This window comes from Notechis scutatus, chromosome 8 (assembly GCF_049901735.1).
Source record: "Notechis scutatus isolate UNSWTSFEM ecotype Mainland chromosome 8, rNotScu1.2, whole genome shotgun sequence".
Taxonomy (NCBI): domain Eukaryota; kingdom Metazoa; phylum Chordata; class Lepidosauria; order Squamata; family Elapidae; genus Notechis; species Notechis scutatus.
Window position 1 is genome coordinate 10,893,736 of NC_142016.1, and position 71,792 is coordinate 10,965,527.

General features: G+C 42.7%; 2 protein-coding genes across 2 annotated transcripts; both read right to left on the bottom strand.

Moving 5' to 3' along the window:
* Positions 1–2,473: 2,473 nt before the first annotated feature.
* On the bottom strand, positions 2,474–33,968 carry SLC30A2 (solute carrier family 30 member 2). Its single transcript, XM_087970637.1, is given in 9 exon segments — positions 2,474–3,740; positions 5,885–6,019; positions 9,029–9,124; positions 9,127–9,136; positions 11,405–11,564; positions 20,252–20,405; positions 22,958–23,104; positions 24,113–24,327; positions 33,432–33,968. Coding segments are annotated over 9 exon segments (1,122 nt in total). The 5' UTR covers positions 33,491–33,968; the 3' UTR covers positions 2,474–3,594.
* Positions 33,969–43,924: 9,956 nt separating this feature from the next.
* TRIM63 (tripartite motif containing 63) lies at positions 43,925–65,629 on the bottom strand. The gene is made up of 9 exons (XM_026676033.2): positions 65,291–65,629; positions 61,754–61,923; positions 58,277–58,445; positions 54,765–54,860; positions 50,801–51,034; positions 50,054–50,076; positions 48,169–48,293; positions 46,761–46,829; positions 43,925–44,498 (listed from the first exon to the last, which is right to left on the bottom strand). Exons 1-9 carry the CDS (start codon positions 65,447–65,449, stop codon positions 44,488–44,490), a joined length of 1,056 nt encoding a protein of 351 aa, XP_026531818.1. The 5' UTR covers positions 65,450–65,629; the 3' UTR covers positions 43,925–44,487.
* Between the last annotated feature and the right edge of the window lie 6,163 nt (positions 65,630–71,792).

Genomic DNA, 71,792 nt, shown 5'->3' on the forward strand with positions numbered 1-71,792 from the left:
TGAATTTAGGGTTTCATCACTAAGAGGGAGAGCATTGTTTCAAAAGACAAATAGAATGGAATGGAATGGAATGGAATGGAATGGAATGGAATGGAATGGAATAGAATAGAATAGAATAGAATAGAATAGAATAGAATAGAATAGAATAGAATAGAATAGAATAGAATTCTTTATTGGCCAAGTGTGATTGGACACACAAGGAATTTGTCTTGGTGCAAATGCTCTCAGTGTACATAAAAGAAACGATACATTCGTCAAGAATCATAAGATACAACACTTAATGGTAGTCATAGGGTACAATAAGCAATCAAATCATACTAGGAAACAGTCAATATAAATCATAAGGATACAAGCGACAAAGTTACAGTCATACAGTCACAAGTGGGAGGGGATGGGCGATAAGAAGTGATGAGAAGATCAAAAAATGTGATTCTTGTAGTCCATAGGCTTGCACAAGCCATGCACAATCTGATTTCAGTCATCAACTCCAAAATGAATCCAACTCAACTATTCCCAATTGAATAGAAAAAAATCATTTGGAGAGATTGTTCAAATTAGTTGCCCAAACCCACTTATTGGATCTGGATTCCTGAATCAGTTGGAAAAAAAAGAACATTAGCGTGCATATACAAAAATGACTGAAATTGTCTGTATCAATTCAGAGCTAATTCAATTGCCTGAATCAACTTTCCAGTTTCATTCAAAAGCAAAGTAGAGATTTAATCAAATGGTTTTCAAATCAGGGACCCAAACTGTATATTCACACAGACATAGTAACTGGCTTACCCATTGTTGTGAGAAGCCATGCTATGATGTGTTAACAGCTGTCATTTCAGTTTTCCAAGTAATATTAGAGCAGTGAGACAGGATGTGAAGCCATCCAACCTCCATTAGGCTGAGCTAATAATTATGAGGACAGGTTTTATATTTTGCCAACAATGGTTGGGTGATAATGAATTCCCCCTAGTGGTTATAGCATCTTCATAGCTTCACTCGTCTGTGGTTGAAATGATAGAAAACTTGCTTGTTTCTGCTATTTTAGCAAAATGGTGGTTGGATAATCTAAGAAGCGTGTACAATCTGGGGAAAGATCAATGCAGGGTGGTATGAAGAGCCCTGGGATCAAAGTCTACCTACAAAAGCCATTTTCTTACTGTAATCCTATTGAGAAGGATGCACAAGATGCACAAGGTTTAGGAAGCAGGTCGTAAAATGGGGCAAAACTCAATATCTCACTTAGCAACAGAACTTTTCGGCTCAATTATGATTGTACGTTGAGGCCTACCTGTACACAATCCAAACATTACCCCTTTTTCAGAATGATATTTAACTGCAATAGCTCCTTTCTGTTTTATCCATGTAATAAAAGAAGAACTTCTGGCTTCAATTAAACTTTTAATTTTTAAAATTTTAAATCCTCTGTATCAAAGAATGTGTCTGAGACCAAACTTTTTTTTAGCTTTTTCATATGTCTACCAAGCATGACAAAATGTCCCTTCAAATTTCCAACATACATTTGAAATGCCTTCTAGATAATTTATTTGGCATCGTACACCAAGGTACATCATTTTATAAAAATTCTCTTTAAGATCATAAGACAATGTAAATTTCAACCTTTCTTTTTTTTCCCCAAAAAGTTTTTTAGTTTTTAATTTTACACATCTCTTTACGTGGGCAACGTGGTTCCAGATTATAATACTTGTACATAATCATACTTTCATTTCTACCAATATTATATAATATCTCATATCATTGTCCATTTCACTCATCTTTAAATAAGTTTCCATTTCATATTTAAATTCATTAATTCAATATCAATATCATTTCATCCACATATAGATGAATGTATATGTATGTATGTATGTATATATATGTATATGTGTATGTATGTATGTATCCCCTATTATTTCCATTTTTAGCTTACCACCTATTTTATTCAACATTACACATCATTATTTTCCTAAAGTTTTCCTAGGCCAATTATATAATCAACAATCTAGAAAGAATAAAAATAAAAACCAATATATTTAGGATCCACATGGTATATCCCCTCAATCTATCTGATTTAATAATTCATTCCCCAACTTTAAACATATTAACATTAAATAATCAACTGTATATTTTAAAACATATATATTTTAAGGTATCCCCCCCCTGAAGTTGCTAAAATAGCTTCTTAATATATCTCATTTTTAATCCTCCAATATAAGGGTGCATAACAGCATAATTCACATACAATTTTTTATATAATCCCCCTTATACAATCCCTAACCCTTATCTCTAAAGCTCATAACTTTATCATTCCTTTTAATTTTGGCTAGGTTTCCCTTTTCTAAGTTTCCCCAATCTTCCATCTTTTTCCCTTCTAATTCTGTTTTTGTTTCCCTCTGCCTGTCAGCCATGTTCCCCCCCCCTTTTCAGTTCTCTTTTTTGGGGTTTCTTCTTACATATTTCCTTCTTCTTCTTCTTAATCTTGAGTGTCTTATCTCTTTTGTTTATTGTCTCTAATGTCGATGTCTCTGTTTTAAGTCCTTTTATATCCTTTGACAATGGTCCTTGTTCTTCATGTTCATCAAGGCTGTTATTTTCATCGTCTCTGAGCTTCCTTTGTTCTTCCGCGAGCTGTGATGCCATTACTTTATTCAGCATTAACTCCACCAGTTTCATTCTTTCTTTAATCATCTCTCTCACATTTTGGAGCTCCGACTTAAATTCTTTACTTATTTCTTCCATTTCTTTGGTCTATTAAGTTATTCTTTATTTTATTAAAGTCAAGTTTTTCTGCTATAATCCTTGTCAAAAGTCTCCTTTTATCTCACTTTCTCTTTCTTCTGTTTTCTTGTCACAATCAACCTCTGACAGTCTCAAAGTATTGCATTCTTTTATGTTTAACTGTAATCTCCCCCTTCTTTTTTTTTAATAAAGCTTCTGGGGATCTTGTTATATTAATAATCTTTTATTCCATTTCTTCTCTATATGACCAGTAATTTTCCATAGAAACATAAAAGAAGGAAGTCTTTAACCCTTAGATGGTGCTCTGTATCGCTTTCTTCTTAATTTTTTGTTATTTTTAATTCACTTTTCTATAGTATTAATATTAAATGTTATCAGTTCCAAATAAGTCCATTTATCCTAGGATCACAAAGAGATGGCTAAGGTATTATAGACAGTGCTATATTTGTTTTAAAATGGTCCTAGCCTGGCATGTTTTAGTTCTAGAATGGCAATGAGACCTCTAAAACTAGTGAATATAAGATTGTGCTTAATGACTGAAATTAAAACTTGAGAGATGCTTGTCTAGTAAGCAGATATGGAATGATGCAAAAGCAGATACCATGGCAACATAAATAGACAAGAATTTCCTGCCATTCTGTTATAAATCAGGGAGGAAGGGAGGGAGAGAGGGAGGGAGGGAGGAAAAGACAGTTTTTGGCTTCATTTCAAACAAGTTAAGAATTGCACTTTCAATTGGATGATTCCAGAAGAAGGATTTAGCCACAAAGAGTCAGTAAGTAGGGTGACACTTAGGATACTTTGAGGTAGCAGCTTTAACATGGCTGGACATCCATCTCCAGCTTACTTGGCAACAGTGGATCAGTCTGTGGGGCTCTGGCATTTTTGGCAATCCTTCATGTCCTCCGAATAGTTTTCTATCTGGATTGTTGTTGTGTGGAAATCAAAAGCTTTTTGCAGTTGGCAGCTGGCTTCCTTCAAGACAGTCTGGGCATCAGCATCTTTATCTGGGACAAAAATGACAAAGCTAAAGGACAAGTATTGGAGATGGTGGGGAAATTGAAGCCTCCCCCCCCCCTTTTAAAAGCCAGCACTCAAGAATGGATAAGGATGGTCCTAATTTAGTCTGGGAATGCTTCAAAAATTATTTGGAAAAACTGCTTTAGGTCTTATGGAAACGCAAGCACAGCACTTCCCTAATAGTCTTAGAGAAGAGCCACGGTGGCACAGTGGTTAAAGTGCAGTACTGCAGGCTACTTCTGCTGACTGCCGGCTGCCGGCTGCCTGCAATTTGGCAGTTCAAATCTCATCAGGCTCAAGGTGACTCAGCCTTCCATCTTTCCCAGGTGGGTAAAATGAGGACTTAGATTATATAGGCTGACTCTGTAAACTGCTTAGAGAGGGTTGTAAGGCACTGTGAAATGGTATGTAAGTCTAAGTGCTATTGCTGTTCTTAACAGCTACACAACTTTATTCAGGCATAATCTGACACACCTCATGAGAATTGCCTTTCCAGCCTTGGGCAGAAGCTTAAAAAGTGGCCCTTCTTTAATAAGTCTTAGGTGAGGTTCAAAACAATTCTGAATAATGTCCACAGAGTGCACAGCCCTAACCGATTCAGGCTGGAGGAACTTCCAATAGTCCATCAAGACAGTTTTCTTTAAGTAAAGCTGTCATGCCCCTGGTGGAGTCTGACTCTGAGGAAGAGGAGGAACAGCCAACAGGGAGTGGGAGTGTGGCTCCAGAGGTGGTGGAGGAGGCTGGGGAAGGGCAGAGGCCGGCTGAGCAGTCAGAGGAGGATCCAGGCCCATCCCCTATCCATCCTAGGTCACGCAGGGAGAAGAGGATCAGGTAAAAGCGAGGTCTACTCAAGAGGAGATTACCATGATCCTCCTCGTGGCTTGCAGGTGGGAGCTATGTATATAAGTTTGCAACTGCGCAGTTAGAATTGCTGGAGTCAATGAGTGTTCACCTTGAAAGAGGTTTATCTTTGCTGGCGTTCTTCCCATGGACTTTTCTCGGTTATTTTTCTGGAGTTTATTATTAGTTATCTCGGCTTGCTTCAGAACTCTCATCAATGCGGTTTGTTTTGGTTTTCTGTTTGCCTCATTATTTACTTTTGTGACTTTAAACTGTGCCTAATAAAACAGTGAAGTTAAGTTGAAGGCTTTACCAGACTTTAATATATGTTTTGGGTTTGGGGTTATTTTGAGAGACTATGGGTCATCACAAAAGCTTAATTTTGCTAACTTTAGAGAAACATTTATGGAATATTCTTGGTAAACTCTCACCATCATAATCTTACAACCATTCACTTAGTGTCTGTTCAAAGTTATAATGGCACCGAAAAGGTGACTTACAGACAGGTCTAATGCTTACAACCATTATGGCATCCCCGTGGTAACATGATCAAAAATTGGAAACTTGTATTTATGACAGTTGCAGCATCCTGGGGTCCTATGACTGCCATTTGAAATCTTTCCAGGAGGCTTCCAAAAGCAAAGTCAACAGGGGAAGCCAAATTCGCTTAATGACCATGTGATTCACTTAACAACTGCAGTAAAGGTAAAGGTTCCCTTCACACATACGTGCTAGTCATTCCTGCCTCTAGGGGGTGGTGCTCATCTCCGTTACAAAGCTGAAGAGCCAGTGCTGTCCAAAGACGTCTCCATGGTCATGTGGCCGGCATAACTAAATGCCGAAGGCGCACGGAACACTGTTACCTTCCCACCAAAGTGGTCCCACCTTGCATTTTTACATGCTTGCGAACTGCTAGGTTGGCAGAAGCTGGGACAAGTAACGGGAGCTCACTCCATTACGCAGTGCTAGGGATTCAAACCACCAAACTGCCGACCTTTCTGATCAACAAGCTTAGTGTCTTAGCCACTAAGCCACCTAACAACTGCCATAATTTGATTTAAAAACCGTGGCAAGACAGGTCATTAAAGTGGGCATGACTCAATAATTCAACAACTTGAAGAGATGTGGATTTGCATGCTGGCTGGGGGAATTTTGGGCATTGAAGTCCACGCATTTTCAAGTTCCTACAGTTGAGAAACACTGAACTATAGTTATTCTGGGTGTCTGGGTATATTATCCTTGTTCCAGAATGATGTAAATTCTAAACTTGCCTCACAATCATGTGACTTACTGATTGCGATATGGACTGACAGCACCGGCTGAGACACCGTTAGAGCCCAGATGTGGAGGCTATGGATTGCTTTCACGCCACTTATGGAGAGCAGGATGGTCTTCACGTCATTGAAATCTATGCTTTTTGGAGTACCTGTAAGACAATAAGAAGGAAATGGAAGAAATGAGTCCAAACAGGAGGATGCGAAGGATCTTGCAGTTCTACATCTTTCACACACCTTGGGCTTCCTATCATGGATGACTCAGTGGCTTAAATGATGGAAGCTTTCAGTATCTTTGTCGCTTGTATCCTTACAATCCATATTGACTGTTTCCTAGTATGATTTGATTGCTTATTGTACCCTATGACTATTATTAAGTGTTGTACCTTATGATTCTTGACGAATGTATCTTTTCTTTTATGTACACTGAGAGCATTTGCACCAAGACAAATTTTTGTGCGTCCAACCACACTTGGCCAATAAAAGAATTCTATCTATCTATTCTATCTGTTTCAGCTGTAAATTTATCTTATCTTCTTTTTTGGGAGACTCCCAAAGTTGCATCTTGCCATCTGAGCAGAAGCTGGGCAAGACCTTCTTCAGCTGAGTTTGTAATTTATATGAGGTGTTCTTTTTCTTCAAACTGACTTTTCAGTACCCAGCAATGGGGAGGCTAAGGTAAAGTATAACTTTTCGTGCCCTTTCCTATGTTGATTACAACGGGTAATCCTCCACTAACAGTTCATTTAATGACTGTTCAAAGTTACCACAGTGCTGAAAACAGTGACTTGTGACTGTTTTTCACACTTACCACCATTGCAGCATCCCCAAGTTCATGTGAATTCAGGCGCTTGGCAACCGATTCATATTTATGACCGTTGCAGTGTCCTGGGAGTCATGTGCTCCCTTTTTGTCTCTTAACAACCGTGTTCCTAACTTAACAACTGCACCGATTCACTTAACCGGGGCAAAAAAAGTCATAAAATGGGGCAAAATTCACATAACAAACGGTTCACTTAGCAACATATATTGACTGTTTCCTGGTATGATTTGGTTGCTTATTGTACCCTATGACTTTTATTAAGTGTTGTAATTCAGGGGTCCCCAACCACCGGTCCGCGGACCGGTACCGGTCCGCGGAACAAGTCTTACCGGGCCGCTGGTTGCTGGGCGCCGCCATCTTTTTTTGGTAAAAAGTGCTTCCGGTGAGCTTTTCCCGGTAGAAAGCTCACCGGAAGCACTTTTTCATCAAAAGATGGCGGCATGCGCTTCGTGAGCTTTTCCGGGTAGAAAGCCATTTCTACCCGAAAAAGCTCACCGAGCGCTGGCGCTCCATCTTTTGACGAAAAAGTGCTTCCGGTGAGGTCACCGGAAGCACTTTTTCGCCAAAAACATGGCGGCGCCCAGTTGATGCCGGTACCGGGCCGCGGCGCCCAGCTGATGCCGGTACCGGGCCGCGGCGTCAAAAAGGTTGGGGATCACTGTTGTACTTTATGATTCTTGACGAATGTATCTTTTCTTTTAGGTATACTGAGAGTATTTGTACCAAGACAAATTCCTTGCGTGTCCAATCACATTTGGCCAATAAAGCGTTCTGTTCTGTTCTATTCTAACAACAATTTTAGGTGCAATTGCAGTTGTAAGTTGACGACTACCTGTACTATAAACTGCCAAGAGCCCTCCCCACACACAAATGGGGTGTGCTAAAAGTCTTGTCACATTAAATTAACATCACTGCAATTTACATGGATGGCATAGCTTTTCAAGTTAAAATAGTTTCCCTTTCTAGAGAAATCAACTCTTCTGATTAGCAAGCCATTCCAAATGGACGGAGGGTAGAAGATCCAGTCTGGAAGGTCCTTGATGCTCTCTGAGCTTGGTTTTTTCCTTCAGGTGTTTCATTACCCAAACTAGGTATCATCCGTGCTGATGCTGTAACCTAGTTTGGATAATAAAATGTCTGCAAGAAAACCACCAAGCTCAGAGAGCACCAAGGACCCCTCATGTCAACCCTGAACTACAAATATTGTCCCTTAAGATCCAGTCTAATTTCCTCCTGGAACGGTCTTTCTAAGAGTGGTTTCTAAATGGCTTTCTGAACCTCAGTAGGGGATGGCAGGAGGCACTGAGAAGGCTTCTACCCCTCCAGTTGGAAGACAAAAGTTGGGAGCAATGCATAATGCTGATGTGTGTGTAGCATCCTATGGGCTCACGACAATCTATGATGATGCATTATTGACACTTGGCAACTAGTGTTGTGAAAGCACTAAAGGAGCTTGTAATAGCAAACCCAGGGTTTCTCCTCTGGAGGTCCCAAAGGTGCTTTTACAGATAACAGATAGAGTTGGAAGGGACTTTGTAGGTCATCTAGTCCAACCCCCTGCCCAAGCGGGAGACCCTACACCATTTCTGACAAATGGCAGTCCAATCTCTTCTTGAAAGTCTCAAGTGATGGCGCTCCCACAACTTCCGAGGGCAAGCTGTTCCATTGGTTGATTGTTCTCACTGTCAGAAAGTTTCTCCTTATTTCCAGGTTGAATCTCTCCTTGTTCAGTTTCCATCCATTATTCCTTGTCTGGCCTTCAGGTGCTTTAGAAAATAGCTTGACCCCTTCCTCCTCTCTTGGCAGCCCCTCAAATATTGGAAGACTGCTATCCTGTCTCCCCTGGTCCTTCTCTTCCCTAGACTAGCCAGGCCCAGTTCCTGCAACTGTTCTTCATATGTTTTAGCCTCCAGTCCCCTAATCATCCTGGTTGCTCTTCTCTGCACTCTTTCTAGAGTCTCAACATCTTTTCCAAAAGGCAACTGTATTTTTTCCTTAAAAACGTTTTGCTTCTCCTCCAAGAAGCTTCTTCAGTTCCAACTGAATGGTGGGGAATGGAAGGATCTCTATTCTTTGCAGTTAGAACTGAAGAAACGTCTTGCCAAGGAAATAAAACAAGAAAAGTCCAGTTGGCTTTTGGAGAAGCACTCTGGGGACCACCATGACCCTGGATGGTGGGGAATCTCCAGACATTTCTCCCTAGGTGGGGTTTACGCCATACTTTTATTATACCATTTTATTATATTATTACTCTATCATACGAAGGTCAACATGGGCCTGCTGTCTTCAAAAGCCAACTTAACGCTCTCAGTCCCATCTCCCAGCCCTAGGAAATGACCTTCCATCAGCACACGGATAACATCTCGGAGAATGTTCAGTGTTGTTCCAAGGACCAGGATGGAAAACACAAAGCTCGTACAGATAGGATCCACGATTTATATTCTGGCTAGAAAAAAGAAGAAAATAACCCATGAGTCTTCTCTTTGTTCAAGAGCCGAGTCCTTTTCTAAGATCTGGCTTGGCAATTATGTCATCAGTGAGTCACAGCCGATGTCTACTGGCAGCATTCTTTCTTACCCTAGGGCAGTGATCCCCAACCTTTTTTATGCCGCGGACCGGTACCGGCATCAGCTGGGCGCCGCCATCTTGTTTTGATGAAAAAGTGCTTCCGGTGAGCTTTCTACCCGGAAAAGCTCACCGGAAGCACTTTTTCATCAAAACAAGATGGCGGCGCCCAGCAAACCAGCGGCCCAGTAGGACTTGTTCCACGGACCGGTACCGGTCCATGGACTGGTGGTTGGGGACCCCTGCCCTAGGGTAGAAGTACCCATGGCCTTCCTAACGTTGGGCTTGGCCTCCAGTCAGCATGGCTAGAAAGAGCTGAAATCATAACCTCCTTAACTTCCTCTGGACAGCCAGCGGCTTCCGGTTCTGCTTTAGTATTAAATAATTCAACTCTACCACAGAGGGGATGTCTGCGTAGGAACAAGAGGGTCCAGAGGTGGTATTCAGCAGGTTCTCACCATTTCTGGAGAACCAGTAGCAGAAATTTTGAGTAGTTTGGAGAACTGGTAAATCCCACCTCTGACTGGCTCTGCCCCATCTATTCTCTGCCTCTGCTGATCGACTGGGTCTCCTTTGGTTGCCCTGCACAGGAGAACGGAGCTGGAAAGCAGGTTAGTGGGGTGGAGAGGGAATGGGGATTTTACATATCTTTCCTCTGCCACGCCCACCAAGCCACCCCACCAAGCCACACCCACAGAACCGGTAGTAAAATTTGAATCCCACCACTGGGAGGGTCAATGTCAGGCTTGTCACAGCTGGATTCCTAAGTAAGAATGACTCTTGACTCCATTTGGTTGAAATGATACAATTCTTTGACTGAGAATTAGTGGTTGCAAACAAAGGAGGCTGGAACTGAAGTTCCCGCGCAAAAGATTACAAACTTTTCCCTTTTGTCCAGGCCATCCTCCACCCTTGGCTGGCTCCTCCTTGACCAATTGCATGCCACATAGGTGTTCTGGGAATGGCTTGTATGTTTGGTGCAATTTGCATTCCTTTCTCAGTCTCCGCCTCCTTGAGGACTGGAATAAGCTGGTTCTCAACCTCTGGTTTCCGTCAAGTCCAGAGGTCTCCAAACTTAGCAACTTTAAGACTTGTGGACTTCAACTCCCAGAATTCCTTAGCCAGCTATGGGGAGAAAAGTCACCATACGTCATGTAATGATGCAAGTTTGACACCCCTGGCCTGTTTCCTCTCCTCTCCCCGCCTCCTGCTTCCCAAGAGGGGTGGCAGAATGCCCGCGAGGCACCAAGCTGAAGATTTGACAGTCATTGCCTTCTTTTAAATCAGGGAGTAGCCAACGTGCAGCCTCCAATTTGTGACATTTCAGCAGTCATATCCACACTGCCCAAATATGATAACAAAATAGCTACAGGTAGTCCTTGACTTAGCTATGCTGGCTGGAAAATTCTGGGAGTTGAAGTCCACAAGTCTTACAGTTGCCCAGTTTGGAGACCTTTGCCCTACTTCCTCAAATTCGGTCTGATTTAAGCATGGTATATAAAATCATACATTGCAATGTCCTACCTGTCAATGAATACTTCAGCTTCAACCATAATAACACAAGAGCACACAATAGATACAAACTCAAAGTTAACCGCACCAAACTTGATTGCAGGAAATACGACTTCAGCAATAGAGTGGTCAATGTCTAGAATACTCTACCCGACTCTGTAGTCTCTTCCCCAAACCCCAAAAACTTTAACCTTAGACTGTCTACTATTGACCTCACCCCTTTCCTAAGAGGTCTGTAAGGGGCGTGCATAAGCGCACCAACGTGCCTACCGTCCCTGTCCTATTGTTTCTCTTATTCTTGTTTTATTTTTCTTATATGTACCCATTTCATGTATTCACAACTATGTATACACTTATACTTATTATCTTGTAAACAATTGGCAAATCAAATAAATAAATAAAAAAATTAAGGTGTGGGAATGAAGTCCCTGGCAGCCTCAAAACTCTTCAATAATCCAACAGGATGAATGAGTTTGACTTAGCTAGTTTTATACATATTTCCACTTCTTGCTTTAAACGTGTGATCCACTAATCAAGATCACAATGAACGATCGAACCTGGTAGTCCCTTAAAATTGCTGGGGCACTATTCTATGATTGAGGGGAAAGAATAATAATCTCTCTGTTGGAACTCTTACCTTGAAGTAGATTATGATAGCAGCCACCAAAACTCCAATGCTTTGCACAAGATCTCCAACTACGTGGACAAATGCAGCTCGCACACTAGTATTTTGTGTCCCCTCCTTGTGACTGTGATGGCTATGACCGTGTCCTGATTGGTGTAAGATAATGCCCATCCTATAGAAAGATATTAATAAAGTGCTAGTTGTAAACAGAACATTAATTAAGAGGCTGGAACTGAACCAAGAAAATGTCATTTTTTAAAGATTGACCAGACTAGGAGATTTGGTCAGTGCTACTTTTACTACATGTAGTCCTCGAGTTATGACCACAATTGAGCCCAACATTTCTGTTGCTAAGCAAGACATTTGTTATATGGATTTGGCTCTATTTTACGACCTTTCTTGCCACAGTTGTTAAGTGAATAACACGATTTTTTCCTCCGTGACAATCCCGTTCTTCAATTAGATGCTCTGCATACCTCTTCAAGAGGACTACGAACAAACACATCCAACTTTCTGAGTTTAACACAGTTGTTAAGTGAATCTGGCTTCCCCACCGACTCTGCTTGTCAGAAGGTCGCAAAAGGGGGTTGATCACATGAACCTGGCACACTGCAACCGTCATAAATATGAGTCAATTGCCAAGCGGCTGAATTTTGATCACATGACCATGGAGATATTGCAATGGTTGTAAGTGTGAGAAACGGTCGTAAGTCACTTTTTTCAGTGCTATTGTAACTTCAGTCACTAAACAAACAGTTGTAAGTCAAGGACTACCTTCATAAAGTTACAATTGCAGAATTTTTCAAGTCTGATTGCAGTTTCCCCCTCCTTCCCTTTATCTTCAAGTATTAGGCAAGTCTGAGATGTTTACTCACATTACATTCTTGGCTTTGATCTGACTGTTGCCTTGGTAGCAGCTCTTCCTCCTATCTCCAAAGCCATTCCCTCTGCCCTCAGTCAATCTCGGAACGTACTGCACCTCCCTCTCTCTGTCCAACATACCTCACTGAGATAAAATGAAGGGACGTTCCCCAGATATTTTATCTTGACCTTTCAGAGCAAGCAATGCCAACGAATAAATGAATATTTTTAAGCTAAGACAAGAAAAATGTTACACATTCCTAACTCCTCTTGCCATTAAGGCATTCCTCATCGCTTACTATCCAAGACTTAAAGAGGATATTTCACCCTGAACCTGTTTCTGCCCACACTACATTCACTCTCCACAGAAGCAGCCATTATAGTAAGAACAAAACATTAGAGTAAGACAAAAAAGCTCTACGGAGAATAATTAAAACTGCCCAGAATATCATCAGGCTCCAGCTATCAGCCCTGGACAACATCTTCGCATCTCGCTGTTTGAGGAAGTCACACAACATTCTCAGACTCTTCCCATCCTGCTCACAATCTTTGTGAACTGTTGCTTTCTGGCTGAAGATACAGAACAATTAAAACAGTTTTTATCCCAGAGCTATAATTGCACTTAACAATAAACTTAAGGACCACCATCAGTGAGCTGTTGGACACTATTACTTGGTCTGTTGTGTGGATGCTTGTGTGTTTTAGGGGGTGGGGAATTTTGGTGGGTGAGGTGCGTGTTTGAGGATTGTCATGTGTGCGTGCGTGTTGGGTCTGGTCTCTGGGTGTTATGTGAATTTCGTTGTATGTGTATACTGTGTATATATATACAATGACAATAAAATATTACTATCATTATTATCATTATTAATCGCACAGTCAGCCAGATGTTATGACCGGGTTTGGCATTTTTGTCTACCTATCAAGTCCTTACCAAGGACCTGGGATAGGCAAATCTGGATTTTTGATGGTGTTACAGATATTGCCGCAGGATGGAAGCTGTTCCAAGTAAAGCTGCCTTCTGCAATTGACTGATGGCAAATTTGTCAAGGCCTATGGTGTTCAAGTGGTGTTCCAGTTGTTTTGGGACTGCACTCAAGGCATCTATTACTATTGGTACTACCCTTGCTTGCCTTTGCCATAGTTGTTCTATTTCTATTTGTATGTCTTTGTGTATCTTGTGACCTTCTCCAGTTCTTTCTCTTCTATTCTGCTGTCTCCAGGCACTGACATATCCTATTATTATTAATTATTAATTAATTATTATTATTGTTATTGTTATTATTATTATTATTAGTCTGGAGAAGATGACACTGGCTGCTCACACACATCCCATCCCATTTTGCAACAAAGGCACAGGCCAAATGAAAGGCAGAGAAAAAAACCCCCCGAGGATAAATTGCTCCAGATAAGGGCTTATCAACCTCAGCAACTTAAAATGTCTGGACTTCAACTGTCAGCTTTGGAATCATTATAAAAAGCTGCCACATAGCGGTGGAGGAATGGAGGGGGCTGATATTATTTGAGTAGCTCTCAGTAGACAAAATAAATTCTTTAGTAATTCAAGGTCATTGTGAATGGCACACGAAGAATTGGGACTGAAGGGGGATTGGTTCATGTAATGTATGATGTGGGAAAAAGGGGATAGTTTGTAGGTTGCGTCCTTTTGGAAAGTCCAGAGGGAAACTTTAGTTTTGGAATTCCACAGAGGTGCCAAGTTTCTATTCTAATAAAAGTACTTTGAGATTATGGTTGTCTTGGAGTTACTGGCTGGAATGGATAATTTTTGGAACACTGACATCAACTGGGGAATTCTGGGAGTTGAAGTCCACACATCCTAAAGTGCCAAAGTGACCCCATGAGTTTGAAAGCTATCCATGATTGGGTTGGGATACAAGTAGTCCTAGACTTACGACCACAATTGAGCCCAAAATGTCTGCTGCTAAGTGAGACAGGTGTTGAGTTTTGTCCCATTTTACAGACTTTCATGCCACAGCTCTTCAGGGAATTGCTGCAGTTAACTTAGTAATATGGTTGTTAAGTGAATCTGACTTCCCCATTCGCCAAAGCTGATCACATGACCCCGAGACACACACACACACACACAACCGGCATTAACATGAACCACTTGCCAAGCATCCGAATTCTGATCGCATGACCATGGAGATGCTGCAACGGTCATAAGGATGAAAAACGATCATAAGTCACTTTTCTCAGTGCCGTTGTAACTTTGAACGGTCATTAAACAAATGGTTTTAAGTCAAGGAGACTACCTCTATTTTTTATTCTTTGCATAAACAGAAGGGAAGTGCAATCTCACTAGGAATCAAATAGACACCTATGCACCAGACAAAGCTGCTCTCCAGGGTTTAACTGAGGACTGTCTGAGATGAAGAAACAAAACCAGAAAGAGAATATAAGAGCATAGGCTTTGATCAAACTTGCCCCCTTATTTAGAAGGGGAACTGCCAGGTTGTTTGGCTTTTGGGCTTAAAAAGAGTGGGAGGATTTGTTATTTTTATTGTTGGCATTCTTTTTTGCACCAGGCAGCAAACAAGCAAGACTGGATTTGTTTGAAATGGTATAGGGCAGGGGCATCAAATTTGATTTCATTGAGGGCCAACATCATTGGGGGTGTTCTGACCCAACCAGGTTCCCAGAGACCAACTCAGTAACTCAAACCTTTACAGCTTTAATCTACAAATAACTTCTTTGTAGATAAAAGATGGCTTGCAGCCAATTAGTCCAACCAGAAAAACCTCGACAGAATTCTTCAGATAAGCCGGAGTCTCCACAATGTTGAGTCCTTAGAGCGTTTTTTGCCTTCTACAGAGCAAAAACCCTTTGAAACCAGGCTGATATTCCCTGGAGGGAGGGCACATTAATTAGCATGCTTACTCCCGAGTCGCCTGTGTTGCTCTTCTATGAATCATCCTGCTCTCACTTGCACTTAGCACAGGCTCCTCGGGAAACTCCTCCCCATTGCTGCCGGCTAACCATAACAGGTTGGCCGTGGCCAACTCGATGTCACTCGTGTGGGGAGCATCTGTGGTGGCCCCAGTGCTTTCCAGAGAAAATGGAGCTCGGGAGGGCTGCGTGCCCTCCCGAGCTCTGTTTTCGCTGGCAGAGGGTTTCAGGAGGCCATCGCAGCCGAAAACGGAGCTCGCACTGCCCTCACAAGCTCCATTTTCACTGGCAGAGGCATCGCGAGCTGGTCCTTCGCTGTTTCCAAGATGGCCCCGTGGGCCAGATCTAAGCACCCCGTGGGCTGGATCTGGCTCGCAGGTCTTGAGTTTGACACTCCTGGTATAGGGTTTCCTGCCTGAGCAAGGGATTAGACTAGAACAGGGGTCCCCAACTCCCAGTCCCTGGACTGGCAACAAGGCCACGGCACGCCAGCAGGCGGTCTGTGCAAACACACAAAGCCCCATCTTCAGTAGTCAGGCAGCACACAAAACCACGCCCCCTCCGGTCCACGGAAAAACCTTTCTCCACAGAACTATACCCTGGTGCCCAAAATGTTGTGGGCCGCTGGACTAGAAAATGCCCAGGGTCCCTTTCAACTCTGTGATTCTGTTAAATCAATCAATCAATCAATAACAAGGGTCCTTTGTGAAGGTTAGGGATAAATTATAGGTAGTCCTTACAGGTAGAACATTTGCTTAGCAACCAATCAAAGTGGCGACAGTGATTTTAAAAAGTGACTTGCGACCAGTCCTCGCCCTTACAGCTGTCTCAGGGTTCCCATGGTCACACCATCGTGATCCAGGCACTTAGCAACTGGCTAGTAAGTGTGATGGTTGAAGCTTCCCAGGGTCATTTAATTGCCATCTGTCACCTTCCCAGCCAGCAAATCATGAGGAAATCAGATTTGCTTCTTATTGGGTGAGTCGCTTAAGGACGTCGACAATACTAAAAGTGGTCATGACTCACTTTAATGACTACTTTCACTCAGCAACAGACATTATTGTTCCGATTGTGTCGTAAGAGGAGAATGACAACCAACTCTTGGCGATTCTATGGGTCACACCTTCCATCTTGCACTACTTCTTTTGAGTTTTTCTATGCTCTGGTTGGTGTCAGCTTTGATGGTGTTCAGCCATTGTGTTCTTTGGTGGCCTGGTTTCCTTTTACCATTAACTCCACCAAACATAATTGCTTTCTCCGGTGAATTCCCCGCATCATCATCTTCATTTAACGACCCCATAATCCCTTGTGGGGTTGAGTCTAGGCAACTGAATGGCGCTAGCAGAGTGTTTTAATGGCCAGCTGCCCTTCCTGTTGCCAATGCAGAGTTTTGTTCAGCAGATATACTTGCAGTGTGCTCAGAGAGATAAGTATCTGCCTCTACCTAGGATCGAACTCACAGCCTCCTGATTGTGAGGCGAGAGCTCCACCTCTAGGCCACCACACCACTCTAAGTGAATTCCACTGCATGTCATGGCCAAAATAAGTGAGACACAGTTTCGTGATTTTGCCTTCTAATGACATGTCTGGTGTTAAGCGCTCCAGTCCTTGCTTGTTAGTCACCTTCCAAGGAAGTCAATTAATAACTATACAAATTATCTGTGGAGCTGGCAGCAGAGTTGGACAGTGGGGAGGAACATGGGCCAGTCCTGGAGTCTGGGGAGGGTTCAGATGAGGGATTTGCGTCCAACACAGTTGGGGCCAGGACCACCTGAGAGTCAGAATCTGACATCAGCGAGGCAGAGGAACAGGGGGAGCCTGCTCCCAGTGCGCGCTTGTGCAGAGCTGCCAGAAGGCAAGAACAGTTAAGACAAAAGGGGCGACTCAGGAGTAAGGTTTGGAGGTGATCGGCCCCTCCCATAAGACATAAAAAAAAAGCAAAGGGACATGAGCCTTTGCAGGAAGCAACTTTATTCATTCTGGTTGGTTTAAAATCTGAAGCTCCGTGTTAACTTTGTGCTCCATTTGGCCTTGTACAGCTAATTGGCAATTTAGTCATTGGCAGCATTTCAAGGGAGATAAAGGCAAGTGCTTATCAACCTTATCCCAAAAGACTATGGCAGACTTCTGTTGGACTATTCCTAAACTGTTTGGGACTCATTACGAGCTGTGAATGCATATAATTCACAGCCGTTGAAATTAAAAAAATGGTTTTTGGGAAGAGCAAGTGATTGTTACTGTCTCAGGAAGTGTCAGATCCGTGTATCTGCCATTCTTCAATGGAAGAAGAAGGGGGGGGAGTTGGTACAAGTGATCCTTTTTGATGTAGCCTGAATATATTAAATCTTATATTGATTCTGTATAACTTGCCCATGATATGCAACTGGAGGATTGGAGCCGGATGTCTAGAAACTTGTCACCTCTTGAAGAGATAACAAGATGAGAAGGGATCATAAAAATTCCAGCTCTAGAAGATACCCCTGGGAACTCTCCTAAGATACGTTCCCAGAGAAGGGGAGAGGGGAATTAACATGTTGGTTCTTTGTTTGACTAAATCCACATTTAAATAAAGGGAGGGATTCTAACTCCCCTTATCTATTACTGTATGCCTGGAAACATCTTAGACTCTGCTTTGAGTAGTGCTGGGAATCACCCACTTTCAATAAAGGATTCCTTCTGAAATATCTAGCTTTCAGAAGTTCATTCTTTTCGGTTGAAGGGAAAAAGTCCAGTGCTTACAGGAAGCCTTGGGTCAGAACATATCTCAGCTCTGCAGTTCTGTCCAGGCGCAAAGGGTTTCCTGTTCACAAATGTCTATCACCAGATTAGGACCCTACTGTAGAATTGGGGGGGAGAGGACTTTAATTCTTTGCCAGTTACTGTAATTCATGTTCTGTACCACAAAATATATATATTGTGGCTCACTTCAGTGGAGATTTTGGCTGGGGACGGGCACAATACAATGGCAGAAACTCAGATCCAGGTTGGCACCACAAAGAGGTGAAACCGATCCAAGTTCCTTAATGTGCTTTTTTCCTCGCTTCCCGCTCCTTTGTGGGTGTGTGGGTGTGTGTGCAGATAGGCAGTTTGTCTTTGGTTCGAGAAAATGCAGATTTCTAAACAAAGCACTGAGCCACCTATTCTTTTATTTTATTTTATTTTTTTGCAGGCACCAAAAGCAGCTGATAGCAGCGTTAGGAGGCGAAGCTTTGCTTTTCAGGTCTACTAACCTTCTAGCTTTTTTTTTTTTTTCCAAATAAAAGAGTTTTAAAACCATTAGGAGAAACAGGGAGTTTGGCAGACTCTGAGGTTGGTCTCCAGAAATGCACTAAAGATGCCTGTGACAAGAGTTTCTGGCAAATACTTTTACTCCCACCCAATTATTTTAGCAGCATGGAATCAAGAGCCTTTCAAATGCCAAGCAGATCAAAGAGAACCCCCTATTTGGCCCATCCACAAAGAAGTTTCCATGTACAGGTAGTCCTCAACTTACAACAATTCATTTATTGACCTTTCAACGTCACAACGGCACTGCAAAAAAAATGAGTTATGACCGTTTTTCACACATACGACCGTTGCACCATCCCCATAGTCACGTGATCAAAATTCAGATGCTTGGCAACCAACTCATTTTTATGACCGTTGCAGTTTCCTGAGGTCATGTGATCAGCCTTGGTGACCTTCTGACAAGCAAAGTCCATTGGGAAGCCAGATTCACTTAACAACTATGTTACTAACTTAACTGAATCTCTAGGGAGATTCTCAGCCATCCAGGTCATGGTTGTTCCAAAGGTGCTTTTTTGAAAGAGGCAACTGCACTTTCTTCTTTTTCTTTGAAGAAAACTGGACTTTCTTGTTTTTCATTCAAGAAGCTTCTTCAGCTCTGACTAGATCAGGGACCACCAAACTCATCATTTAAAATCATTTTTTGGACCTCAGGGACCACCAAACTCATCATTTTAAATCCCGTGGACCAGAGACCTTGGGAAAATCCCCAAAAAAGTCTGCAGGAAAATTCCCCACCCCATTTTCCTACCGATCGATCATTCTTTATTTGGGATTGCAGGATACTGTCTCCAGCTCCGTTCACAGGGGGAGAGAGAGAGAGAGAGAAAGAGACTTTTGGCTTCGTGCAAGGAAAGCAGCAGAAGCAGCAGAAGTCTTCCTTTCTCTCCCCCCAATTCCACCAGAAATGAGTCTTTGTGAGACTTGTCGCGCCAGCGCAGCCTCTTGGAGCAAGGATGCCTTGCAGGGTCCCAAAGACTCATTTCTGGCGGAGTTTGGGGGAGAGAAAGAAAGACTTTTGCTGCTTTCCTTGCATGCAGCCAAAAGCAGAAGAAGGAAGAAGTGGGAAGAAGCAGCCCTGTGGCCAGGCCAGGCGCGTGAGATGAGTAGGGCAAGTTCTCCCCCCTTCTTCCCTTTCCCCCCTCCCTTCACTACCTTGTGTTGTTTGCAATGCAAGCGACGCAAGCCTTGTGTTCCCGTGGGCAGCGCAGCTTTGTGTTCCCACGCAGCCTGGATTAATTGCTTTGGGGGTGACATTTCTCTGCGGACCACCAAAATTTTCTCATGGACCACCAGTGGTCCCTGGCCCACTGGTTGGCAACCACTGGACTAGATGACCCTGATGACACAGATAAACCTCCAGGTGACCTTAAGGACTTGCTGACAGAATGCAAATGACCAGCTGTCTGCAAAGAGTATAAATCCTTCCATTCCCCACCACCCCAGTCAGAGTTGAAGAAGCTTCTTGGATGAGAAGTGAAACATCTTCAAAGAAAACCCAGAAAGTCCAGTTGCCTCTCGAAAAAAGCACCTTTGGGACAACTTAATTGAAGTGATTCATTTAACAACTGTGTCAAGAAAGGTTGTAAATTAGGGCAAAACTCATTTAACAAATCTCTCGCTTAGCAATCGAAATGTTGGGTCGTAAGTCAAGGACTATCTGTAGTCCTCGACTTACGACAAAATGTAGTCGTAAGTCGAGGACTATCTGTATCACCAGGATGAGAGTCCATCAGCTGGTAAACTCCAAGTTTTTCTTAAGGGTTTTAGGACATTGTTCAAAAATTATCCTGATATAATCTTACTTACATGATATTTACAGCCACAGCACAGCCAGAAGTGATAAGCATGGCATTTGCTTCTATCTCATAGTCACCAGAAACCAGTCTCTCCACTGCCAGATAAACTAGCACACCAGTTACCACCCAGATTGAGAGAACGGACACCAGGGCTCCCAAAATCTCTGCAGCAAAAGTCAAAAATCTTTGGTTAGGCATGAAAGGTTGGAAAACTCCCAAGTTTGCACATGCTGACTCACTCACCCAAGGCATAATTAATAAAGGGCACCTCTGCCAAATACTCATGAGCTAAATGTTCTTTCAACAAATCGGCTCATTCTGTCAATTAAATGAAAGAGCAATGGATTCATTTCAGCCCAGCTATATTGGAGTAGATTGGCTTCCATTGTGATCTTGGTTGGGTTTAGCTTTTATGCAGTTAACTGTGGTATTATGCAGTTAACCACAATTGATTCAGTCTTCACATGAAGCCAAAGCTTAACAAATGATATTAATAAAATTTATAGGATAGCTTTGAGTTTTCAGCTACTGTGTCTTGACCAAGGAAGGAAGGAAGACAATATTTTTAAATTTTTCTAGTTTTCCCCCTAAGCTCTATAATAGGGAACGTAGGAGCTATGCTGGGTTTAACTACACATCAACTGAGAGTTGTGTTAAAAGAGACAAATTAAAGTATTGGTTGACAAGTTTCGCACACATCCTTGCATACAAATTCTGAGATTTGAAGGCATCTTTATTTCAGCCAATAACTACTGTGTCAGCACTGGTCTCTTAGGAAGGTTAAGAGTCCAAGGGACAGCTGGAACTAAAGGACCAGTGACCGATTGTGCTGCAGTTCAGTCACTAAAGCTGACTGGGAAATTCTGGGAGTCGAAGTACCCACATCTTACAGTCGCCAAGGTTGGGAACTCCTGCACTAAAGTTCCTGCATCGTATGTTTGTGTATTTGTGATTAAAGTATCCAGATCAAATTCAGGGAGCTGGCTGGATCCCTGGGGACAGATCTGATAAAGGAAGTTCCTGAGCAAGAGGGAGACAAGGAATTAAACTAAAATCATGGCTACTATCACTAAGGATTAATGGTCCATTTTTTGTTGCAGTTCAGGCACTAAGTACCTGCAAAGTGTGTGTGTGTGTGTGTGTGTGATTAAAATCTAGGCAAAAACCTCTGGCTGGATCACTGGCGATAGATCAGCTTGAGAAAACTCCACGCAAGAGAAAGACAAAAGAACTGGAGACAAGGAACTGAAGACAACAGTACGAGGAAGCCAAGGAACTCAAACAAAGTCACTGTCTGTACTGAGAAGTCAACAGCAACGGTGTAATTGAAGGTTGGCAATATGCCACCCCAGCAAGCTGAGCAGGTGCCAAGAGAAAAAAATACAGGTTTTGTTCATACAACACATTAACCCTGGCTATTTCTGCACAGAACTCTCCACCTGTCAAGCCTCCTAAATTCATCAACCCCACTAAATCTGAAGAGGGATGAAATATATCTTTCATATAAAAATATCAAAAACATTATTCTGTTACTATGAGCAAGCCATATTAAGAAATACCTGTAGCTTCCTGTAGCAAGTCATAAGAAATATTTGTAACTTCCTATATTCCAACTGTACTGAGGAACTAAAGCTCACCACATAGCTGTAAACAAGGGTGAAACATGGAAAATAACCAAATGGTATAAGATAACTGGAAACTCTGAAATGTACTCTGAAATGTACTTTTAAATGAACTTTTTATTTCCTCTATTATAATCCATATGTAGAAACATGTAATAGAAATATGTATAACCGTCCTTATTTGGTGAATAGTGTTAAGAATAACGCCCAGATTCTAGCTGATGTCATTTTAGGTATAAAGGCAATGTTTCAGGAAGAGACGGGGGTTCAGAATTTGTCATGTGAATGCTCTGAACGCTTTGCACAAAATAAACCTGTACTCTCCAACCTTTTGTGGTCTTGTGTCCCGATTTGGAAACGGGATTTGCTGCATCAAATCTACAAGGTAACTGAGCTTAAAGGTTAGCCTGCAGGACAAAGGCAGATGCCGGAACATGTAGCTAATCCAATTAAAATGTGCTTCATGAGTGAACAGAGAGGAACAACGCAGGCTGGAAGCCCCAATCGGGAAACAGGGAAAACGTCTTCACAAACCTGCACTGCTTTCCATTCAGAAAGAAACCAAGTTTTTCCAGTTGGGCTCCGCAGGTAGACATGGGTAGGAAATTTCCTCGAAATGGGGAAAGGAGGGCTTGGATTATAAATGCAGGTAATACTTGACTTACAACCATTCATTTAGTGACTGTTCAAAGTTACGACACTGGAAAAAAGAGATTTATGGCCTTTTTTCACACTAACAAATGTTGCAATATCTCCATGGTCACTGATCATAATTGGCATGTATTTATGACAGTTGCACTGTCCCAGAGTCACGCAATCATATTTGTAACCTTCCCAACCGGCTTCAAAGGGGAAAATCAGATTCATTTAATGACCACGTGATTCACTTAATAATTACAGAGGTTCACTTAACAGTTGCGGCAAGAAAGGCCATATAATGAGGCAAAACTCACTTGTGTCTTAACCAGGGAAATTTGGGGGTCATTGTTCATATGGCAGCCATTCTACAAAATTATATTTCGCCCTTAAGGAGATGTGCTGGTTCACAGAGTGCCCCATTAATGCCTTTTTTTTTTTTAAATGGTCCCGATTACCTGCTCTGTGCCATCCAAAATTCATCGTTTTAGTAGGCTGTCGAGACGACATCCACAGGGAGAAAAGGCTGATCATCATGCTAGCAAAATCAGTCAACAGGTGGGCTGCATCGGTCATAATGGCCAGGCTGTGTGCAAAATATCCTCCTGGAGAGAATAAAGAGAGTTATGGGCTGTGTCCAGATTCTTCTTCCTAGCTTTTCTCCCTGCCACGCTAGATTTCTGCATGTCTGGAGCATTTCAAGACAGCAGCATGCTTGCTCAATGCATTCATAGCAGACATGATCTCAGGAATGTCTGTTACACCCACTAAGTCAGCGGTAGGGAACAATGGACCCTTTATGACTTGTGGACTTCAATTCCCAGAATTCCTGAGCCAGCCATTTTGGGAGATTAAGTCCACAAGTCGTAAAAGGCCCATCACCCCCCACCTCTGCAGTAGGTGAACCAGGCCAGAAATTCAATCCCACAGGAAGGCTAAACTTACTTTTATTGAGATTGGGTATAATAGCAATAGCATTTAGGCTTATATACTGCCCCATAGTGGTTTACAGCAGGGGTCTCCAACCTTGGCAACTTCAACTCCCAGAATTCCTCAGCCAGCTTGGGAATTCTGGGAGTTGAAGTCCACAAGTCTTAAAGTTGCCATGGTTGGAGCCCCCCACCCCCTCCCGCTTTAAAGTACTCTCTGGCCAGTTTACAACGTAGAATCATTATTTGCATCTTGCCCCCCCAAAAAATTTGAGTCCTCATTTTACCAATCTTGGATGGGTGGAATCAACCCTGAGCCAGTCAGGATCGAATTCCAGACTGTGGGCAGAGTTTGCCTGCAATACTGCACTCAACCACTGTGCCCTCAGGGCTAACATCAGAATCTTGCCAATGTGATCGTGCTGCCAAACCCTCCCCCTTCTGATTCTCCAGTGAATTAAAGAGGTGTCAATCAATTCAGCACATCATCTCATTTCCCAGGACTGATAAAACATTTCAGCCTCTTTTTCTCTCTAGGTTCTTGCGGATTTTCCCCAAGGTCAACTCCACCAACAATTTGTATCCCTTTGCCCTAAATGCCACTGGCTCACGCCAACCATCAGCTGTCCTCCCAAGAGTGGCTTATAAGGACCTCGCAGAGCCTTCAAAATGTTAGCCACCTACCTACAATTTCCCCTGTCAGGAAGATCAAGCAGACGACAGAAGCGAGATAAAGCTTCCGCCGAGCTCGCTTTTGCTCAGCATTGTTGCCATTGCTGGATGCCCAGCTGGAGTGACAGTGCAGGTTTCCTTTGAGGTCCAGCTCGAGCGAAGAGAGGCCAGGTACAAAGCCAACCACGGAGCCATGGAAGTCCTTTCCTGAGACTCCTGAATAAGACCTGCATTGGAAAGAACACGGTTTTAAGAAGAGAGTCTCTCTCCACCCCAAAAGCATTAACACATATACCCGCTGGGCTCGTTGACTGGAAGGTCGGCCGTTTGAGACCCAAACGCCGCATGATGGGATGAGCTCCCATTCTTGATCCAGCTCCTGCCAACCTAGCAGTTCAAAAGCATGCAAATGCAATTGGTTAAATAGGTACCACTTCGATGGGAAAGTAACAGCACTCCCTGCACCTCAGCATAAAATCATGCTGCCATATGACCACAGAAGCATCTTCAGACAATGCTGGCTCTCTCCGCTAAGAAACAGAGGTGAGCACCAACCACTAAACTCGGGCACAACTGGACAGAGGCAACCTTTACCTTTACATACTTACAGGTTTGCCTATTAGCCTCCCTTACTCAATTGTACTTGCATTAAGTGTCCTATTGTCAGGCCCAAGCCATGAGACAGTGAGATCCAACTGAAGCCAATCCTTTATTTGCGTACACCCAATGCTGTAAACAGAATCTTGCCAAACTAAAGCTATCACTTTCTATGCTAAAGACACCCTGAGAGATTCAAGGATCTAGTTATTCTGAACCTCTTTCCAGCTTGCAAATACACTGTTGCCTGATCTGGCTCTCTACCTGGGGAAATTTTGAGCTGGCACAATCCTCCCCTTCTGTTGCTGCCAGTGCACCCTCCATCACACCTACTGAACATCCCTGGTTGGGGATTCTGGAATTAAAGTGCAGCACATCTGGAGAGCTCCAAGTTCAGAAGCCTGACTGCACCAGGTTAATACTGTAAGGCACTGTTGGATGATGGTTTAGGATTCATACCAATGGCTTAATGGCTTGAAGCGTTGTGTGAACCCAACAGATATTATGTTCACCCAACATCAAATCATATTATTTATTTATTTATTTATTTATTTGATTTGCCAATTGTTTACAAGATAATAAGTATAAGTGTATACATAGTTGTGAATACATGAAATGGGTACATATAAGAAAAATAAAAGAAGAATAAGAGAAACAATAGGACAGGGACGGTAGGCACGTTGGTGCGCTTAGGCAACTCTAACAAGACCATAGAAATCCCATTGGAGAATAGGAATTACGATACACCCAGGGGGTGAGGGGAAAACCAGGGTCAAGGGTGACACCCAGGCAGTGCCGGACATGTTAACTCCCAATAAATCCTTTTGAAGTTCTGGAAGTTTGGCTTGAGACTCATGATTTAAATGGGGGGGTAACTGCCAGAATCCTGACATTATGACTTTCTGAAAAAAGACTTACAACCATTTTTCACACTTAAGACCATTGCAACCTCCCCATGGTGATGTGATCAAAATTCAGACACTTGGCAACTGGTTCAAATTTATGACGGTTGCAGTGTCCCAGGGCCATGTGATCAACTTTTGCATTCTTCTGACCAGCAAAGTCAATGGAGAAGCCACTTAACAACCTGGTTACTAACCTAACTGTAATGATTCACTTAGCGACTGTTGCAAGCAAAGTTGTAAAATGGGGCAAAACTCACTTAACAAATGTCTCACTTAGCAACATGAATTTTGGGACCGGTTGTGGTTATAAGTCGAGGATTACCTGTACTAATAATACAGACCCACACAAAATCACCATCAGCCAAGTGCAAAAGGCAGCTTTACTTGAAACAACGTACATCCTGCACTTTTAACATCGCCAAAAAACATCTGCCCATGCGGGTCCTTGGAAAGGATTCAGCAGGTGGATATAAATGCCAAATCCAATCTAAACATCTGGCTGTGTAGCAAACCATAATAATACAGAAGAGGGCAAAAATCAGAAGCAGCCTTCCATTTTTTCTGATTAAATTTTTTATTTTATTTATGGATTTATTAAATGTATCTCCACTCATCTCACTGTCATGTGACTCTTTTAGGAGTTAGTATCTAATAAATATAAATTATAAACCTAATAAATACCATAGCCCAAAATATTCTGGCCCTACCTATCCTTTGAAACCCCATTACTGCCACTTTCCAATTCAAGGGGTTTTACACTAGGTGGGAATAGACGGGGAATACAGTAGTCCAAACGTTGCGGCAACTAGCAACATAGCAACAAGGAGGTTGAGGCTCGAGAAAAAGTACAGAGAAAAGCAACCAGGATGATTAGGGGACTGGAGACTAAGACATACGATGAACAGTTACAGAAACTGGGCATGGCTTGTCTTGCCATGACCTTGTTGTTGTTTTTTAAACAAGTTTTATTCAGTTTTCCATATTTTAACGTCTCTTTTTAGTGAACAGCATGATTACAGGTTTCACATATACATACAAATATGACTATGGTTACATATTCAATTTTTATATCCAATTCCTTATCTTAACAGTGCTTTTATACATTTTCTATTTTATTGTATTATTCCAAATATTTATCTCATTACTTAATTCACTTATGATAACTTCATAATCATTATACTTTAGTACTTTTAACTGTCACATTTGTATATTTCATCCTAAATTCTAATTTTAAAAAAGGCACTTCTTCTATAAATTGGTTTCCCCCCTGAAATCTCAATATAAGTGCGCCACCTCTAAATTATAAATTCATTTATTTTCACCCCTTTTAAATCTCGTTAAAACATTTAACATTATTACCCAAAACATTAAACTTAATTCCTTTAAAACTACATAGCTTATATAAATCAGATTCTGCATGATTTTTGTCCTTTTAAATTTCATTAAATTTCCCTCCCCCCAAAAAGGACATATTAATCTACTCATTCAAACAATCCTAAGCCCTAAAGTTAATTCCATTTCAGCTCTCCTCCTATATCATTTCATTTATTTCCATATATTTAATACACATATTTCATTAATTATTCCATTCATATTGAAACCAAAAAAGCCAACATTCCAATCTTAAGAATATTTCAATATATCTAATATACCTATTCCATTATTTGTTACAATTATCTCGCTACATAAAGAGGAAGAGCATTAGATTCCATTATCCAAAAAATAACAATTCTGTTTTTCCATCTTTTTATTTATTTATTTATTTGATTTGTCAATTGCTTACAAGATAACAGGTATAAGTATAAACATAGTTATGAATACATGAAATGGGTACATATAAGAAAAATAAAAGAAACAATAGGATGGGGTGGTAGGCACGTTGGTGCGCTTATGCACGCCCCCTACAGACCTCTTAGGAAAGGGGTGAGGTCCATAGTAGACAGTCTAAGGTTAAAGTTTTTGGGGCTTGGGGAAGAAACCACAGAGTCAGGTAGAGCATTCCAGACATTGACCATTCTGTTGCTGAAGTCGTATTTTCTGCAGTCAAGTTTGGTGCGGTTAACCTTGAGTTTGTATCTATTGTGTGCTCTTGTGTTGTTATGGTTGAAGCTGAAAGTATTCATTGACAGGTAAGTCATTGCAATGTATGATTTTATATACCATACTTAGATCAGACCGAAGACGGCGTAATTCAAGGTTTTCTAGGTCTAGAATTTCAAGTCTGATGGCATAAGGTATTCTACAACGAGTAAAGGAGTGGAGAACTCTTCTTGTGAAATATTTCTGGACTTTCTCAACTGTGCTAATATCAGATACGTAATGTGGGTTCCAGACTGATGAGCTGTATTCGAGTATTGGTCTAGCAAATGTTTTGTATGCTCTAGTTAGTAGTGTGATATTACCAGAGAAAAAGCTACGTAGGATTAGGTTAACAACTCTTAATGCCTTTTTGGCTATGTAGTTACAGTGGGCTCTAGCACTTAGATCATTAGGGGTGAGTATTCCAAGGTCCTTTACAGAGCTTGGATCATCAACAAGATCTTGACTATTCAGCTTGTATTTTATTTTCTGATTTTTTTTTGCCAATATGTAAGACAGAGCATTTATTTGTTGAGATTTGAAGTTGCCATTTGTTTGACCATTCTGATACATAGTCAAGGTCTTTTCGAAGGGTAGCAGTATTGTCTGTGGTATTGAACAGCTTTACATCATCTGCGAAGAGAATGCAGTTGCTCTTAATGTGATCACAGAGGTCATTTATGTAGAGTATGAAGAGAGTTGGTCCTAGAACACTGCCTTGGGGGACACCACTATTGACAGGTACAGTATTGACAAGTATCTTGTCAGTCTATATGTCCCTATTTCGTAACTATAAATTTATTTATATTACCCCTCAATACCTTGCAGAATCCCCTTTCTATATAATAATCACCCATTATCTCTGTGTCCAATTAAGGATTTCCCCATTTTTTTACAATTCCCATATTTCTTTGTTTCCAAATCCTGTTTCTTGTCCCTTCTTTCCCCCTGTCTTTTCTCCTTTGTTCTTTCACTCCAGTTTTTATCCCTCTCTCTATTTATAGCTTCCCTTTGCCCTTTGAATTTCTGCTGACTCTTTTTTAATTTTTTGGATATTCCCCTTTTTATTTAATTTCTTAAATCTCCTGTATTTATTTCCAACTCTTTTCTTCTTTCTTTCAAGAGTTCTTGGTTCTCAATGATCACTAAAGATGGTCTCTTCTATTATTTGCTCCACCTCCTCTTCTGCCTTTTGTCTTTGTTGTTCATATTCTGCTGTTGCATTTTCAATAAATTTTAAAGCAAAAACCAGCGATTCACCTCGTTCTTGTAGTGTTTCTTTCATTTTTCTAAGTTCCATTTTTAATGCCAGAAGAGAAATCACCATTTTACAACTTTCTGATTAGCAATTTAATCCAAATAGTATCTTTAAAGTTTATTTCCAACAGTCAACTTTTCTTCCTCTCAAGTTTTTAAGTCTCCACTAACCCAGTGCCAAATTCATGTCAGAATCAGCAACTAATCCAAAGGCAGAATCTTCCTAATTCTTTCTTTGTTACAATGTTTCAATTTTTCAAAGTTCTTGCTTTATTGTATCAATTTCCATGCAATTTCAAGAAACAAGAGCTTTTTAAAAGAAAAACAAGTTGAGTTTTAACTGAGATGGCACTCTTTATTATGCTAAGTCTTCACCCCCTCTTTTCTTTTTTTCTTCTCTATTATTCAGAGCTTTTTAAACCACAAGTTTCCAACAAGAAAAAGATCAAATCTCATTGATATTGAATTTCCTCTTTAACAGTCTATAGTTCAGCTTTATTAGTGCCAATATAAAATCAAAGTATACTTATCCAAGTTGATTATAGTTCCTTCTCCAGCTTCTACCTTTTGTGGTTTCGAAGCCCAGACGCTATCAAAAGCAATTCACACCTTTTTTCCCCTCTTTCTCTTCGCCGCTTAGATCCTTTCTTAAAGATTCTTTGAAATGTTAATCCTGGGGGTATCTTCCATTTAATTATATCGTCCCGTCCCTCCTGCTGTTCGCTTCTTTCTCTCTCTCCTGCACAATCTTATTCCAGTCTAATCTTCCCCTTCAGAGTGGCCATTTTAGACCACCGCTTCAGGTGTCTTCGGGAGGGAGCAATTGCCAAGCCGGGGAGGGGATTTGAGACTCCCCTCTACCCAGCTGATGGTCTCCCCTTCCTCTGACACCCTATGAGGTAGCTCCTGCCCTGAATCCAAAGGATTGGGGCTCTCCGACGCCGAAGCACGAACCAAAGCCGCGCATGATCGTGGTCAGCGGTCCGTCTTTGGGGAAGCTCAAAACAGGAAGTCGCCATGACATTGTTGATGACCCTCACTTTGTCAAGGATCTTGGAATTCCCATATCGAATGATCTAAGCACCAAAGCTCACCGCAACAGTATTGCCAAAAAGGCTTTAAGAGTTGTAAATTTAATTTTACAAAGCTTCTCCTCTGGTAATACTGTTTTGCTAACTAGGGCATTCAAAACCTTTGCTAGACCAATACTTGAATTCAGCTCTGCTGTCTGGAATCCATACTGTATATCTGACATAAATATAATTGAGCGACTCCAGAAATATTCTACCAGAAGAGTACTACATTCCTCTATTCACAACAGAATAACCTACATCACCAGACTTGAGATTCTTGGCTTAGACAACCTTGAACTACGCCGACTAAGATTAGACTTAAGCATAGTACATAAAATCATATGTTACAACATCTTACCAGTTAATGAATATTTCAGCTTTAACAACAACAACACTAGAGCGCACAACAGATATAAACTAAATGTAAACCACTCCAATCGATTGCAGGAAGTACGATTTCAGCAACAGAGTGGTCAATGTCTGGAACTCACTACCTGATTCTGTTGTCACCTGCTCAAACCCCCACTCCTTTACCCTCAAACTAACCTCTATTGACCTCACCCCATTCCTAAGAGGTCTGTAAGGGGAATGCATAAGCGCACAATCGTGCTTACGTCCCTGTCCTATTGTCCCCAATTATTAGTTCCTATTTCTTGTACTTAAACTTATGTTTATTCTTGTTTCCTGTTATAGTGTAAGCTTTTGACAAATAAAATAAATAAATAAAATAAAATAAAATACTCTAGTGAAGAGAAGGGGAGACAGGATAGCAGTCTTCCAATATTTGAGGGGCTGCCACAGAGAGGAAGGGGTCAAGCTATTTTCTAAAGCTCCCAAAGGCCACAGAAGGAATAATGGATGTAAACTGAACAAAGACAGGTTTAACCTGAAAATAAGGAGAAACTTTCTGACAGTGAGAACAATCAACCAATGGAACAGAAGTTGCCTTCAGAAGTTGTGGGAGCTTCATCCCTGGAGGCTTTCAAGAAGAGATTGGACTGCCATTTGTCAGAAATGGTGTAGGGTCTCCTGCTTAGGCAGGGGGTGGGTTGGACTAGATGACCTACAAGGTCCCTTCCAACTCTGATTACCTATATCTGTAAACTACTAGTAGCACCTCCAACAAGCTACCCCCTTCAAGCCATGATAGTTGCAGGATCCCACTTCTTTAAGTAGTCCAGAACTGGCAGCTCTGGTCTGGTCCCACTCTCGGGGATGGGCATATTAAAAATGGGAATCCATCTCCTTGCATTAATCCTTTGAGGAAAACCAGAGATTCCCCCCTTCCCCGCCTCCGAATGTAAACATCTTTCGAACAAACTTAAAAGACCTCAAAAATTGTTTGCAAAAGATAATGACTTTCTCACAGCACACCTGGTGGGGAGGCTTGCAGGAACCGGATGCCATCTTGTTTTTCTTTTTGGGGAATAGGCTGCGGCTGCCTTGGAGCCCAGAGGTCTCCAAACTTGGCAACTTTAAGACTTGTGGCCTTCAACTCCCAGAATTCCCCAGCCAGCTATGTTGAAGTCCACAAGTCTTAAAGTTGCCAAGTTTGGGGTTCCCTGCCAGAGGTGGTATTCAGCCGGTTCTGACCAGTTCTGGAGAACCAGTAGCAGAAATTTTGAGTAGTTTGGAAAACTGGCAAATGCCACCACTGACTGGCCCCGCCCCCATCTTATTCTCCGCCTCCCATTGAGTCCCAGCTGATTGGCTGGGTCTCCTTTGGTTGCCCTGCACAGGAGAACGGAGCTGGAAAGCAGGTTAGTGGGGCAGGGAGGGAAATTTTGAGTAGTTCGTAGAACTGGCAAATCCCACCTCTGACTGGAGATTTTACACTATCCTTCCCCTGCCACGCCCACCAAGCCACGCCCACAGAACCGGTAGTAAAAAAAATTGAATCTCACCACTGCTTCCTGCTCTTAAGCAGATACAAAGCAAGCAGAAATTCAACAGATGAAACCCTCCCAAAGAGCGGCTTCCTACTACAGAATGCAGGCGTTCCTGAACAACAGGGGTGGCAATAAGCAGCCCTTTTATTATTTGCCAACACTTGATTTTGTTTTTTAAAGTAGCGGGAGGAGGATATATTTGAATGCCTTGGTGAGAATATAAAGTTGCAATGGAACAACTCCAAATGGGGAACTGCTTATTCCAATCTCTGCAACTTAAAAAAAAAATCAGCGTTGGCAAAATAAAATAAAAATAAAACATAAATAAAATAAAATAAAGTGGGGGCTTTCTCTTATTGAGAATCCTTTGATTCATTTGATTGGAGGCATTGGGAAGGCGGGGAACTTCTCCAAAGCGAATAAGAAGTTGTTCTGGCCAAGATCGGGATCCCTCAGGGCAGTTTCCCATCCACCTGAGCAGCCCCTGGAAATCTACTTCCGAGGAAACCTTGGCTTAGGAGGCTGCTCTAAGGCTGGGGTGCCATGCGTGGGGAGGCTCAGCCGCAAAATCCAGCCACGATAGCAGAGGGTGGCTGAACAACCCGGGCAGAGGTGATTTGCATCATGGTCGTCGGGGCAGAGAAGTTGTTAAAGAAGGAAAGAAAGAAGGAAAGAAGGAAAGGAAAAAGGGGAAAAAGGAAAGGAAAGGGGAAAGGAAAGAAGAAAAGGAAAAAGGAAAGGGGAAAGAAAAGAAGGAGGAAAGGAAAGAAGGAAAGGGAAGAAGGAAAGAAAGAAAAGAAGGGAAGGAAAGGAAAAAGGAAAAAGGAAAGGAAAGGGGAAAGGAAAGAAGAAAAGGAGGAAGGGAAGGGAAAGGAAAAGGAAAGAGAAAAAGAGAAGGAAAGGAAAAAGAAAAAAGAAGGGAAGAAAAGGAAAGGAAAAGGAAAGAAAGGAAAGAAAGAAAGGAAGGAAGAAGGAAGGAAAGGGAAGGAAGAAAGAAAAAAGGAAAGGGAAGAAGAAGAAAGGAAAGGAAGAAAGGAAGAAAGGAAAGGAAAAGAAGGAAAAAGAGAAAAGGAAAGGAAAGGAAAGGAAAGGAAAAGAAAGGAAAGGAAAAAGGAAAAAAGGAAAGGAAAGGGAAAGAAAAGAGGAGGAAAGGGAAAAGGAAAGGGAAGAAGGAAAGAAAGAAAAAGAGGAGGAAAGGGAAGAAGGAAAGAAAGAAAAGAAGGGAAGGGAAGGAAAGGAAAAAGGGGGAAAGGAAAGGGAAAAGAAAAGAAGGAAAGAAAGAAAAGGAGGGAAGGAAAGGAAAAAGGAAAAAAGGAAAGGAAAGGGGAAAGGAAAGAAGGAAAAAAGGAAAAAAAGGAAAGGAAAGGGAAAAGAAAAGGAGGAGGAAAGGGAAGAAGGAAAGGAAAGGGAATAAGGAAAGAAAGAAAAGAAGGAAGGGAAGGAAAAAGGAAAGGGAAAAGAAAAGGAGAAGGAAAGGAAAGAAGGGAAGAAAACAAGGGAAGGGAAGGGAGGAACCCTTCCCGGGACTCACCTGCTTTCCGCCCCGTTGAGCAGGTGGTTCTTTTCCACCCCGCCGCGAGAGCAATCCATCCTTTGCCAACAGGTGCGCCCTTGCCCGGCCGCGGCTCTTCGCCCTCTTCTTCTTCCTTCTCCCGAAAAGCACGCGGGGGCCGCAGCTCCGCCGCCTCTTATCTCGGCTGGGCGAGCACCAGCCCGGGTGAAAAACGTCGCGGATCCGTGCGCAAAGGCCCGCGGGGTGGGACTGGGGGAAGAGAGAAGCGGGCGCTACTCTGCGCTCCGCCCGCAAAGTTGGCCGAAGTTTGGAGGGCAGGGCCCGCCCCGCTGCCCCGACCCTCGGCCCCTGGAAGAGGCGACTGGAAGGAGAGACCCCCGTCGCTGCTCCACCCCTAGACCCCCAAAGCCGGGGGAGGAAAGCCTTGGGGGTCTTCTGAAGGCAGCTTTGAGGGGTTCTGCTGCTCCAGGTCGGCCGCTCCCTCTCGGGTGCTGGGGGCGCCTCACAATAAATGGACGCTGTGAGTTCGATCCTAGGTAGAGGCTAAGAGTTGGACTAGTCCAGGGGTGTCGAACCTTGGCACTTTAAGCCTGGAGGACTTCAACTCCCAGAATGCCCCAGCCAGGCATTCTGGGAGTTGAAGTCCTCCAGGCTTAAAGTGCCAAGGTTCGACACCCCTGACTAGACTCTCCTGCACGAGCAGCGGGTTGGACTAGATGACCTCCAAGGTCCCTTCCGACTCTGCTATTCTATTCTAAGGGTAGACGCCGGAGCTGGCACGGCTAGGCTGCGCCGACGGTGGTAAACCAGGGGAGCTTGGGCGATGCCAACCCAGGTTGCCGGGCTCTCAGGATCTGCGGTTATAGGAGAAGACAGTAAATCGTGGTTCAAGTAAACCGTGTTCGGGGTGACGTTTAGAAGCGGCTTCAGTTGCTTACCGGGAGGGACCTTTTTCCAGGCGCGAGTGGAAAATCCTTTGCGCCGCGATTTCTGTTCCCTTTGAGCCGAAAACCAGCCTAAAATCTACACTGGAGCTTTTAAAAAGGAAGTTCGACTCCCTTCCAAAACCACGCAAAAGCGATGGGCACCCAGGTCCTTTTTTTTTGCACACGCGCCTGCTTTAAAAATAAATAAATAATAATTTGTGCAAATGCAACCCCTTTGCCCGGCGCCTTCGCCTCCCCGCCCTTAACCGCTTTCTCCCATCCTGCTAAGTCACCGGGTGATCTGTTTGCTTCTCAGCTCGGGGCTTTTGCAATCCGATCCTTGCGGTTTGTGTGACGTGGGTTTGAGCCCTGTAATGCAGGGGTCTCCAACCCTGGCAGCTTTGCTGGCTGGGGAATTCTGGGAGTGGAAGTCCGCCAGGCTTAAAGTTGCCAAGGTATATTGTACCAACCAATGCCTGGTTGGTTCAAGAAATGGTGGTCTATCAAATCCCAGATTAATATAATATGTGCTGATCAAAAAGCAAGGAAGTTTTGTTGGCTGACCATCTACACAGCTCCTCCTCCGGTATGGACGGTGTACCCCACAATGGGACAACTGAGCTCGCTGTGGCCAATTCGCCTCAGCTAACTCACCACGCCAATTCGCCATGGCCAACTCGCCAGGCGACAATTCCATTTAATGATTTAAAATAATTGAAAAAAATATTTTAATTTTTGTCCTTCACATATCATTTCTATCCCTCCTTTTGCCTCCTTCCTTTAATTATTCCACCATTTCTTTGATATTAGTCTAACTCTTGTCCTGCATGGAGTTGTCTTGTGACCAACTGACCTTAGCAAGTTTTCATGGACCCTCCCCCAAAGTGTTTGCTGGTGGGGCTGATGGAAGCTGTAGTCCGAAACACCTGGAAGGTGTATATATTTGAATAGTTTGCCTGATGACATGAACAGGGATCTTAGGACTCTGAGCTCAGGCACATGACCCTCCTAGCTGGTTGAAGTGAGGTGTGTGTCTGTGTGTGTGTGGTGTGAATGGAGTCTAGTTGTGGTAAACTGAAAAATTGCCTCTGAAGGATACCTTAACTAATCCCCTCTTCAAGAAGCCATTGCTGGACCCCACTATGCTGGTCAATTTTCATCCAGTGTCCAAGGTGATAAAGCAACATATAGACTTAAAACCTGAAATATTTTTTTATTGGGGATGATACCTGAAGGTTATAGTAAAGAAAAGACATATTTAATCATTCGTGTATTAACTGCAGCTAGAAAATATTATTTGCTCAAAATTGGAAAAGTGAAAAGATTCCAACAGAAGAGGATGTGATCAGGAGAATATTAGAATGAACAGATTAACACTGGCAATTAAAGAAAAAGAGCAAACTGAATATTACACGATATGGGGATTATTTTATCAATGGTTGGAAAATAAAAGTGGAAGTTAGAAATTAAATATAAGAATATAGGGGAGAAGGAGCTAAGAAGGGGGTGGTTATGATAAAATATATCATGTGTTAGCAGGTTAAAATAAAAATGTAATTATTGTTGTTATGGTAAGGAATTTGTATTAATTAGAAATACAAATATTTGTACCCAGATGATGCACTGTTTAAATAAATGATAGAATGTTTGTAAAAATAAAATAAATTATTTAAAAAAATTTCATTCCAGTATCAAACTTATTTTGAGTGATTGAGAAGCAGCTTCAGAGGATCCTGAATGAAGTGGATTATCTGAATCCTTTTCCGTTGGGATTCAGGCCCGTGTGTGAGATGCCAACAGAATCGGTCCCTCTGTGGATAACCTCTGAGAAGGGCGAGATTGGGGTTGTGCACCTCTCCTCACCTGACCTGGACTTCTCAGCAGCTTCCAATGCCATCAACCATGGTTCCTTCTGGTGTTGACTGGGGAGACATCCTGTCTTCAGTTCTTATATTTCAGGTTTTAAGTCTATATGTTGCTTTATCATCTTGGATGCTGGATGAAAATTGACCAGCACATATATTTTTTAAAAACTGAAAATTGACCAGCACATATATTTTTTAAAAACAAATTTTATTTAATTTTTCACATAAAAACAAAAAGCTCTTTTTAGTGGACAACATATTTCCGGGTCATCACTTTTACATACAAATATGACAATAGTTATACATTCATATATGCATACTTAATTCTATTATTACCTTTTTCCATTCCAAACTTTCAGAAAGGAGAGAAACAAGCAAATTGACCCTAGTCTCTTACATTAATCTCAATCAAAACATCTTTTCGTTTCATTTCAATTATTTCAAATATAATCCTTTAATATTTATTTTAAAAATAGAAATAACAATATATGTTTGCCTAATAATGATAAAAAAAAGTTACCAATGTCTCTCCTTCCTTTTAATAGTCTGTATTTGGCTTATTAATTTAAGTAGTTCTTTAATCTGTCATATTTTCTTTCCATCACACATTCTTTCTATAGATTCTAGATTAATACAAGTTTTAACACAAAAGAAAAAGAAACAAGTATAGGTTTCCCCCCTTTTAATGCTTTGAGTGTGACACCTCAAGTGGTTAAAATATACCTTTATTCCCTCATCTTAATTCCCAATAAGCCATTATTTTTAAGTAGTTGCAATAATAATCATCACCTCTTTTCATTTGGATTCCGCAACATATTTTCCCTGCTTAATTTTATTTCTAATTTCAAAAAAGTAAAAGGGAAAAAATTGACTATTCAATTTCTAATCACTGATATTGACCTCATTTTTAAACATCTTCACATTCATTTCAATTATTACAATTTCTTCAATAAACCTTAACTTTTCTTTTAAGAATAAAAATAAAAATGTATATTCATCTAATAAAAGTTACCAGTATCTATCCCTCCTTTAATAATCTATATTACCCTATTTTCTAAGTATTTTTTTTAATTGCAAATATATTCTTGTTACCCCTTGTCACCCTGCAGAATCCCCTTTTTAATTCATCAACCATTATGTCTAATAAAATGATTTCTTTTCATCATTTTACTATTTCCGTATTTCTTTATTTCACGCACCTGTTTCTCACTACCTCTCCTCCCCCTCTTTTTCCCATATCCTTTCTCATTCCGATTTATATCCCTCTCTTTCTTGATATCTTCCTTTCCCCTTTTCTGCTGGATCTTTCTACCTCTCCTGATTTCACAGGTATTCCCCTTTTTGATTACCTTCTTAAATCTCAACTTTTTAGCCTTCCTTCTTTCCCCTCGTCTTTGTAGTGTTCTTCGTGTTAATTGTCTATTTAAGATGTCTTCTCCTTGAATCGACTCCTCCTCCTCTGAAGTTCTTTCTTCTTGTTCTTCAATCGCCATTTCCATTTCTTCTAACACAGAGCAAAGTGATTCGCCTCTTTCCTGTAGTAATTCTCTCCTATTTTTAAGTTCCATTTTTAATTCCCAAAGAGATATCATCATTACACACTCTTATATTTTATAATCATTGAAGTCCACAAAAAACACTTTTACTTTCCTTCTTTCTTCTTCCAGTTTTCTAAAGTTCTCAATTGTTCCAGCTCAGGGTCTATACCAAAAACATCAATCAATCCCACAGTCAGTCTTTCCTTGCTTCTTTCTTTATTCTGGTTCAACTCTCACTTTCTAAGGTTCTTTGTTTCAATATTTCTTTAACATTATATCAACACAAGTTCATACAGAAACAGGATGCTTTCCCTTTTGTTTGCGTTCAAGTTTTTGTCAGAAGATAGCACTCTCCGTTATACAAAGTCTTCATCTTTCCCCCCTATTTTTTTTATTTAGGGTTTTTCGAACCTCAATATTCCAGCACAATCCAGTCTCCAAATTGTAAATTTTATTATTATTATTTTTTGACAATCTTAAATCCAGCTTTATTTTATGCCTGTTTATTGCCAAAATATTTTAGTCCAATTTCATTAAACCTTTAGTTCCGGCGTCTTCCTTTCCCAGTTCGAAGCCCCGCTTAGCTGTCAAAATTATTTTCTTCATTTTTTTCCTATCCCTTCGTATTTTCGCCACTCACTTTTCTTTTCTTAAAAGTTCAAGGTTACCTTAATCCCGGGGTACTTTTTGTTTAGTTGTTTCGCGCAATTGTCCCAGTTCAGATGTTATCCACCTCTTTCTTCCCTCCTGCACAAATCTTAGTCCAGCTGAGTCCTCCTCTTCGGGGTGGCCAATTTGGACCACCGCTTCAGTCGTCTTCGGGGGGAAAAGGACCAAGCCCAGGAGGGGAGATGCGGCTCCCCTCAACCTGGCTTGTGGCTTCCCCTTACTCCACCGCCCCTCCAAGACAGCTTCAGCCCCTAATCGCAATGATCGGGGCTCTCCAACCAAAGAGCACAAAGAGATACCCGTGGACAGTCGTGATCTACGGTCCGTCAGCGAGGAGGGCTCAACCCAGAAGTCGAAAATTGACCAGCATATTAACGTGCTGCAGAGTTGATGCTTTCCTTCTCCTGTTTACTACGTACATGAGATTGTGGGTGAGCTCATCCATCACCGTGGTTGAGTTATTAGTACACTGAGGATAGTCATTTTTATATTTCGGTTCCTGGCAAATTAACTTATGGTGTGCTCACTTAATGCTGGTAATTAGAGGCTGGGGGAGTCTGGAGCGGGAACAACAGTTTCAACTAAATCCTGGCAAGGCTGAGTGAGTGGATTGGGGTTATGGGGCCTGCTGGTTCTAGGCTTATGACATCTTTGGTGCTGGATGTGATTGAACTAGGGATCCACAATTCCTTTCCCAAGAGCAAGTGGGAGTCCTGGCACTTTGCATATTTATTTATTTATTGAATTTATATTGCTGCCTATTCACCCACGGCAACTTCAAAGCAGCTTACAGAATATAAAACCACATTTAAAACAATAAAACTAACAAAAAGAATCAAGCAAATTGATATAGTACAATACAACAAAATCACCCCTGTCCTGGCGACGGCAGATCACACGAGCCATTTAATGGGCTCCATCCTGCTCTGGGTTCCCCAGGCGCACTGGCAGAACCAGGTCTTCAGCGCCTTCCAGAAGAATATTAGTGAGGGGGCTGTTCTAATCTCCGGGGAATGATATTCCAGAGAGAGGGAGCCACCATGGAGAAGGCCCTTCTTCTGGGTCCCACCAGGTGTCCTCAGGGATGGGAACCGCAACATTCTTTGCCTCCCCGCTCTAAGCTGGACTGCACTGTGCATCAATCAAAAGAACCTGTTCTTCAATCAAAAGGCTCGGCTCTTGGTCACTCCTGCTCTAGTCACCTCCCAGTTGGACTACTGCAACGCGCTCCATGTGGGGCTGCCTTTGAAGAGTATCTGGAAATTCCAGATGAATGCCGTGGCGCAAACAGTTATATGTGTTTCTAGAACGGAGGTCTCCAAACTTGGCAACTTTAAGACTTGTGGACTTCAACTCCCAGAATTCTCCAGCCAGCAGAGCAGAATGCCTTTTCTGCCATGGCACTCACTTTAGGGAATATCCTCCTCTGCCTCCTTCCCCAAGCAAGGCTGGCCTCATCCCTGTTGATTTTCTGGAAGCGTCTCAAAACCTGTTTACTTGACTTGATTGTGATTGCACCTTGTACAACGAAATCAAATGCCATCTTCAGTGTACATTATGTTATGCCATCAGGCCAGCCCACAGAACACAGTGGAGCCCATTGTTACTAGCATCTGCTCTCACCCTAATATGTGTTCTCTCTCAGCCTTCGGTTTTCTAAAAGTTTTTAATAACAATAGTTTTTTTTTTAATATATTAATCATTTTTATCCTTATTGTACATCACCCAGAGTCACTTGTTTGTGAGATGGGTGGTTATATAAATTTGACAAATAGTTTGGGGAAACGAAGCTCATAGTACAGCACGTATTGTTAATACAGGCAATCCTTGACTTACAACAGTTCGCTTAGTGACTGTCCAACGATACAACGGCCCTGAGAAAAGTAACTTACGACCATTTTTCACCTGATGGTTGCAGCATCCTCGTGGTCATGTGATTTACCTTCGGATGCTTGGAACTGACTCATATTTATGATGACTGCAGTGTCCTGGAGTCATGTGATCCCCTTTTGCGACCTTGTGACAAGCATAGTCAAAGGGGAAATCCAGATTTACTTAACAATTGTGTTACTAATTTAACAACCGCGACGACTCACTTAAATGGGTCAAGGAAAGGGGGAAAACTCGCTTAACAAACAATTGACTCGCTTTACAACAATTGTGGTCATAAGTTGAGGACTTATCTGTAATAGTTTTTTTATATATATTAATAGTTTTTATCCTTGCGGTACATGACCCTGAGTCACTTGTTTGTGAGTTGGGCGGTTATATAAATTTGATGAATAATTTGGTGAAACTAAGCTCACAGTATAGCACATACTCTTAATATGTTTAGGCTCAGGAGGTTATGTATGTACCCACACTTGGTAGATGTAGATAGAGACTGAGCGCTAAGTACAAATGCAAACCATAGGAATTACTCTGAGCTGATTTAGTACTTCCTCCTGTCCAAGGACTTATTGTATTTACCATATTATCCATGAAACATTCGGAAGCACTACACGTACACTGAACTATAAACTAGCCAGTCCTATCACAGTTTGGCGGTTTATGACTTCATTTGCTGTGCAAATGCAGGAAAGGGATTTAACTGTGTCAACTGAGGACAAGTATCTCGTATATGGGTGGTCCTCGACAGTGGTGGGATTTGGTTGGCAACTTTTAAGACTTGTGAACTTCAACTCCCAGAATTCTCCAGTCAACTATGCTGAGTTTGCATTGGGATGTTAGGTTACAAGGCAGACTCTCAGCTCTTAGTCTAAATCACCCCCCACCCAAACTTGGCAACTTTAAGACTTGTGGACTTCAAGTCCCAGAATTCTCCAGCCAGCTAGGAGTTAAAGTCCACAGGTCTTAAAGTTGCCAAGTTGTCATGACCCTGTTGGAGTCTGATTCTGAGGGGGTGGTTGAATAACTGACAGGGAGTGGGAGTGCGGCTCCGTGGCTGTGGAGGAAACTGGGGAAGGGCACAGTCCAGGTGGGCATTCAGAGAAAGACCCAGGCCCACCCCCTCTGCATCCTAGGGCATGCAGGGAGGAACAGATAAGGGAGCAACATGGGTTACAGGGGAGAAAAAGGCCCTGATTCCCTTCATTAGATGCAAGTCTTAAAGTTGCCAAGTTTGGAGACCTCTGGCTTAAAATGTAGGATAATCTCTCTCTCTCCTCTCTCTCTCTCACTCTCTCTCTCTCTCTCTCTGTGTGTGTGTGTGTGTGTGTGTGAGAGGAGAGAGAGAGAGAGAGACATCAAAGATTCCAAGCAAAAATAATTGCTTAAATTTCCTTTTGGGTAAGGTAGCCTATTGGACCATGCTTGTGGGTGATGGTATGCAGGAATGAGCTTGGGAGATGGAGGAAGTGGTGCTGTCTAGGGCAGTGGCCCCCAACCTTTTGGGCACCGTGGATGGTTCCATGGAGAGAGGTTTTTCCATGGACTGGAGTGGGTCAAGGTTTCGTGCCCTGCCTGCATCCCACGGGTGGGACTTTGCTTGTTATGCAGCCTGGTTTCTGGCATGCTGTGGCCTGGGGTTGGTCCACAGCTGGGGGATTGGGGGCCCCTGTCCTAGATAACACTACCAGAGCTTGAAGAATGACAGTGAAAACCTGATCGTGCCCGTGAGAAAAGACGTACAGGTGGTCCTTGATTTTACAACCAGAATTGGGATTGAACTTCTGTTGCTAAGTGAGCTGGCTGTTATGTAAGTTCCACCCAATTTTGTGACCTTTTTCACTGCAATTGTTCAGCAAATCACCATGGTCATTAAGTGAATCACACCGTTGATAAGTGAATCTGGCTTCCCCCATTAACCGTGCTTGTTGGAAGCTAGTTTGGAAAGTTGGGTTGACAAATGGTGAGCCCACAATGCTACAACTGTCAACTAAATAGATGCAGATTGCCAAGTGCCCAAATTTTGATCAAGTGACCCTGGGGATGCTGTGATGGTCGTAAGGGTGAAGGCAGGTTGCAAGTCCCTTTTTTCAGCACCGTTGTAACTCTGAATAGTCAGTAAATGAATGGCTGTAAGGCGAGGGATCCCTTTAGGGTATCTTTAAAATGCCATAATATCTAACTTGGATTCAGCTTGGTTTAAAACTGCATCTCCATTTGCTTCCTAGGGCAGCTGTGGGGACTGCACAGTCGTAATGAAGGAAAACATCTCTTTATGTGTAAAATGTTTTTTTTTTCTTTTTCCTGTTTGGAATTATTTGTTATCCAGTCACTGTAATAAAACTGGAGCCAGAGTACATTTCCAGCTCATTGAATTCCCCTGATGCTTGCAATCGCACTTAGACTTATATACCACTTTATACCGCTTCATAGTGCTTTACAGCCCTCTTTGTAAACCTCTGTTTACAGTGTCACCCTGTTGCCCCCAAACAATCTGAGTCCTCATTTTATTGACTTCGGAAAGATGGAAGGCTGAGCTGGTGAGAATCAAACTCTTGGAGTGAACAGTGGGCGCAGAACTCCATTCTAAGAAGCACCCACTCTCAGCATGGAGGCAGGTTTTGGGTTTGTTTTTTAACCAAAGTTGGGAAAAAAATGTTTGGCAATGTTTGGAATGTCTCCATATCTGCAAAAACTACTTCTGTTGGTATCTGATCCACAAGACGGCAGAACCATCCCAGCTGCTTTTGAACTACAACTGCATCCGCTCCCCCCGCCCAGCCATTCTGCCTGGGACTGCTGGAAATAGGAGCTCAAGCTACAGCAGGGAATCATCTCAGATACCCAGGTGATCATATTTTGTACCCTTTAAGGAAAACGCTGGAATTTGGGACATCCGTTCTCCAAACGTTCTCATGCAGCCTCTCCTGGATGATGTAGTTAAGTCTTTTTCAACTTTTCCAATTGAATTCTCCAACCCAACCTGATGCTGGGGAATTCTGGGAGTTGAAGTCCATACATCAAGTTGCCAAGGTTGAGAAGCAGTGATTTGACTTTGTCCAGCCAGGTGTAGTAGCAATAGCAATAGCACTTAGACATGTATACCCCTTCACAGTGCTTTTACAGCCCTCTCTAAGCGGTTTACAAAGTCACCCTATTGCTCCCAACAATCTGGGTCCTCATTTTACCAACCTTGGAAGGATGGGAGGCTGAGTCAACCTTGAGACTCGGTGAGAATCGAACTCATGGAGTGAGCAGTGTGTGCAGAACTGCATTCTAAGAGGCACCCACTTTCAGCATGGGGGCAGGTTTTGGTGGTTTTTTTTTAAACCAGAAGTTGGAAAAAATGTTTGGCAGCTACCTTTGACCCCACATCTGGAGTATCTCACATTCTTCTACAGTGATCAGAAGTATACTGCACTGAAACATGGAGGGTCTATTTTAGCCAGCAATCGCGGGTGTGTGTGTGTGTGTGGAGGTGGGGAAATAGCTATTAATTATATTCCCTTCCCCTATTTACACGTAATTCTTTGAGAGACCGGCTTATAATAGAGCCATCACCATTTTTTGTGGCAACAAGTTTTACAGATTGTTTGCCTACTGTTACAAAACATTTGGCCTCCAGATAAAATGGGAATTTATTTTATTATGTAACTATGTACAACAAAGAAGAAAAATCAACAAACGTCATTTACATTTGCTTCTAGGGGCAGACAGTATTTTTCATAGATTAAAAAGCAGAGCAAAATTGATTTTTGCTTGATCAACTCCTGTCTGCTCATGGAAACATTTTAACTTAATTCCCACGAATCCACTGCCTTCAGTTGGTGGAAGGATGTGCTCTGATGTGGAGCTAACAACACAATCTTATATTTTCTTTATCTCCCCCCCACCTCAAAAAATCAAGTGTCCTGAACAATTATGTACAAAAAAAAAAAATCGCATGTATGAAAAGTTCCATGTTGCACCCATGTATAAAGTGTCTCTGTGCTTTTTTTTGCCTTCCTGCATTGCCACAAATTCTACATCCCAAATGATCCTTCATCAGCTGGGCTTTGGCCTGTTAACTTGGTGGGCATCCAGTTTGCATTCCCCCCCATCCCTCCTCTTCCTTCTCCCTGTCCAAATCCTATGGAGCCAGTTATTCTGCTTGCTTTCTCCTTGGAATTTCATGGGTTTTTTTTCCTGGTTACTGTGCACCTGCAAGAAAACAGGAGGGAAATGCATGAATGAAAGCGTCTGAAGACAAAAGCATTACAGATTTTGGCTGTGGCCAAACTTTCTCAGGGTTAGGAAGAAGCAGGCAAGAGCCAAAACCTTCTTCTGGGGGGAAAAACAACAACAACAACTTGCCAGGAAAATGGATACAATTGAATGGAAAAAGAAATAAATGCAGGCAATCCTCGATCTATGAGCACAGTGGGGAAGAAGAATTTCCATTGCTGAGAAAGGCAGATGTTTAGATTACAGATTAACAGGATTGGAAGGGACCTTGTAGGTCATCTAGTCCAGTGGTCGCCAGTGGTTGTCCAGTGGTCCACCAGAAAATTTCGGTGGTCCTCAGAGAAATGCCACCCTCCAAAGCAATTAATCCAGGCTGCGCGGGAACACAAGGCTGCTCCGCCCAAATGGCCCGTGGGAACACAAGGCTTGCATTGCTTGCATTCCAAACAACACAAGGTAGTGAGTGGAGGGGGAAAAGGGTGGAGGGGGGGACTTGCCCCACTCACCCCATGTGCCTGGACTGGCCACCGGGCTGCTTCTTTCCGCTTCTTTCTTCTTCTGCTTTTGGCTGCACACAAGGAAAGCAGCAAAAGTCTTTCTTTCTCTCCCCCAAACACCACCAGAAATGAGTCTTTGGGACCCTATAAGGCAGGGGTCCCCAACCACCGGGCCGCAGACCGGCACCGGTCCGTGGAACAAGTCCTACCGGGCCGCTGGTTTGCTGGGCGCCGCCATCTTTTTGATGAAAAAGTGCTTCCGGTGAGCTTTTCCGGTAGAAAGCCATTTCTACCGGAAAGTCACGAGCCGGCCATCTTTTTGATGAAAAGTGCTTCCAGTGAGGTCACCGGAAGCACTTTTCATCAAAAAAGATGGCGGCGCCAGCTAATGCCGGTACCGGGCCGCGCCATAAAAAGGTTGGGGATACCGGGCCGCGGCATAAGAAAGGTTGGGGATCACTGCTATAAGGCATCCTGCTCCAAGAGGCTGCGCCGACTCATTTCTGGTGGAGTTTGGGGGAGAGAAAGGAAGAATTCTGCTGCTTCTGCTGCTTTCCTTGCACAAAGCCAAAAGTCAGTCTCTCTCTCTCTCTCTCTCTCTCTCCCCCTGAGAACGGAGATGGAGATGGTATAATGCAATCCCAAATAAAGAAGATCGATCGGTAGGAAAACAGCGTAGGGAATTTTCCTGCAGACTTTTTTTGGGGATTTTCCCAAGGTCTCTGGTCCATGGGATTTAAAATTATGAGTTTGGTGGTCCCTGAGGTCTAAAAGGTTGGGTGACCCCTGATCTAGTCCAACCCCCTGCCCAAGCAGGAGAACCTACACCAGGGGTGTCAAAGTCAAGGCCCGTGGGCTAGATCCGACTTGTGGGGTGTTTAGATCTGGCTCATCCTAGAAACAGCGAAGGATCAGCCCACGGTACCTCTGCCAGCGAAAACGGAGCTCGGGAGGGCTGCATGGGTTTCAAGAGGCCATTGCAGCCAGAAATGGAGCTCGGGAGCCCGTTTTCACTGACAAGAGTGCTCGGCCCCCCCACAGGCGCCCCCAGCACGAGTGATATCGAGCTGGCCACGCCCACCCTGACCACACTCCCTGCCCCTCCCCCGATGCAGCCCTCAGTGAAATCGAGTTTGACACCTCTGCCCTACACCATTCCTGACAGATGGCAGTCCAGCGTCTTCTTGGAAGCCTCCAGGGATGAAGCTCCCACAGCTTCTGAAGGCAAGAAGTTCCATGGGTTGATTCTTCTCACTGTCAGGAAATTCCTTCTTATTTCCAGGTTGAACCACTCCTTGATCCGTTTCCATCCATTATTCCTTATCTGGCCCACAGGTGCCTTGGAAAATCGTTTGACCCCCTTCCTCTCTGTGGCAGCCCCTCAAATATTGGAAGACTGCTACCATGTTGATAAGGTCACTGTTAAGTTAGGCCCAATTTTATTACTTTTCTTGCTACGGTTGTTAAGCAAATCACTGCAGTTGTTAAGTGAATCAGACTGGCGTTAAGCAAATGCCACTTCCCCCATTGACTTTGCCCGTCAGAAGCTGGCTAGGAAAGTTGCAAATGCGTGAAACCCCCGCAAGGATGCTGTAAATGCAACCTGTTGTAAATACATGATTCAAGTTTGAACGGTTGTAACTTGAGGACTATGTGCAATGGTGCATTTGGTGCTCATCTCAAAAAAAAAAAAAAAAAGATTGTATCTTTCTGGAAGATCTATTTCCCATTTGTTTCTTACCATCTATTTGCCCAACTGGCTGTTCCTCTTCTGTTTCATCTTCCTCATTCAGTTCTTCATCATCTTCATCTTTGGAAAAACAAGAAGGGGGGAAGGAAATAATTTAGATCCACTTTCCAGAACATCTCATGTTATAGAGCTGTCTCTGAAGTATCTGAGATGCTTATGCAGTCCTTGGGAATCTTTCCTTCTAACTCAGCTGGTGTCTATTAACTTTGTACCTCTTGCCACTCAAAAGGTGTGTAAAGTTTGCTTGTGCACTAGAATATTAGAAAGTGCCACTTTCATCATGGGAATCAGCAGACATCAGCCCTAAGGCAAGTACAGAAGGAAGTTAAACTGGGGACCAGCAAGGAATCCAAAATCCCCCACTATGAAACAGTGATGAATGTTCTCATAGTATTTACTATTTGCTGAACATTTTTCTGGATTTGGCACTCTTCCCCATAATCATCTAATGTCAGTCTTTGATGAAATATATTTGACACCTAGGTATTATTTGAGTGTTGATATGCAAAATTAATAACCTGGTGCATAATGCTATTTGCGGCAGTGATTTCATCATCATCATCATCATTCCTTTTATGACCCATTAATAGCAATATTATGAAGCCTCGGTGGCGCAGTGGTTAGAGTGCAGTACTGCAAGCTATTCCTACTGCAATTTGGCAGATCGAATCCCACCACTTTGAGAGGGCTGTAAAGCACTATAAAGCGGTATATAAGTCTAAGTGCTATTGCTAATAGACTTATATACCACTTCACAGTGCTTTACAGCCCTCTCTAAGCCGTTTACAGAGTCAACCTATTGCCCCAAACAATCTGGGTCCTCATTTTACCCACCTTGGAAGGATGGAAGGCTGAGTCACCCGTGAGCCTGGTGAGATTTGAATTGCTGAATTGCAGGCAGCCGGCAGTCAGCAGAAGTAGCCTGCAGTACTGCATTCTAACCACTGCGCCACCCTTGCTTCAGCGTGGGATTAGGGCAACTGAGTGGAGCTGAGCATTTACTGGCCGGATGCCCTTCCTGACACCTATACAGAGTTTGCAGCAGATATTTTCTCTTTGCACCCTGATAGAGAAACATCTGTCGCTGCCTAGGATTGAACTCTCAGCCTTCCAAGTGGGAGGTGAGTGTTTTCACCTCCAGGCCTCCGTGCTGCTCAATTTCCTTATTGATTATTACACCTTATATTTTCCTTGGTCTGAACAACATAATGCTTAAGAACTTCCTTTGCCACCTGGGCTGTCTTCAATTGACTGTCTTCAATTTCTCCATCAAGAGGAATGTATTTGATAAATCAGAAGATTTAGAAAAGCCATATTGAATTCAGAGACATTAGCAATATACACTTCAGGTTATACTGTACTTCTTACATCCTGAATGGGCATGTCTGGATGATCATACCTGCCTCGAAGTCAATGCTTCTCAAGGCTTCCGTGATACTTTCCAAATCTACAGTGAAGTAGTCCATGTTTTCAAAGCCTGTCTCCACCTTCTCCAACTGGCCACCTTTTGATGCATCCAGGATTCTGGAAAGCAGATGAGACAGGATGTTGTTGCCTTTTATCCTGCCATTAGGCAATCCGCTGTAGGTTTTGGGCTGTCATTCAAACAAATTGTGTGGTACCCCTTTTTAGGAAGAGATTGGATAACCATTTGTCTGAAATGATATAGGGCAGTGATGGCTAACCCCTTTGGGCTCCTGTGCCAAAAATTGCGTGCACGCGCCCCTCCCCCCTCCCTGCACTGCACCTCCCAACTGATTTTCGGGCTGTTCGAGGCCTTTTTCGGCCTACCAGAGGCTTGATGGATGCTTCTGCAGGCTTTGAAGGCCGAAAAATGGACCTGTTTCATCACTTCCGGTATTTCCGGGAATACGGGAAGTGATGAAACAGGCCTATTTTTCGGCCTGCAAAGCCTGCAGAGGCATCCCTCAAGCCTCTGGCTGGCTGAAAAAGGTCCGAAAATCAGCTGGGAGGCGTGCGCATGTGCAGTGAGGTAAGTTGGCCTGGGGCTCATGTTCCTGCACAAATGGCTCTGCGTGCCATAGGTTTGCCATCACAGATATAGGGTTTCCTGCCTAAGCAGGGGGCTGGACTAGAAGACCTCCAAGGTCACCTCAAATTCTGTTATTCTATTCTAGGTCTTTCCACCATTATGGGAACCAACTCCAAGATTTTGGAAGGATGGCTGGCAATATTTTAGATACATAAAATAACCAAAAGACATGGAATGGAAGGGAGGCTGATCGAATACCCTTTCTCCTTTTTATACATACAGGTAGTCCTCAACTTACAATCACATTTGAACCCAAAATATGTTGTTAAGTGAGACATTTGTTAAGTGAGTTTTGCCCCATTTTAGGACTTTTCTAGCCCCAGTTGTTAAGTGAATCATTGCAGCTGTTAAGTTAGTAAGACGGTTGTTAAGTGAATCTGGCTTCCCCATTCACTTTGCTGATCAGAAGATCACAAAAGCTGTTCACATGCAACCGTCATAAATATGATGTATTTTGTATAATTCTCTGTGCATCTGTATTTATATTCAACGTGTCCATAAACATCTTGTACAGTTGTATACGTTCATATATGTGCAGTCACACTTTTCCTTGTGTGCTCAGGTACATACATTTTGTTGTGTTTTCCATTGGCATATTCATAGATGCCTTGCATATTTGCATACATATATTTATATTTTACTGTTGTCTTGCACTTTGGTTGGATGCTAACTGCATTTCGTTGCCTGTATCCATGGCAATGACAATAAAGTTGAATCTAATCTAATCTATGAGTCAGTTGCCAATCACCTGAATTTTGATCATGTGACCATGGGATGCTGCAACAGTCATGTGAAAAATGATAATCAGTCACTATTTTTCAGTGTCGCTATAACTTTGAACAGTCACTAAATGAACTCTTATAAGTTGAGGATTATCTGTAACTCTGTGTTAAACTTTCTTTGGATCTGCCCTCCATTTTCATTCTCCACAAAGCCCCACAGATAAATGTTCCATCATACATAAAATAGGTTTCAATTAGTTGACGGTATATTTTTCAGGACACGGAATGAACCCTGACCCCCAACTTTCCGTTAAAAGGAGTATTGCGACTAGACAATTAAGCTAACGAACTAGTCCATCTACTAGTCAGCTTTAACGTAATTTAAATGTCACAATGTTTTCTCAACCATACAGTGTCCTTCCTGCTTGGAAACTCTCTGAACTTATTTACTTAGGATTTACTGTTTGTTTACAAAAATGGCAGTTTAGAAATACATTTTCAGGACTTACGTTTTAATAAGTTGCTTGGCAGTCTGGAAGGAGAAACAGAAAGGTCAAAAAGTGAGTGAAAAACATTCAGTTTAAAATTGCTAAAATCAGTAAAATCATCTTGAGTCTCCTAGAAATGATTGCTTGGTTGATTGCCCTGATAAAATATTGAAGTATCAAGACTGACTTGAAGGCACACACAAAAAATATTGAAGTGTAATTGTACAATTTGTTTGTTTATTTATTTATTTATTTCTCCTGTGCCAAAAATTGTGCACACACACCAGCACCCAGAAGGCAATGCTTGTGCCCCCCATGCCTCCTGCGCATGCGCGCATTATCCACGCACACCCCGCCACCGCCTTACCTGCAGTGCGCCTCCCAGCTGATTTTCAGCCTCCCAGAGGCTTGAGGAAAGCCTTTGCAGGCCAAAAAATAGGCCCGTTTGGTCACTTCCGATATTTCAGGAAATACAGGAAGTGACAAAATGGGCCTATTTTTCGTCCTGCAAAGGCTTTCCTCAAGCCACTGGGAGGCCGAAAAAGGCCTCAAACAGGCTGAAAATCAGCTGTGAGGCGCACGCATGAGCAGTGAGGTAAGTTTGCCTGCAGCTCGCGTGCCGACACAAATGGCTCTGCGTGCCACAGGTTCTCCGTCATGGTCCTAGTCAGATCCCCAGTTCTGGCTATCTTGGTCTGGTAATTTGGGATTTGAAAATCTACACAGCTGTAGATGAAGGGATCTCAACTGTATAACATTTTTCCTCACCATAAGAAAAGCGGCTCCTCCTTCTTCCTCCATAGACTGAATGGCACTCTCAATCAGCTTGCTGGACTTCTCCAGTTGATCTTTATACTGTTGGATGAGGTTCTGCATGAACCCAGCCTTCTCCTCCTGCTCCTTGGAGATGCGCTGCAGAAGGTCCGTCCTCTTCTCCTCAAGGACAGCAATGAGAGCTTCAAACTTCTCACACAAGGACTGCTTCGCCAACCGACTGTTCTCCTGTCACAGAGAGGAGAATAGAAGGACAAGTTGAGTTGGTTCCTTCTGAACAAATCTCACACAAGAAGCCACCCTCTGGAACTCATTCAGACAGGTGCCAGTGCTTGATTGGTTAAGGAGAACATGGCATATCTTGATTTCCCAGCTGGTTCTAGTTGGCAAATATATCTGGGAGAAGACATTTGCAGAGGAGAGCATATCAATCTTCATAGATTGTTTTCTTCCCACTTTGGCACCCTTACCACCAATGTTTTCATTTTGTATCTGGGTGCCTAAAAGTCAGCCCTGACTTGTGGCAATTGCTTACACCAAGGGTCTTCAAACTTGACATGTTTAAGACTTGTGGACTTCAACTCCCAGAATCCCTGAGCTAACATGACTGGAGGAGGAATTCTGGGAGTTGAAGTCCACAAGTCTTAAAGCTGTCAAGTTTGGAGACCTCTGGCTTACACAAATTCATGCAGTTTTCTTGGCAAGATTTGGTCTACCCTTTTCCTTCTTCCTCATAGGACCAAAGCCAAAGTCACCAAAGTGGCTTTGTGTCTTAAAAGTGGGACCATCACACAATCTCCAAGCTTCTAGGCCAAGGGTGTCAAACTCAATTTCATTGAGGGCCACATCAGGGTTGTGTTTGACCTCGAGGGGCCAGGTGGGCGTGGCCAGGGTGGGCGTGGCCAACTCAACATCACTGGTGTCGGGGGCACCTGTGGTGGCCCGGGTGGGGCTGGGGGGGATCCATTGTCTCCAGCAGGGGAAGGTGAGACCAGGGAGAGCACCAAACCCTTCCTCCCCTCTTTCCTTCTTTTTCCTTCCTTGCTCTCTTTCCATCTTTCCTTCTTTTTCTTTGTCTTTCCTCTTTCTCTTTCTCCTTTCCTGTCCCTTTTGGGATGCTCAAATGCAAAAGGGGAAACATTTCTCCTTTTGTTTTGCTTTTAGTTTGTTTTCCTAGCTCTCTGCCAGCGAAAACAAAGACCAGGGTGCATGCAGTCCCCAGGCCCCATTTTCAGCATGGATGACCTGCTGAAGCCCTCTCCATTTTTGCTGGCAGAGGCACCATGGACCAGTCTGTTCCATATTAGCAGGCTTGAAACCCTGCATTCCTATTGGTCCAGAAAAGCTGGATCGTGATTGGATGGCTTGAACGTTCCTGATTGGCTCATACAGGGTTTGCCGCGATTGGCTGAAACCAAGCACGGCAAACTCAAAGAGTTGTCATTGGCTGCCTAGCCACGGCCAGCTCTATAAGAAGAGCTGCCACACGCTGGGTTTTTGTCTCAGAATCTATCTGTTTAATAAAGAGCTGTTGTTCACTACTCAAGCCTCGTCTATTCATGGGACCCACCAACCATACTTAACACAGTCCTTCACCATTTCCACGGCCGTCCTGCAGGCCAGAATTAAGCACCTCACGGGCCTGCGAGTCTTGAGTTTGACACCCCGTTCTAGGCCAATATCTAACTTACATTCATTTAGGCATCATGCAAAGTTACAATGGCACTGAAAAAAAAAGACTTACACTCACACTTACGAGTGTTGTGCCTTCCCCACAGTCACATGATCAGAATTTAGTTGCAGGAAGGTGATGGCCATTTGCAACCAGCTTCCACCAAACAAAATCAATGGTTGAAGCCACATTTGCTTAACGACTGCCTGAGTCACTTTACTGCAGTGATTTGCTTTAACGGCATGGCAAAATCAGGTGGGACATACCACCTCTTATAACAGAAAGTCTGTTCCCAATTGTGGTTGTAAGTGGAGGACTACCTATGCACCAATCTGCCTCTCGTGTGTAGATTGCAAACACCGCATTTCCCAACTCAGAATTACAGGTAGTCCTTCGACTTACAACCACAATTGAGCCCAAAGTTTCTGTCGCTAAGTGAAACAATTATTAAGTGAGTCTGCCCCATTTTATTGCCTTTCTTGCCACAGCTGTTACATGAATCACTGTCAAACTGTGGTTCAGTGACTCTGGCTTCCCCATTGACCTTCTTTGTCAGAAGGTTGCCATGACCCCGGGACACTGCAGTCATCGTAAATACCGTATGAGTCAGTTGCCAAGCACCTGAACTTTGATCCCCTGACCATGAGGATGCTACAACCGTCGCAAGTGTGAAAACTGGTCATAAGTCACGGTCAGCTTTGGAAGCCATATTAGCACCAGCAAATCCATTATTTTCTGGACTTCTGGAACGTTGACAGTCATTTTCTTCAGTGCTGTTGTAACTTTGAATGGTCACTAAATGAACTGTTGCAAGTTGAGGACTACCTGTATTAGGTTTATACCCTATAGAGAATCTCTGTAAGTTCATGGCACAGGAAAGACCAGACAAAGATCTTCTGGCTTGCAGTCAGTGCTCTGTCCCCAGTTTCCTCGTCGTACAACACGTGTTTGGTGCATCGGGCAAAAGAGCTCGCACCAAACACTTAATCAAATAAGTTAAAGCAGGGGTCCCCAACACCCGGCAGAGTGGTGGGATTCAAAAATTTTTACTACTGGTTCTGTGGGCGTGGCTTGGTGGGCGTGGTGTGGCTAGATGGGCATAGCTTGGTGGGCATGGTAGGGGAAGGTTACTGCAAAATCCCCATTTCCTCCCCACCCCACTAACCTGCTTTCCAGCTCCATTCTCCTGTGCAGGGCAACCAAAGAAGACCCAGCCAATCAGCTGGGACTTGGGAGGCGGAGAATAGATGGGGGCAGGGCCAGTCAGAGGTGGGATTTGCCAGTTCTCTGAACTACTCAAAATGTCCGCTACCGGTTCTCCTGAACTGGTCAGAACCTGCTGAATATCACCTCTGACCCAGTCTGTGGCCCGGTACTGGTCTGTGGCCTGTTGGGAACTGGGCCACGCAAGCAGTGGGCAAGAGCACAAAGCTTCTTTTGCACATGAGTGAAACCATCCCCTCTCCCCACCCTCCACGCCTTCCCCACCCCCCAGGGCTGCCGGTCCATGGAGCCAGAAAGGTTGGGGGCTGCTGAGTTAAAGGACAGGTAGATGCATCTCAGAGGTGGTATTCAGCAGGTTCTGATCAGTTCTGGAGAACCAGTAGCGGAAATTTTGAACAGTTCGGAGAACTGGCAAATATCACATCTGACTGGCCCCGCCCCCATCTATTCTCCCCACCAAGCCATGCCCACCAAGCCACACTACGCCCACCAAGCCACGCCCACAGAACCAGTAGTAAAAAAATTTGAATCCCACCACTGATGCATCTGCAATATTTTAAGCTTTGTCTATTTTAACTTTCCGCCATTTAGTGTGCTGTGCAAATTAGCCTCATTTCTAGTTAGAATAAGATTTAGAATTGTAATTAGAATGAGAAATCCCCACTGGATTAATTTTCTGATTCCTGATTTCTTAACTAGAATTAGAAATCAGAAAATTAGAAATCTGAATATGAATACAATCGTCGGGCTAAGCAAATTACGCAAGCACTGAGTTTGCATTGGGATTTTAAGTTACTAGGCAGACTCTCAGCTCTTTCGTCTAACTGAGGGATCCCCAAACTTCTGGGAGTTGAAGTCCACAAGTCTTAAAGTTGCCAAGTTTGGAGACGTCTGGTCTAAATAAACCCCTGCCCTGATTTGGAAGCAGGGAGAAGAAAGCCACTGGGTTCCCTTTCCATCTCTTCTCGGGCAGCACCTGTCTTGAGCCACCATCCCTGTGGGTTGGATTTCTCTTCCGCTGCTCAGATTTCTAAAGGCTCAGCCATTTGTCGTATTCCTCACCTCTGTCGTTTTGCACAAGTCCTCCAGCTGGCTGATGATTGTCTGCACCCTGTCATTCCCTGCTACCAACATGGAGATGCAGTTGGTTAGCTCAGTCTGCAAGAGAAAGTAATAAAAAATAGATTTTACTCTCTACGCCTCCTTTTCTGAATCAGTGGGTGTGCTGAGGTTCTTCTTGATCAATTGGGAGGAAGAGAAATGGAAAAGAAATATCACGGAGAAATGCTACGACTCAAGACTGCAATATAATTATTGTCAAGACTGGTTGTTCTCGTCTTTGCTCTCTTCTTTAATTATATTAGACTAGCTCGATACCCGTGTTTCGCTACAAAACTATGTAGTCGGGCTTAGTTTTTTGGGAGGAAAATAAGAGGGGGAAATTATGCCTCTGCCTACCAGCATCCATCAGTATTCATCTGGCTAGCGTCCTGTCAGTGTGTGAGAGAGTTGAGGGCTGTTTGGAAACTGAAACAGTATTTGCTGAGTGAGCAAGGAGACAGCAAGGAGCCTGGGCATGACTTAGCTCAACTGTTCTGTACTAAAGCTGCTTGCTGCTGTGAAACTAAAACTGAAACTGAAACTCCTCTCCTCTGCTTGTGTTTTGCATTTATTTGGAATAGATTTCTTTTCAGGTGGGGAGGGGGAGTAGAACTCCTTAGCATCAGAGCGTATTAATAATAATACACGAAATACTAACGCTCTGATGGTCATTTTGAAAAATCCTTTCTTAGTCAGCATCTAGAAGCCAAGAGGAACATATGTACCAAATTTCAAGTTTATAGGCTTTATGGTTCTGGAGATTTTGTGATGATGCGTGAGTGGTATTTCGCTTTTATATATATATAGATTACAGGGACTTTTTTTTTCCTTTTAATCTTTAAACATTTTGGGGTGGCTTTAAAAGATTGAGGAAAGTTTAATGGAGACCTGAACTCAGTTAACCGATTAAGCCCAGAGGCAAATTATAAATCTTTCTCCTGCAAATATTGGCATACTATTTTTTTAGTCCATGGCAAAAAATGTGTTTTTATGATGCTGACATCCATACACATTTGGATGCCAAAGCCAACAATCCTTTTGCACCAACTGGCTGAACACTGCCTCTGCCAGAGACTCTAAAATATTGTTTGAACCAGTTGTCTCACTGCCAACCTACTGTGCATATTTTGATCTAGATTGGTTTCACAAAGTGGTACACTGAAGTGCTAAATCTGTTTTTCCTTTTGCTCTTTTGGGGTGAGAGGCATGCGCTTTTATCACAAAGGCTGAATGACAGCTTGAAAGTTCCACGCACGGACCCACTTTCAAATGTTCTCCCAAATCACTGGGACAAGAGAAATGGGAGACAGAATTTTTTTAGAATTAAATTGCAGGATGACAGAGACTCCATATCTGCTTTTCTTGTTTTCCTAAACCTCTGCAGTGCCCCTGTGTGAAGGCACCAAGAATTCTAGATCAGGGTGTCCAACCTTGGCAACTTTAAGCCTGGAGGACTTCAACTCCCAGAATTCCCAGCCAGCAAAGCTGGCTGGGGAATTCTGGGAGTTGAAGTCCTCCAGGCTTAAAGTTGCCAAGGTTGGACACCCTGTTCTAGATCGCTGTAACCATAGTTGAGTCTGCAGAAAATGGAGTAGTGATGGATCGGTTTATTCTCTGGGAAAAGTGATGGATTAACTACTTGTTCTGACCCAGGCTTCCTAAACCGTAATTACGCACACACTTATTTTAAAAAGAAGATTTCCCAGCCACGCTGGGAATTGTTTTCATTCCCAGCTGGAATTAATCTTAAACAGTCCCCCGAGAAAAGTACACACCTTTCAGTTCTCTGTGAAGTGCTGCCAAAAACAGAAGTATCAAATGAACTAGAAAAGAAACCAACCGAAGTACAAAAAAAACCCAACCGAAGTACAAAGAGCTTCAAGAATGACTCTGAACTGATCGAACGACTTTGCTTCCTGCAAAGTTTTCATCATCTTGGCCAGACCTTTATACCTTATGGGAGGGGCAATCACCTCCCAGCCTTACTTCCGAGTTGTCCCTTTTGTTTCAGCTGCTCTCGCCTTCTAGCAGCTCTGCGCATACGCGCACTGGGAATAGGCTCCCCTGGGTCCTCTGCCTCACTGCTGCCAGACTCCGAAGGCAGCAGCCCACTCCCAGATGGTCCTGGCCCCATCTCTGCATCGGATGAAGGACCTTCGTCCAAGTCGTCTCCAGACTCCCTGACTCTTCGCATCCTCACTGTCTGATTCCGCTGCAATCTGAACCGGCTGCTGGCTAACCACAACACTACTGTATGGAGCCCATCAGAAGTTCAGAGAAAGACCACAGCTTGTCATGCAACTGCTTTCTGGGAGAAAGCTGCCATCTCTCAACTCTTGTAGCTCCAAATATATCCTGCTGATGATTGCTGGTCAACTGCAGTCGTCTATGTATCCATATCAACTGCATTAGGGTCAGATGCTATTCCTGAAAGACAGACTGTGACGTGTCCAGAGGTCTCTAATTCACCTCTTAGCCCAAATGGGAGATGCACCTTCTGGCCCAAGAATTCCTCTGCATACCACTGGATATGAACCCCTCTAAGATGAAGGAATGCAATCCTTTTTTTTTTTTTTTTTTGGTCTCTGGGCATACGGTCAAGTTGCAGGCATGAAGAAGGAGGATATTCACTCCCATACAGGCTGCTAAGCGGTATTCCAGGAAGTTTTGAGACTGTTCAGAATTAGGTCAGGAAGGTCTTTTTTGTTTGTGCATAATCAAAAAGATTACACCATGAAAAGGCTATGCATACATTGAGTAACACAGTTATTTACTTAAAAACAATTGCTATCATTTAAATATCCCAAGGATGCTTTTTTAAGAGGCAACAGGACTTTCCAGTTTTTCTTGGAACACGTTTTGCTTCTCATTCAAGAAGCTTCTTCGGCTCTGACTGGATGGTGGGAAAAGGGATTGGTGGGGACCGACTTTGCATTCAGGGAAGAAGGGGAATTGCATTCTTGGAAGCCTCATTCATGAGAATAAAATTTCCCCACCGTTCAGTCAGAATGGAAGAAGCTTCTTGGATGAGAAGTGAAACGTCTTCAGAGAAAAATCAGAAAGTCCAGTTGCCTCTTGAAAAAGCACCTTTGGGACAACTATGACCTGGAATGACTGAGAATCTCCATAGATGTCATAGATATCATTTGAATAGAAAACGGGGAGCCAATTTGTCACAGTGGTTAAGGCACCAGGTAGAAACCAGAAGGCTGTGAGTTCTAGTCCTGAAATTTGGGTGTCCTCAAAATCTTCAAAGTAGGCAGATAAAATGTCATGATAAAACATCATGCGTCTTTTGAACATGCATGCAAGACCAACAAAAGGATGGTGTTTACATTATGATGCTCTGCCTGCCATCTTGCAATGTTCAAGCCTCTCTGCCCCAACTCTGGCAGATGACCATGAATATTGGGTTGAACATTGGAGAGTTAAGCTATATTATGATTATGCCTACAGTGAAACTTGGCTCCTACCTTCTGTCCCTGAAAGACGCTTTGAAGAGGTGCCACTTCACAATCTTTGTGGGCTCCAAAGACTTTGCACATAGAGCAGGTAGGAACCTCACAGGTCAAGCAATAGATATTGATCTTTTCATCTTCGTGTTCCTTGCACATTGGGTGGTTTCCTTTCTTGAGAGGACGGCTGTGGAAGACAGGAAGGAAAGGAAAAGTCCAGAAAAGAACGTCTCCCTAGTTAATGTCACCTTGGATAGCAAGATGGGCAGGATATAAATTTAACAAATAAATAAATGTTTGACTAGAAGTGGGAAAACAGATTGAAAGTCATATTCGGCCCCAAAATAGGTAATATTGAGCAGTGGTGGGATTCAATTGTTTTTTACTACCAGTTCTGTGGGTGTGGCTTGGTGGGCGTGGCAGGGGAAGGATACTGTAAAATCTCCAGTCAGAGGTAGGATTTGCTACTCAAAATTTCCGCTACCGGTTCTCCAGAACTGGTCAGAACCTGCTGAATACCACCTCTGATATTGAAACAGTCACTGTATCTTTTTCATTTGACATCTCATGATGATTATATCCCACTATTTACAGCCACTGATCTGCAGGTTTGAAAATATTTTAAACTTGCTTTAGATGTTTCACTTTACATTATGTAAAAGTTTGGTGGTGCGGGAATTGCATGGCCCGTGGTTAATGTAAATATGGCAGAATATGGTAAAATAAAGAGTTCACATAAATAATCTTCCTCACATGGGTCGGTAAAACATGAAGACAGAGGATCAGATTGGCTGTATGGGTTATTCAAATGCCTAATTATGATGCCTTGAAACAATAGAGGCAATCTGACAAAATGCATGTGAGAAATTATTTTCAATAGAAGATAATATAAGGTTGAATATAATCTTAGTTGATCTCTGAACCTGATTGTTTGCTTGCAGAAGTTCCTTGCTTACTGGCTGAGGAATTCTGGGAGTTATTCCATCCATCTTAAGTTGCCAGAGTTGAGAAGCATTGCTATAGACTCAAAGCAAGTTGGCTGCAAATTCTGAGAGCTGAGGTCCACGCAGCTTGAAGTAAACATCAGCACTGATGATGTTACCTAGCTGGGTAATGAAATGTTTCCAGGCAAACAGCCAAGCTTAGAGAGCACCAAGGACTCCATAGAAGTGAGTTTTCTAGTAGAAAATCACTTCTATGGATTGTCTATTAAAGAGGGAGGGACTAAAGAGTCATTAGACTTGCTTGCTTCACGTTCCATCAATCTCTAGGAATCGGCGCCAGAAATATTCCTCACTAAGGGCAAGTATTTCCTAGCTCTTTCTTCTCATTTAATTTTTTCACTCATACGGTAAAAGTTTAATAGTGGATTTAGTAAATCAAGGTGAAAGTGTGGACTGGTTGCTGATCCTTTGCACAGCAGAGTGTAGATAGCCTTCTGTCTAATATTAACCTCCCTGTGAAGTTATGTTTAGATCTCCACTTCTGTCTAAGTGGAGCCATTTATTCTGAGAACAGGTTTCCTTTCTTTGGAGGAAGATTTATGATAGCAGCCCCCCCTCTCCCAAGTATCAGCATTATGGCACCTCTGCTCCTATATTCGGATCCCTTGGTAATCCACCCAAACTTCCTGACCCTTCATGGACATGGACTAGTCAGTCGGTTGGAGTTTCCTCTATAGGGTTTCTAAAAAAAACCAAACCCCATGATAATTGTGTTTGCTAACGTGACTTAAAGCAGCACTAATTCCTAGTTCTACACACGGTGGGTGTGAGTTTGAATATGTATGAATGAAGGAAAGAATGAATGAATGAAAATAACCTAGATCGGACCCAAAGTCCATGTAGCTGCTGTTCTGAAAAAAGTCAGAACTTTCAGCCTGGATTTTTCAATTGGATTAAGATGCCGCATTAAGATGGGTTTTATTTTATCTATCTATTGCTTTTTGCCCTTTCAGTCTATTGTCAATTTCTTGTTCATCCAATTAGTCTACTGCAGATTTCATCTTGGCATGAGTGAGGCAAGCCCCAAGGATGAATCCCAGTTACGATGGTCAGCTTTTTGGTTCTACAGAGTCCCACCTTCCTTCAGCTACGAAATCTGAGCTGCAGAAATTCCAAGGACCACCATATGACAAACAGGAGTCGGGAGTTATTCACATTCCTTTACTGCCATCTTTTGGTTGTCTGGATTGTTGTGGCCCAGACATGGTAGCTCATGCCTTCCTTTAATGCTCGGAAGGATGGAAGAAAGGAATAGATAGATAGATAGATAGATAGATAGATAGATAGATAGATAGATAGATAGATAGAAAGAAAGAAGAAAGAAAGAAAGAAAGAAAGAAAGAAAGAAAGAAAGAAAGAAAGAAAGAAAGAAAGAAAGAAAGAAGAAAGAAAGAAAGAAAGAAAGAAAGAATTCTTTATTGGCCAAGTGTGATTGGACACACAAGGAATTTGTCTTGATGCAAGAAAGAATGAAAGTTGACCACTAGCAGCAAGATGTCAGTTGCGAAAGTCCAAGTCCACAGGTGAAGGTTCAATTAAACTAATTGATTGCTATATATTCTATGCATATGAATCTTCTCAACAGCATCTGCTTACAGTTAGATAAGGGTCACGGGCATTCAAGGAGGGTTGGACTTATTTTGCTTGTGACTACATAAGGATTCTAGGCAGATCCTTCTTTTCATCCCACCCTCAGATTCTGCCACTCCTTCTCCCATTCAAGGTGGATGGACTCAATTACAGGTAGTTCTTGACTTATGGCCACAATTGGGACCAGAATTGCTATTGTTTAAGAGAGTCAAACCCAATTTTACAACATTTGGAGCCTCTCTGGCGCAGTGGTTAGAGTGCAGTAGTGCAAGCTACTTCTGCAGCCAGCTGCCTACAATTTGGCAGTTCAAATCTCACCAGGCTCAAGGTTGACTCAGCCTTCCATCCTTCCGAAGTCGGTAAAATGAGGACCCAAATTGTTGGGGGCAATATGCTGACTCTGTAAACTACTTAGAGAGGGCTGTAAAGCACTGTGAAGCAGTATATAAGTTTAAAGGCTATTGCTATTTTTGCCCTGGTTGCTAAGTAAACCATTGCAATTGTTAAGTGAATCACATGGTCATTAAGTGAATCCAGTTTCCCCCCTCCCCCCTCAGTCATTAGTGTGTAAGTCATTTTTTTTTCAGTGCTGTTGAATGATTGTAAATCAAGGACCACTATATAAAACTGAAGAATATACGTGGTTGGTAAAAAGTCACAATAACTTGATGGTGCTTTGTCATTCATCCACCTTTCTCTAGTTCAGGGGTCCCCAAACTTGGCAACTTTAAGACTTGTAGACTTCAAAGTCTTAAAGTTGCCAAGTTTGGAGACCTCTGCTTCTGTTGATGCTCTCTGTCTGGAAATGATTGTTAAGACATTATTGGAAGATATTAAGACATGATGGCTTTTAAGGGATAATTCCTTTTCCAAGCTGTAACAAAGTGGAATTCATACCAACCTTGAATATTCCTGTTTATAGATATCAATGATATTCTCTACCAGCAAATTCCTCTGGAGACCATAGACTCCGTGGCGGTCCAGGATGACTTCATGTCGGCAAGAGGGACAACGGAACCTTCCTCCTGATATGGTGGTTCCTCGGCTTGTTTGCCAGTATGGATTTGCAGCCTAGAAATGCCATCAACCATGTTAATCCAGACGTCAGGGATTTCCCCCAGATTAAACAAGCTACACATTTTCCCCCCAAATCTTGCACCATCCAGAAAGTACTTCAGCTCCTATCAATCCTATTCATTTCAAACTCAGCACATCAGGAAGGAGCCAGGTGTGAAAAGCTTCAAAAATTCAAAATAATCTGATTTCTTCCCTTCCTCCTCTCCCCTTTAAAAATATTCCTTTTGATAAAACGAATCATCTCCCATCATGCTTTGCTCATAAAACAGACAGTGTCACTGGAACACAGTGCCACTGCCAACTAATGAGGTAACTGCTTCAATTGGAATCTATTTTGGGCCCAAATTGCAGTGATACTATTTCTCAGAGCTGGACATTGGCCGGGATAATTCAATTTCAATTTGCTAAATTATTTAATCTAATCTGGTTTCATTACTTTTTGCACCAATTTTTATGTGAAACATTATGCACCTGAATTTTAAAAAAATGCATAACTAAATAAGTATTCAAAAAAACTTATTAGTGTTTGTAGCTAGATAGACTTTATTTCTTATTTCTTTAACTAAAACGTAAGAATAAGGTTTGCTGGTCCACCTCAGTTCTTGAAGGACTCAAGTTCATCAATGAATGCTCATGAAGTCACCCAAGAAAATGTGGTTATCCTGAATTATTGATTTTCTTGTACATCTTTCCTAGAACTTTAATTAGATGTTAGACATGGAAGAATCATGTCCATTGTCTTTATGGATTACATGAAGAATAATATGAATTGCCAAAATAAGGCAAACTGTTCATAAGAACATAAGCAATGGCCCATTTAGTCCAGCAGTCGGTTCTCCGAGGACAACCCAACCAACTGCACAAGGAAGTCTTCCAGTTGATGGCCTTCAGAAGCAGTCCCACTTCTACCATAGGAAGACTAATAACTGCTGAGCCCCATGATTTTCATCAACTGGTCCAACCCTTTCTTGAAGCTAGCCAAAATTCATGTACTAGTATATTCTTGTAAAAGAAAATATGAAAAAAACTACTATATTTTGAAGAGGATCTATCGCAAAACAATGTTTAGTAGGCATGCTTGGTGAGCATGGGATATTGACTGGTTTATTGGGAAACAGGATATTAATCCAGAAAAATGGAAAATAAAATAGATGAAGGGATGTATGACTGTCTAGGCTCTAGAATATATCCTTCCTCGTTGCAGAACTCATAGTCCTGGACCTGGATATACTAATTATAGGATCAATCCATTTTCCCCTAGATGCTTTTACTATGTTCTATGGCAGTGGGTTTCTTATGTTATATGAAGAAATAATTGGAGGGACAGGACATTGGAACCAGTGGAAATCAACTGGCTGAAAGAAGATGTTTCACCTGGGTCCATTGTCCACCTAATCTTATGCAGATTCAGTAATGCTAGGCAACCTTCTGTAGCAAGGGATTGCTTGTTGTTGAATGCAATTGAACATAGAATTCACATTGGTATTGTCAAGGGTTTGCTCGTGGTTTTGAGGATATAATTATAATACAGAGAAATATTGTATCAGTTTCTAAAGCTGATGTATATCAGAGTTTTTTCAGATCAACCAAGGGTCGAGCAGATCCATTGGCTGTGTCAGGAATTGATCAACACACTTGTCATCTGAGCCTTACAACATAGGTTGAGAGAGAGTGACTGGCCCAAGGTGACCCAGCTGGCTTTCATGCCTAAGGAGGAACTAGAACTCACTGACACCTAGTCTCTAATCTGGTACCTTAACTACTAGACCAAACTTGACACTCAAAGAGGGAATTATATGACCTGGTCCATTTTTACGTTGAGATTGGCAGTTATCAGATTCCTTTGAACCCATGTTATAAATCAACCTCATTGGCACCAGCATAAGCCTCCTTAAATGTAATGGGAAATCGTTTCCAAGAATTTCCAATCAGCACGCTTCATGATGATTTAAGATTCTGGGACTGAAGTCGCAACACACCTGGAGGCCCTTAACTTGTAAATACTGGCAAAAATGTATTCAGTAAGTAAACCATCATTAGGATTGTCGACATGATTGCCAACATCCAATGACGGATATGGCACAAGAAGAAGAATCATTAAATAAAAAATAATTCTTCCTCTTAAAGATATTCATTCCACATTTTAAAAAAAAAAAAAAACATGCATTTATCCCATGTCTTGATACACCCTTTTTAATATAAAATGGAAATGATAAATATGTAAGAAGTCATTGAGTGAGAAGGCAATAATAAAGGCACTTTCTGCAGTCAAGTGCCCTACAGATGTGTTGTGAATGCAGCTCCTGTTGACTGTACCAACACATCTGAGAATCTCCAGGATGAGAGAACACTTAAAAACAACCCATTGTTTCACCAGGCGGTTATCTCTCTCCTCTCCCTCTTTGCCTTCAAGCCAATGAGATCTTTGGGAAACTATATTCAGATTCTCCTCAGCTTCTTGGCTTTGTCTCTTGCCCTTCCATTTTGTGTTGCCTTGGAGCTCTGACAATAACAATCAACAAATCAGGAAGCCAATGTCAGAAGTAGAACAGGCTCCCAGAGGGCCAGAGCTGAGCTCTTATCAGCTACTACTTAGCCAAAGCCTTTTGAAGATGTGAACATTATCTGAGGAATGATTCCAAGTTGGTCTTCAAGACTTGAAAGTGGAGATAGAACTGAATTTTAGTGGATAATGCATGCAGTCTCTAAGGCTCCAGAGCCTTAAAAAAGCACCAGTGAGAAAATATTTCACAGCTAGGACAATGTCATTGCATTTAACATAACCACAAATGCAACTTCGCTATATTTATATCCTTGCTATTTTCTTATTAATAGTTGCACAGCAATGGCTAATGAATCTTTCAAACGTAGCAGAGATTGTTACACATTCACTGTCTGCCATTTTATCTTTTCTCAGATGACTGAAATGCATTTCCCTGGATTCTCTATTTTAAAATCTGGTCCATGTCCAATTTAAAACAAAAGATTCCTAAATAGGGAGAGTTTTTTCTAACCTTGAAGCTGCCCTAGATCAGGGTTCTCCAACCTTGGCAACTTTAAGACTTATGGACTTCAACCCTAACCCTAACCCAGCAAAGCTGGCTGAGGAACTCTGGAAGTTGAAGTCCACAAGTCTTAAAGTTGCCAAGGTTGGAGACTCCTGCCCTAGATGACTGAGAGCTAAGCAAGCACATAGTCTACTTGTTATATTTGTATTTCAATTGCAAGATTCATTGTATGAATTCTATTCTGTTCTGTTCTGTTCCTTTTCCATCCACAGATAGTCAACTGAATCTCAAAGTCTTCCTGTATAGCTACTGAGTAAACATGCACAAAATTGGCTGAATGGAGGCATACTGACCTGAAAAACATCATTAGCACATTTCCTACAGAGGTTATGCTGGCAAGGTAGGATCACCACCGGCTTGGAGAACATCTCTAGGCAAATAGGGCAGATCAGCTGTTTTTCCAGATTCTCCATAGGATTATTGTCCTGGAAGATGCTCGACTGATAATCCATTGTCCAGTTCAGCACTTATATCCTTCGATTCTGGAATCGCTCAGCTTAGGGTTCTCTTCGGAGAGACAAGCTCAAGTTTTAGAACTGAGCCTTGCTGGGTTGACTTTCAAACTAAGTCACTGGGTTTTCTGTCGTTTGCTTGCCTCCTATCTATTTATAATTTATCTGAGAGTCACATGTGTTTGGCTGGCAGAGTAATTTGAGAAGAGGGTCGTGTTTCCGAGAGACTGACACACTGTCACATGGAAGGAGGGATGTGCAGTTGTCTCCCTGGTGGGACTCCTGTAAACAAGGCCAAGGGACGATATGTTCGAAAGCAGGGAAGCAGACTTCCAGGGATGTTGTATTATTTATCTCTTTTGCCTCCCCTGTGTGTTTTCCAACAAAGAAATTAGAGCTGTGTTTGTGTAAACTGGTCACCCTTTCCTGGGAACTAAACAAACAACAACACAAGCTTGTCTGCTCTTTAAACTAGGGGTTAAACTCAAACCATTCAACAATTTTATCGGCTATTGCCAGGCCTAGTTCCAAGGAATGACTTAACATAGCCATGTTGCTCAACATCTCTAGTTGCACCCATCTAGTTTTTCTTTTTGCAAGGTAGAATAGACAGGAAACATGGCTGGATCAGCTAATTCTATTTTATTTATTTTATTGTAAGGATACACTACACTAACAGAAATTTGCAAGTCTATATACAAGTCCTCGGCTTACAGCTGTTTGTTTATTGATCGTTTGAAGTTACAACAACGCTGAAAAAAGTGACTTATGACTGTTTTTCATACTTACATCAGTGGTGGGATTCAAAAACTTTTATCACCGGTTCGGTGGGCGTGCTTTGCGTGCGTGCACACACTTTGCGTGAGTCCGTGCGCCAAACATGCATTTTGCACAGGCACAGAAGCCTTCCAACTCACCTCCTGCAAGCCTGCACTCTCCCGGCCATTTCAGCAGCTGCCATGCAGCACTCTTCTGTGCCACGCAAAGCAGCTGCACTTCAAACACAGAAGATAACGGTGAGTACGGGAGCCTGGGCAGAGCGGTGGAGAGAACCGGTTCGGTCTCTGCTGCTCATCGCCGCTACCGGTTTGGCAGAACTGGGCCAAACCGGTAGTATATCACCACTGACCGTCCCCATAGTCACTTGATCAAAATTCCGATGCTTGGCAACTGGTTCATCTTTATGATCAGTTGCAATATCCCACCTGGTTGCCTTTTTCAACCTGGCGAGCAAAGGCGATGGGGAAGTCAGATTCACTTAACAAACGTGTTACCAATTGAACAATTGCAGCAATTCACTTAACAAATGGGGCAAGAAAGGTCGTAAAATGGGATGAAATTTTTTCACTTAGCAACATAAATGTTGGGCTCAATTGTGTTCGTAAGTTGAGGACTAACTGTAGGACAAATGTCCAATGTCTCTTTTGGAGCCTGAGAAGATAAGGAGCTTCCTTTCTGTGTCTCTTTCTCTGCCCATTATGCAGCTGCAGGCTGTGCTGTCTCTTCTCTGATCGTTCCCACGTAGGGTCTCCTCTCCTTACCCCCAGAGGACATTCCAACATACTATGACAACTTTTTTGTAATAGCCTATTGAGCTGTAAAACATGCTTAAGTTCAGAATATGACTACTGTTGTGAGCTTGGAAGACCAAATTGTTAGAAGTTGCAAAATCCTTAAAATAATCATTACATTTTCATTAGTTTAAAGCAGGAGTCTTCAAATTTGACAGCTTGAAGACTTGTGGACTTCAACTCCCAGAATTCCTCCTCCAGTCGTGTTAGCTCAGGAATTCTGGGAGTTGAAGTCTACAAGTCTTGAAGCTGCCAGGTTTGAGGACCCTTGGTTTAAAGCCACTATCCTGGCTTCCACCGATAATTTTCAATATTTATTTACTTACAAAATTTATAAAATGTATAGGCTGCCTATCTTAGGGTAACTCTGGACAGTTCACAATCACAAATAAAAACTGTACAAGGATAAAAGCATAAATAAAATACTACACACAGCCAAATACAGCAACCCATTTAAAAGATGGGGGAGGGCAGGAGCAGGATGGGGGTGGCAGAGGGATTCAGCAAGTTCTGACCAGTTCTGGAGAACCAGTAATGGAAATTTAGAGTAGTTTGGAGAACTGTCAAATCCCACCTCTGACTGGCCCCGCCCCCATCTCTTCTCTGCCTTCCTAGTCCCAGCTGATCGGCTGGTTCTTCTTTGGTTGCCCTGCACAGGAGAACGGAGCTGGAAAGCAGGTTAGTGGGGTGGGGAGGGAATGGGATTTTGCAGTAACCTTCCCCCTGGAGTGAGGAGGGAATGAAGATTTTGCAGTATCCTTCCCCTTCCAGGCCCACCAGCCATGCCCACAGAACTGGTAGTTAAATTTTTTGAATCCCACCACTGGGGGGATGGAGGTCATATCTGTTGTTAATCGATCAACCTCCTATAAAAAGTTTTACCGTGTTTATTTTCTCAAAGAGTTAAATGTTCCTCAGTCTCATTATTAAAACCCATCTTGTGCCCCACAGGGGGACAGGATCCTGGTCCCTGTGGCATTCCTTCCCTATTTCTTAGTCCCAGGCAAATCCAATCCAACTATCAAACAGAATCATCAAACTTCTTGACACAGTTGATGGGCTTCAGTTGAATGCACCACCGAGATCAAGTTCTTGTATCTCAATCTCTTCCCAAAACTAATTTGCTGTGAAGCTTTATTGGGAGTCCTCCAGAACAAGGGTCCCTAACCACCGGTCCCCGGACCGGTACCGGTCCGTGGATCATTTTTTACTGGGCTGCAAAGCTTGGGCGCCGCCATCTTGTTTCAACAGCGCTTCCGGGTTTTTGGTTGGAAAGTGCTTCCGGTTTTTCAGTTGGAAAGCGGCGTTTGGGTGCTTGCGCCTTAGTTTCGTCGAAGGGGGGGAGAGCGGATTCGAACGAAGAGCCGTCCCGATGGCGGTGGAGTCTCACGTTACTCAGGTACCGGTCCGTGGAAGAATAAATAATCGTGAAACCAGTCCCTGGTTCGAAAAAGGTTGGGGGCCACTGCTCCAGAACACTCACTCCAATGAATGAAGAGACAGAAAAACACTTCCCATTCAGTTCCAAGGGAATTCTTGAAAACACATGTGGGAGGGCTTGGGATACGTGTGGCCATTCGGGTGATCGACACTGAGGAACCCAAATAGCTTTAGGTGAGATTTGATATACATGTGATTGGCTCAACAGCACGACAAGACCAACGGGATGTAGCATATGCTTCAGATGGAGTTTGCTGGCACAGACAAATTCTTTATATTGATCGCTGATGTCCAGCAGATAGAAATCTCCCACTAAACCAGGGGTCCCCAAACTTGGCAACTTTAAGACTTGTGAACTTCAACTCCCAGAATTCCCCAGCCAGCATGACTGGTTGGGAATCCTGGGAGTTGAAGTCCACAGGTCTTAAGAGTTACCAAACTTGGACAACCCAGCCCTAAAATTAAAGGAGTGGATATTATTGGCTTAATTTGTGAATTGTGATCTTTGCTTGTTGTAATTAGAATAACCCTAAAGTAATTGTAATTATAGTAATCCTAAACTGGAATGCAAAATAAAAGGTTTCTAATTACAAGACCGTGCCATGGACGAATAGACGGCAAGATAAATTTAATAAATAAATAAACAAATCAACAGTACAATTACACTTCAGTATTTTTTGTGTGTGCCTTCAAGTCAGTCTTGATACTTCAAAAGTTTATTAGGGCAACCAACCAATCAATTCTGGGAGTTGAAGTCCACAAGTCTTAAAGTTGCCAAGTTTGGAGACCTCTGCACTAAATTGTGGTATGACTTGAAGCAGCTGTGAGCTTTTAGAACAGGGATGTCAAACTCGATTTCATTGAGGGTCGCATGAGGATTGTGTTTGATCTCCGGGAGGATGCTGTGGGGGCGTGGCCAGGGTAGGCGTGGCCAGCTTGATGTCACTAGTGTCAGGGCCCGAATGCTCTACCAGCGAAAACAGGCTCCCAATCTCGGTTTTAGGTGGGATGGCCTCTTGCAACCCTCTGCCAGTGAAAGTGGAGCTTGAGGGGGCCATCCTCCCGAGCTCCATTTTTGCTGGCAGAGGGTTTCAGGAGGCCGTCCCAGCCAAAAACGGAGATTGGGAGCCCATTTTTGCTGGCAGGGGCACCATGGGCCAGTCCTTCGCTTTCCAGGGTGGCCCCATGGGCCAGATCTAAGCACCCCGTGGCTGGATCTAGCCCAAGGGCCTTGAGTTTGACAAGCCTGGTTTAGAAGGACAGCCAATTTCTCTGAAAAAGAAGGAAAGGATGAACTAGATATTTGAGTATCAGTAAATATTTTATGACAGTCATTAAGCAAATTACTGCAATTGTTAAGCGAATCTGCAGTTGTTTAAGTGAATACCACAGTCATTAATGTGAATCCATTCTTCCAAATTGGTGGTTGTTTTTGTTTTGTTTTGTTTTTGCCAGAAACAGACAAAAAACGGAGTGAATCTCACTACCTTACGTGACCTCAGGATACTATGATCAGCTGTAAATATAAGCCGGTTGCCAAGCACCTGAGTTGCGATCACACGAACACAAGGATGTTGTGACAGTTAATATGTGTAAATATTAGACAGTTAATATGTGTAAATATTTTTCAGCAGTGTTGTAAATTAGAAGGGTTACTAAGTGAATGATCATAAATCAAGGACTACCTGTTGTCCACCAGTGTCGTAACTGTATCTTTTATGACATAGTAAGCTGTCCAGGGTCACTTGCTAGTGAAATGGGCAGCGTATAAATGTAATAAATATATAGATAAATGATTTCCTATTGTAGCAAGTTAGCAACCCACCCCTCTCCTAGAAAAATGAAATATCCTAGGAAATATTTAAAAGGCAGAATATTTCCCCTAAAAAGAGAAGTAGAAACTCAGAAGCAGAAACTCATCTCAGAAGCAGAAGCTCACCCCCCACCTTTGTTAATGGGCAGGCCATCAAGGCCTGGGCCAGAGTATTCTACATAACAAAGGCCTCTGCCCATCTCACCACCTGGCCTGGGAAGATTGTATCAGCCAACACTCAGGTGAAGCCATGTGGTCCAGACAAAGCCTACAAAGGTAGCTAAGACCCCCGCCCCTGGGAGTCTGACAGCCAATGGGATACATTTCTTGCACAGGAACAAGAAACACTAAGGTGGGGCCTAACAGAGGGTATAAAACAATTGCATTCTCAGCATCTTGCTTCTTTTTTTCCTTCACCCAACATCTTGAAGCATGTGATCATCCTTTTCACTTTGGAGCTTTAAGCGATGTGGTCCTGTCCAGGGGTGGGTTTCTACCTGTTCTGTCCACCTCTGTAGAACCGGTAGCTCTGAAGAGCAGCAGACATAGAACCGGTTCTATGTCTGCTGATGTTTTTGCCCATCCGCCCACCTGGGCTCTTACCTGATCTTTATTTCCTGATTTTTCAACTTCAGCTGCCGAACGAGGCACAGCCGCAGTTAGAAAAGCAGGAAAAGAGGGCTGTTTCAAAGGCTGTGTCTCTGCAGGCAGCTGCTGATGACGATTTACAGGCGTGCGGTTCGCAGCCTGCAGGGAAGCTCGTAAATCCCGAACTGGTAGTTAACCCTGTCGTATCCCACCCCTGGTCCTGTCCACCATTAAACCATCTTTCCAAGCAGCCTCCATGTTTCCAGTGTCTTTTTCCCCACTTGGAACTGAACCCAGAAGCAGTGGTGGGATTCAATATTTTTTTATTACCGGTTCTGTGGGCGTGGCTTGGTGGGCGTGGCAGGGGAAGGCTACTGTAAAATCTCCAATCAGAGGTGGGATTTCCCGGTTCTCCGAACTACTCAAAATTTCCGCTACTGGTTTTCCAGAACTGGTCAGAACCTGCTGAAGACCACCTCTGCCCAGAAGAATATTTCTTCCAACAGTGTCAACATAGACATTTCTGGAAGAGTCAACAAAACTGTGGATGATGAAAAGTAATACAAACCATCAGGAGGGTTGCTTGATTTAGAAAAATTGCATTAGAAAGTTATCAACAAAAAGATACAAATTGCTTGGCACATCGTCAAGAACTTAGGATTGCTCCAGGGCACCCTGGCCTTTCATTGCAAAATAACTCAACAGACACCCCTTCCCATCCATCCAATTCTTGAACAAGAAGCCAAGGATCTCAGCTGACAAATCGGTTGATGCATGTCAAAGGGGAGTGAAGGTGGCATTACAAAAATATCCAGCCAAAACAACAGCTGTTTATGGCTTCCCCTCCTCCCTTACTGTAGATTTGGACCACTCTGTTAGGATACCGATGACCCCCTAAAAGATTAGGCATCCACCAGCAGCAAAGAAACAA

Excerpts from the sequence above, each read along its gene's own strand:
- TRIM63 (XM_026676033.2), bottom strand. The coding sequence starts at position 65,449 with ATGGATTATCAGTCGAGCATCTTCCAGGACAATAATCCTATGGAGAAT. Across the intron at positions 61,924-65,290 it reads GTGCTAATGATGTTTTTCAG|GCTGCAAATCCATACTGGCA; the intron begins GTCAGTATGCCT and ends TGGCATTTCTAG. Across the intron at positions 46,830-48,168 it reads AAGCATTGACTTCGAGGCAG|ATGAAGATGATGAAGAACTG; the intron begins GTATGATCATCC and ends GTTTTTCCAAAG.